Genomic DNA, 72,089 nt, shown 5'->3' with positions numbered 1-72,089 from the left:
AGATAGACTGAAAGAATGGTTGAAGAAGAATCCAAGCAAGCGTCCGAAGGCAGCCAAGGAGAAGGTTGAGGGAGATTATGGGATAAAGCTCAAGTACAGCAAGCTTTATTCAGGTGTGCAGCTAGCACTGCAACATATTCATGGTAAATATGAAGAGTCATTCAAATTGCTATTTAATTGGAAAGCTCAGATGGATATAACATGTCCAGGTAGCATTGTAGAGATAGATGTGGAGAAAGTAGGCAAGAAAATGAGGTTTAAGAGGATATTTGTAGCTCTCAAACCATGTGTGGATGGGTTTATAACTGGTTGTAGGCCATTCATTGGTGTAGATGCATCAAGTCTAAATGGTAAATACACAGGACAGTTAGCATCTGCTACAGGGGTTGATGGACATAACTGGTTATACTACATTGCTTATGCTATTTTTGATTGTGAAAATGAGGACAACTGGAAGTGGTTTATGCATCATTTGAGAAGGGCTGTTGGGAGCCCAAAAGGACTAGTGATTTGTACTGATGCATGTAAGGGCTTAGAGAAAGCAGTTGGTGCAGTGTTTCCTGAGGCTGAGTACAGAGAGTGCATGAGGCATTTATATTCCAACTTCATGAAGCATTACAAAGGAGATGTTTTCACAACTCATCTCTATCCAGCTGCTAGAAGCTACACTGAAGGGCTGTTCAAGTGGCACTTGAAGAAGATATATGAATTTGCTCCTGATGCAATCAAGTACTTGCAAGATCACCACAACCGAATCTGGTACAGGGCTGGTTTCTCCGAGAACAGCAAATGTGATTATCTGACAAACAATGTGTCAGAGAGCTTCAACAGTCAGGTGAGGGACATGAAAGGGCTGCTCATACATGAGTTAGTTGATGGGCTCAGGGAGATGATAATGGAGAAGAGGTATCTTAGGAGAAAGGTTGGTAGAGAATTGGGAGAAGGCATTTTGCCTAGTGTCATCAAGGAACTGAACCTAATTAGCAAACACTTGAAGGTCATCAAAGTTGCAGTAAGTGATGAGGATTTTGCTGAGGTGACCTTGCTTGATGATTGGAACAACACCAAAAGGCATACAGTGGACCTAGTCAATCATTGTTGTGGCTGTAGGCAATGGCAGGTCACAGGAAAACCTTGTAGACATGCACTTGCTTGGATCTTGTCCAACAGAGGCTTGGAAATCAAGGATTTTGTGCATGAATACTACTCTGTGGCCAGGTTCAAAGCAGCATATGCAGATATAGTTCCACCCATGCCTGATAGGGCTGACTGGCCTGAGGTGGAGCTAGGATATAAACTGCACCCACCACTGCAGAAGAGGACAGCAGGCAGACCTAGAGTGGTCAGGATCAGAGGGAGTATGGAAGAAAGGGCAAACAAAAAGAAAGTGAGATGCAAAAGGTGCAAAGGCTATGGGCACTTTGAGAAGACCTGCAAACTTGCTGAACCAACAGAAGATGATGATGGTGTTGATGAGGTAGCTACGCTTGCATCACTTAAAAGGTACATTTCTTATTCCTGATTTGCTTGTGAATGTAAATGGGCAAGGAATGTCTAAATGATAGCCATCTCTTATAGGGTGAGGCAAGAAGATGAAGGACCGAGCAAGACACCAAAAAAAAGCAGAAGAGAAGTGCAACCAAGCAAGCACCCAAGAAAAATCAGAAGACAAGTGCAACCAAGCAAGCACCAAAGAAGAAGAAGACTCCTGTAAAGAAGAAGCTTCTGAAGGCTGCAACTGCTCCTGAAGCAAGAGTGGTGAGAAGCCTCAACAGCTGGCTCGGCGTGGATTAGATGATGTGTTTTGTTGTGCATTTGCTGGTCTTAGTGACCTGAAGTGTTATCTATGGCTTTTGCTAGTCCAAGCGGACCAACATGTGCTTTGTAAGTGACCTGATGTGTTTGGGAACTATGCAACTAGAATGGTGTCCTCTGTATGGATGTTAAGTACAATGTTTGAGAACTATGGATGTGGACCGATGGAATGTTTCCATTTTTATTTCTGGAATGATGAAAATGCATGTTCTGGGAACTATGTGCCGTATGTGCATTACATGTTTCCATCTTTATTTCTAGAATGTAGCATGTGCGCTTGACATGTCACTGCATGTTCTGGGAACTATGCGCCAAATGTGCATTGCATGTACTGAAGTTGATTCATAAATAAACTAAACAAAATGAGAGAATGGCAAACCCAAGTGCTTCACTTCAGATAACAGCCGGCGTCGGGACATTATCCTTTCTCGGGAGGGCAGAAAGGTCCATACGCAAATATGGTGGCCTCCTGTAGCCCTGACAGTGGGTCCAAGACGGCATGGAGCGTAGACAATGGCGTATTTCAAACTCTAGCAGAATTGTAATGGCACCAGCCCAATTAGGCGAATTGTAGTGGCGTGTTTTAAAATCGTGAAAATTGCAATGGTGTGTATCCAATAAGCCCTAATAAAAAATCCTTCTCACTACAGAGGAAACAAAGTAGCAAACTGCTGAGAAATGAATAGATCACTTTTGCAATCATGTCAGGGCGAAAATAGAATATTCCAATGGATGGAGAAAAAGAGATTAGTAAAAGCATATATCATATCAATAACATTGTTAACATTGCTAACATGAGAAATATGAGTCTGATCACTGTACCTGCTTGGAGTACCCTGTCAATCCAACAAGTAGCGTGTCTCGAATGGCTCTATATAAATCAGATGGCAGAATGGGTTTCTGTATCAAAAACAAATTGTAATGCTAGTCAGAAGAATACCATGAGTTAAATCATAAAAAAGGGCCGCATATATTGGTATTAGCATTTAGTTCATGATGCAAATGAAACAATATTTCAAAAAAAAAAATCTGCTACCAATGTAAAGAATATGCAGGGAAAAGTGAAGATATGCAATCACTACAAAACATATCCCAAGTCATTTGTTGGCATTCTGGCAATCCAATCTACTTTTCTTTTTCAAAAGAAAAAAAGACTTTGTACACTAAAAAAGCTACTTACAGCTAACACGCTGTCAATCTCATTATGTACTCTCCAGTTTAAGCAATCCATTAGCTGCAGCAAACAATTAGATATCTCATCAGTTCTTCCCAAGGGAAACCTCTCAACCTGAATGTAGATTGTAGATCACGCAAAAGGAGGTCCGGTGACTTACCATGTTATGAGCTTTAGGGGCACTCCATTCTCTAGCCTTCAGAAAACGCACCAAAGTCCCTCTCAGATTTCCTTGATGCACATTTTGCAAACATATCTAACCAATCACTTTTTGGTCATATTATTTGTTTTTTAAAAATATAATATCAAGTGTCAACAGAAAAAATGATGTCTACTGATGAAAAGAACAAGATCAATAGTAAATAATAAAAGTAAACAACAAATTGCAATAGACATGTGGTGAAAAATACATAAGCTAACAGAATGCAGCACCACAGTCTTGTGATGCCAGCAGGTTGACATAAAAAATAAAGAAAAACATTGTTTCTTAGTGGGGCATATTGTGATTCCAGAGTGGTTGCACAACCACACACGTCCTCAGTCCTGAGATCAACCATGCTCATTGTCACACAAATCATGAGTCATGACAAGGACTTAAGGACCAAATAAAAGTCCGAATCTGCAATTGAAACGTCTCCACCAGGAACAGTCCAGGCCACAGATGTTCAGGAACACGTCAACATCCTGGTCCACCTTCATCAGCACATGTCCAAATCAAACAATAGAAATTTCTTCGGCGATTGATTCATGCTAGGTGAGATCCACAGAGTGTGTGCACCATCCCTGCGAAGCGGGATTAATCCGGGAAAGTGACGCGCACCTTGACGGTCTTCCCGTCGTAGGCGTCCACCCACTTCCCAGCGATGAGCCCCTGCGTCCTGAGCAGCCCCGCGGAGCGGATCTTCTCCATCGCGGCGCCCGCGTCCGCGCTCATCTGCACACCCAAAATATATCAAACCCGCAACCAACAAGCGAACGAAGGCACCACACAGTGACACGCGACGGGTGTGCGAGGGGTGCGGTATGAAGCGGCGAAGAGGAAGATGGCTGGTTGATAAGGTGAGAGGGGGGAGCCATACGTGGCGGAGGGGGACGATGCGGGAGGAAGCGGCGGCGACCGGGGGGGGGGGGGATGTGGCGGGCACCGAGTGCCACCGCGCGTCGCATAGTCATCATCGCCATCGCCATTTGAAACTGGAATCAGGACGGGTCACGGGTGTGCGAGCGAGGAAAACGACGAGTGTCAAGGGGGGGGGGGCAGTTTGTGGAGGCGGCGTCGAGGCGGCAGCGCGTCTGGCGTGGCCGATTCCTGCGCCGAGGGAAGGGAAGGATTTGGCGATTGATTTCCTTCTTTCGTCGGCATCCTCGGCGCTGGGAGTGGGAGACCGCGCGAGGGAGGGAGCGCGTGCGATGGACGGTTTCCTTTTCTGCCGAGCCAGCTATAACACGGGGAAGCGAGGGGATCGCGATTTTTTTTAATTTTAACACTTTTTCGTAGCTAATTTTAAATCTAACACTGCAAGTTTTTAAAAAAAACTAACACTTTTTGCCGCGCCTATTGTCCTGGCGCGGCCAAATGCCTGTGCCGCGCCATGCATGGTGGCGCGGCAGAGGTCTGACGTAGCGACAACCGGTTTCGGTGACCGTTGACGTGACAGTTCTTGCCGCGCCACCGACCTTGGTGCGGCAGTGCCGCGCCCTGATCCGTGGCACGGCAGAGCCGAATAAATACCGCGCCCAGTCCCACCTGCCCGAGCAGCAAGCCCACCTGGCCGCCGCGCCCGCCGCCCGATCGGCGGTACCTGAACGGTTTAATCCGAACGCGTCGCGCCGATAGTGGGAGTTATTCTAAGTATTGCTTGACGTAAAATTAATATTAGATTTGTTTCTGTCTTTTGTTGAATTTTTTTCACGGCCAAATAGAGAATTTGATAAGCCCATGATTTGTTTTCCGTCTTTCATAATACGGTTAACCACCAATTTAACTAATCGATTATAAAAAAATTACCACCGACGTCGAGATACGTCGGGACTGCCGGTTCCCGAACTAGTTGGTACTTAATCTCGCCGGCAGTGCTGCCGCGACGCAAAGAAACGAATATGAAACAGATAAATGAAGTCCGTGCGCAAGTTGACAAGCTGCCACATAACATTTTTATTGTTTTGACATAAGTTTGACATAACATAACCCCGCAAGTTTCGGACGTCAATATTCGTTTGACCTAAGAAACTAAGACCCAGGACGTTAAAGTTAGTGTATTACCCAAACGCATATACACTAAAGAAATATTTTTGGAACGGACAAGTTTATGTTACCACCACAAAAGCCGCGAGAATGCCTGGCCCCTGACCTCTAGACTCATGAAGCCGGAACGCTGCTTCATTGGACAGCCTTGACAATTGTATCGCCTCGGTACAGAAATGCGGTTGGACAGTTTTAGTACACATACTTAATACCAAAAGGATAATAAATTGTACCATTCAAGTATATTACCACGTATCTTTGAAGCGGGGCTCTCTCCAGCTGTGTGTCCTCCCTAGTGGTAACGTCGTACACATCTTCGATGACATCTTCCTCCGAGTCCTCGTTAATCGCCACGTCAGTGTACGGGGGCTTGATATGTGTTCTCGTAGACCTATGAAGCCACCGCAGGTACTCGCTGAAGGTGTGCTGGTCGTGTAGAGTACTTGCATGGACTGAATGTCGTACCCTGTTCTGCCACAAATGGATGCGCGAGCTGTATGTCACGCGCCAATCCTTGGTCTTGTACCTCTTCCTGCGTTCATACCTACAACAAAACGATGTTAGTTGTACCACACACCTCTGGATTGTAGCATTGTTATTAATCGATAATGCACTCGTGCAATTCTTGGTTGGTGGAGTAAAGCGGTGGTGGGCAGCCTATCATTCTCCCAAACTGTCTGCAGACCCGGATGGACAAGTGAATCTCGACCACATGGAAGAAAATAAGAGGGACGTCGCAGCGATACTCGTCTGACTCGTCCCTAGTGACAGGACTGAGATAGTCCTGAAGCTCTGGAGAATCCCAAGGACACCAATGCACCTGAAATTTCGTAATTGAATTAGGTTGTGATATAGTATATATCGAACAAGACACAGGTATGATAGTAAAGAGAGCGTAATCTGGTGTTGTGTCAGGACGTCGAGACCGTCCATGTACTCCCTGTACTTGCGCCTCGCATTCCCTCTAACTAACTATGCTTCCGTCCAGATATACAGAGCTGTAGGGAGTGTATCCTACCCGTTCCATCGCTGCATTGAACACGATAATGAATTAACCATTAATAATGAATTCATATGTAACTGCCTTCAAGAATATAGTGAACCAAAGTACTTACCGGTAAACCATTATTAAGGGGCCTCCCAACGGGCCATCGTTCCCAACATCACACCTGAAGTAGGTACGAGCAACCCTCAAGGTTCGCATATCCTGAGGTGCGACAGTAGGCAACGCATAGCTGTCGATACGTCCATGTCAGGACTGCGCTGCCCTAGTTGTACGCCGCTATGTTCTCCCATGGCTGTCGTAGTATGTCAAGGAACATCCAGCCGATCGTGTTGCCCGAGGCGTCTGAGAAGAGGAAAGCACCAAGAAAGTGCCAGAGCCACACACGAGCGAACCTGTCGATCAGAGCCTCCTCAGCCTATGGGTCCAAGTAATCAAAGCGCTCCGTGATCCAGGACGACGAAACCCTGGAACTTTTCCTGAAATTGACCAAAGAAAATGAGACCCCATGGCTGCAAGAAAGCAATGCAAGTATTAAATAGGCTTGAATTACTCACTTATTTTTCTTGGAAGCATCGTCATTCGATGGAAGAAATCCAGTAAACTGAGCCACCAGCTCCCTCTAGTGATCGTTGTCAACTATCCCTGTCACTGGAAGTCCCCCTAACCGAAGTCCTAAAATAGCCTTCATATCCTGCAACGTCAAGGTCATCTCGCCACAAGGTAGGTGGAACATGTGGGTCTCAGGCCTCCATCTGTTATAAGAATAGAACGAGTGCGGGCGCTGGCGGCAGGCGGGCGGGCAGGGTGCGGGCGGGCGGTCGGCCGGCCACACGGTATTTATTCGGCTCTGCCGCGCCATGGATCAGGGCGCGGCACTACCGCGCCAAGATCGGTGGCGCGGCAAGAGCTGCCACGTCAACGATCACCGAAACCGGTCGCGGCCACATCAGACCTATGCCGTGCCACCATGCATGGCGCGGCATAGGCATTTGGCCGCGCCAGGGCAATAGGTGCGGCCAAAAGTGTTAGTTTAAAAAAAACTTGCAGTGTTAGATTTAAAATTAGTTATCAAAAAGTGTTAAAATAAAAAAAAATCGGGATCGCAGGGACGCGGACCAAAGGCGACCCCAAAAAAAGTCGCACGAAAAAATTATCTTACTTTTGTTCTTTTTAGTTGTAGGAGATATTTGGATCTAATATGCATGCACATATGCATGCTGCGTGGGTCATATGGATTTTTTTAGAATTACACAGTACAACGTGGCATGGCCTCGTGGTTGTCGGTGCCCTGCTCATCGCCGCGCTGGCACTCATGGTGGCCAGTCTGCGTCCGCACGACGGTGCAAGCGCAGGGGCAGCTGCGGTTCGGGCCAGGAGGAGTGTTCAAGGTGGCCCTATTCTCCGACCTGCATTACCGCAAGGATGCGTGGACGAACTGGGGCCCATGCAAGACGGGGCCCCGCGGAGGACGCAGCGTCCGACCATGTCATGGCTGCCGTCCTCGACGCCGAGAACCCAAGGCCCCTCCCCGCTTGCCGACGCTTACTTGCCTCCAAGGCAGGGCGCTAGAAAGCAAGAAGAAAGGGGGAGAAGATGGAGAAGACGGGTGGGCCAGGGGAGGTGACTGATGGTTAAGCAAGCCATCAGTCACCTGCCACCGGGACACACCCATAAACAGAGAAGACAGGTGGGGGTGGTGACTGATGGTTAAGCAAACCATGAGACACCTGCCATAGAGACACACCCTATAATAATTTTATCAGTGGCCAAACATTTTATTAGGATTTCTCAACATACCATATCTAGTGCAACTTTTATATAATGAATTTACGAACAACCGTAACTTGTACATATAAGTTTTTGTTCTTCAACATCTTTATTTTTGAAAATATTTATAAATTTTTTTGTTGTAGACGGACTTCTAAATCTAAAAAATTGTTTATAGTATGTAGAAGAGACATGGGTTGTTAATATAAAAATAAAAAAGGAATGAAAGAATAAAAGGAGAACAAAAAGAAACTGAGAAATAAAATTGCGTGGATGTCTAGTGGGACCACGACATATAGCTAAGGATTTGTTTGGACCAACTACACTACCGGAAACAGGCCCGTTGCCAAGAGCCAGCTTCTTTGCCGAGAGCCAAATGTCGGGCTCTCGGCAAAGAAAGGTTTGCCGAGAGTCGGCCCTCAGCAACGGTAGGCCGTTGGCAATACCATATTTGCCGAGGGCCAGGCCGTCGACAAAGAATTCCTCTCGTCAACCAGGCCCTTTGCCGAGGGTCCGGCCGTCGGCAAAGAAAGGCCGTTGGCAAAAGTTTATCTTTGCCGAGGTCCGGCTCTCGGCAAAACATAGCCGTCGGTAAACCTGTGACGGCAGGCAAACGGCCTTCACCTGTCATCTGTTTTGCCGAGGGTCAGAATTTGGCCCTCGGCAAAGAATTACTTTGCCGAGTGTCGTTTCTGTGCCCTCGGCAAAATATTTTTTTTGCTTTTTTTGCTTCCAAATTTTTTCCCTAGGTTTACTGTTGTACCTTAAAGTACATATTAAAATTTGGAGCTTTTTTTATTTTATTAGCTATATTTAATAAGTTTATTTCATTTACTTGAATTCTTCCTGGTAATTCAAATTTGAACTGCAGGTGCATCGAATATTGGAATTGAGTGATTCAAAAAATCATATTCATGGTATTGCATGTGGTGTGAGACCATATCCAGTGATAGATGCCAAATTTGGCGCATCGTTTTCACGGAACACGACGAGGAACTTGCGTGTAAAGTATTTTTAAATTATATAAAATGGAAACGAAGTCCAAAATTCACGAAACTTGTCGATGTGTCATTTCATCGCATGTATAGGCTGTGATAAAAAATTTGAGTGGGTTTCGAGCAAGTTGCAATGTCCGATGCCTAAAACCCAGACATCTCCGCATATCTCTAGCCGTATCTCTCCACTCCACCGCCACCCTAGGTATAAGCCCTTTGTCCGTAACCCTAGCTAGATCGCGTAAACCAGTTAGGCATCTCCCGTCCAAAAGAGATACGGTCATAGGTATGTGGATCTTTGCATTTCTGCGACCGTATTTGTTTTGGATTGTCCATGTTATTTGGACAGCCCACGGATGCGTAGATGGTTTAGTTTGTATGGTCCAGTCCGGTCCGAGATGGGGTTTCGGTAGCACCTCCCTGTTGTTCTCCGGATACACACTCTCCCTTCTAGGACGTGTATCAGGAGAACAACGGGGATGTGCTACTGAAATTCTATCTTGGATTGGAGCGGAGCATGGAAACTAACCTTATCTACGCATCCGCGGGTGGGATTAGGACATATCCCTACCTATTAGATAGTAGGCAAGTAGTGCATATGCTATTGAGGGTTATATTACTCTATTATATATATGGTAGATGATGGATAACCGTGATTGGATGTACACGGGCCGCTGTAGTCAGAATCAGGTCACTCGTGAATGGATATAGAAGACTAAGGATTTCTTGGACAAAGCATTTGGTGTGGGTGCTCAAGTAGCGATAGAGGTGTGGTGTCCCTGCAGCGAATGTGCAAATAGGAATAGGAAAACCAGGAAGGTCATTGAGGAACATCTTTGCAAGTTTGGGTTTACGCCAGACTATACCCGGTGGGTGTGCCATGGTGAAGGCCATCGTATTAGAGATGAGGCATTGAGGCCACGCTTGGAGGAGTTTGATAGTGATGGCGGGGTACCAAACATGATGGATGACTTCCACTAAGCACACTTCGGTGAACGATGTACGGACAAAACTGAGGAGCAGGAGCCAGAGGAAACCGCAAGGGCATTCTATCGCATGATGGAGTCGGCTAAGAGGCCCCTTCATGACAAGACAAATGTTTCTCAACTCGATGCCATTGGATGCTTAATGGGGTTAAAGTCCATGCATAACATGAGTCAAGACTGCTTTGATAGTATGCTGGCAGTTTTTGGGACCCTGCTTCCGGCAGATCACGCGCTGCCGAAGAACATGTATGAGTCAGTGAAGCTCCTAAAGCTCTTAAGATGTTGTATGAGCAGATACACACTTGTGAGAATGGGTGCGTCCTCTTTAGGAAAGAACACGTAGAAGCAAAGTACTGTCCAAAGTGTAAGCCCTCTAGGTATGTGGAGGTAGAATCTAGTGATGGGCAGAAGAAGCAGCTTGGAATCCCCATGAAAGTCCTATGGTACCTTCCGTTCATACCAAGACTCCAACGGCTATTCATGAGCGAGGAGTCTGCGAAACAGATGACATGGCACAAAAATGGCATCCGATACAATCCTGACAAGATGGTACATCCATCAGATGGTGAAGCATGGCAAACATTTGATGGCATTTATGCTGACAAAGCTCTAGAGGCTCATAATGTGCGTGTTGCGTTTGCAAAAGATGGGTTCAATCCTTTTGGAATGATGGTGGCCCCATACACTTGTTGGCCAATCTTCGTTATCCCCCTCAATCTCCCCCCGGCGTCCTTCTTCAATGCCAGAACATATTGTTGTCGATGATAATTCCTGGTCACCCGGGGAAACATATGGGTGTGTTCATGGAGCCTTTGATTGATGAGTTGATCAGTGCATGGGATCACGGGGTACTGACATACGACCGTGCTACAAAGAGGAACTTCACAATGCACGTTTGGTACCACTACTCGATGCATGACTTTCTGGTGTATGGTCTATTTAGCGCCTGGTGTGTCCACGGGAAGTTCCCATGCCCGGTATGCAAGGCAGCTCTGAAGTTCATTAGGTTGAAGTGTGGTGGCAAGTTTTCCTCATTCGACAAACATCGACAATTCCTCCCTCTTGACCATGCATTTAGACGAGACATTAAGAACTTTACGAAAGGTGTCGTAGTGACAGACCCTGAACTGCAGAAGATGACTGGCGTCGAGGTTCTTGCTCAGATAGATGGTCTTATCGCCAAGGAAGACGGAGTTGGTTTCGTGGGGTATGGTGTTCAACATATGTGGACTTATAAGTTGGGCTTGGAGAGGCTTCCCTATTTTAAGCAATTGGCCCTGCCACATAACATTGATGTAATGCACACTGAGAAGAATGTCGCCGAAGCTCTCTAAGCAACACTCATGGACACTGACAAGTCAAAGGACAACCCTAAGGCTAGAGCGGACCTAGCAAGGCTATGCGATAGACCACACCTAGAGATGCGACCACCAAGAGCCGGCAAGACATGGAGAAGGCCTAGGGGCAATTACGTCTTGGAAAAGAAGCACAAGATGTTTGTAGTCCAATGGATCAAGGACTTAATGTTTCCTGATGGGTTTGCAGTGAATCTTAAGAGGGGGGCCAACCCATCTACTGGCCGAGTCTTAGGGATGAAGAGTCATGACTTCCACATATGGATTGAGCGCCTTCTTCCGTCGATGGTTCGAGGCTTTGTCCCTAAGCATGTCTGGGTCGTGCTGGCAGAGTTGAGCTATTTCTTCCGCCAGCTTTGTGCCAAGGAGTTATCTCGAAACGTGGTGGCTGACTTGGAAAAAAGAGCCCCTAAGTTGATCTGTAAGTTGGAGAAGATATTTCCACCCAGCTTCTTCCTATCGATGCAGCATTTGATTGTGCACCTCCCGTACGAGGCACGAATGGGGGGCCCGTGCAGAACCGCTGGTGCTATCCAATCGAGAGATGTCTAAAGACTATTCACAAGAAATGTGGAAATAAAGCCAGAATTGAGGCTTCCATGGCAGAGGCGTTCATTAATGAGGAGGTGTCAAACTTCACAACAACATACTATAAGGGCAACCTTCCTAGCATGCATAATCGACCGGCTCGTTACAATGAGGACGAAAATAAATCTACCCTCAGCCTTTTGAAAGGGTCACTCGAAAGAGCGAGTGCATTGAGCCCAAAGACCTTGAGCAATGAAGAGTGGTGCAGTATCATGCTATATTTGTTGGCCAACCTAGATGAAGTGGCGCCATATATCGAGTAAGTTCTCAACGAACTTGTTACTTACACCGTCACTATTCTACATCCAACCCCGTCATGTTTCTTGTCTACATAGGGAATTTGTTAATCTATTCTGGCGTCAATCAAGGCGACCTCACCCTCATGAAGTTGATACCATTCTTAAGGAGCAGGATTTCATTTCTTGGTTCCAAAAGATGGTACCGTCCAACTTCCCCCTTGTTTCTTGATTTCAAGTTGGCCGTTTGTGTGAATAGCATAATGCTCTAGCCTGACTTTGCAGTGCTATAGGGATGCGTCTATAAGTGCCGAATTGCGGTAGGTTGCCGATGGCTTCAACTTTAGGGTCATGTCATGTAATGTTTATGACGTCAATGGGTATCGCTTTCACACAACAAGCTATGAGCAGAGTCGGCCGCATCGAAGGACCACAAATACTAGAGTTATGATGCCCGGAACTGATGGCAAGGACTATTATGGGATACTTGAAGAAATATACGAACTCTAGTTTCGTGGAGCCGAACCTTTTAGTCCTGTCATATTCAAATGCCGGTGGTTTGATCCTAAGGTATCGAGATAGTACCCTCATCTTGGGCTAGTCGAGACTCGATAGGATTCCATCTATGAAGGTGATGATGTATGGATTGTGGCCACACAAGCCAAGCAAGTCTATTATAGTCCATATGCTTGCCAAACCGAGGAAAACCTTAAGGGTTGGTATGTTGTTCACACAATATCGCCGCACGATAGACTACCTCTCCCAAACGATGAAGATTACAACTTGAACCCAAAAACACATGACGGAGAGTTCTATCAACACGAAGAGGGGCTACAAGGGAGCTTTGAGATAGACTTAACCGGGCTAGTCGAAATGGAGACAGACATCGAAAGGGTTGTGGACGAGGAATCTGGAGATGAGGTGGAAAATCCAAAGGACATAGTGTTCCTTGATTGATTACACTTAGGTGTTGATAGTGATGATGAGGAGGCGAATGAAGATTTGGACATGGTTGATAGCGATGACGATATGTACAATCCAGTTAATCCCAATCGTGGAGATCGTTTCTAATACATGTAATATTATCTATTTTTGTAATTATATTCATTTTGCATGTAATTATCTTCATTTTGCATCTCTTTCTAATTATGTATTGTTTATAAATGCTAATTGTTTTGTTCTTTTTTAATGCAGGAGATGCCACCCAGGAGGTCCATCCAGTCTCTTTACGCCAGCCAGGAGGAGTCAGAGGCGTCGGTTCAGCCTCCAAAGCCAGTGCCGAGGCAGAGGAGCCGTAGGCGTCCGAGTAGGACGCAGCCGACTACCCCTCCAGTCGTGGAGGAGCCTACGGCCATGGAGGAGCCTGCCGCTGTGATGGAGCATGCGGATGCAGGGGGGTCCTCCTCCACCTCAGGGGACGAGGTGACTGCAGGGGACGAGGCGACTACAGGGGGATCCACTTCCTCTGGTGTGTCGATGGTGTACTTGCGTGGTCCCGCGAAGCTCCCACGTCGACCAATACCTGAAGCCGCCCGCCCGCTGATCACACCCTATGGGGATAGGTAAGTAACTTAAGATGTGCTCGAAACTTCTTCATTTGAAATGTTGAAAATCAAAATACAAACTAATACTTTTTGTAATCACTTGTGCAGGAACTAGAAACTTGTGGAGACTGGAGCCAAGGCACGCAAAGTGAATGGCATCCTAGGAGGTCTATGTAGGGAGCACTACCCTGGCCTAGTGGAGGTGAGCCTGAACATGTTCGAGCCGGCCACTCAGTTCGACCACTACGAATTGGCCGCCGATGCCATGGATCGTAGTGGCCATAGATACAGGAACAAGGTGGAGCCTGTCATCAGGGACCTGTCGGTAAGTCTTTCAGGCACACATTGTATTCTTTTAGCCATAGATACATCGTATTCATTGGGCATTCTTCTAATAAGTAATTGATACCTCGCGCCTTTATACAGGATTTCTTTAGAATCGAGGAGGGCAAGGAGCACAGGGCATACCAGGTGGCAGTCGCTTCTTGTAAGAAGCGCGTCACGGACATGATTCACGACGCGCGTCATCAGGTGCACATTTGGCACTACGCGAAGGTCAAAGGGCGTAGCATCAAAAAGGACGAGGCAAGACAGGTGGTGCTGACCAAGGAGGAGTACCTTGCGGTAAATACGGAACATTACTATTGATTTCTTCTGAGATTAAGTTTCCTTAATTTGATCTTCTGATATATCGTTTGCTTGATGGCCTGTAGGCGATTCCAAACTGGTGCAATCGGCATCCGGATGCCTAGGAGAGGATTGTGGACATGTGGCTTAGCCAGGACTGGAAGAAGGAGCATGATGAAGCATGGGAGCACCGTTTGCTGATGCAAGGAGTACCACACCATCAAGGCAGCCGCAACCTCTTCGAATTCTTAGAAGCTTGGGTAAGGCGAAACCATTTCTCTAACCTAACACTCAATTCTGCAACAACTCTAACAATGTTATTATCTTTCTCGTAGTCGGCGTCACATGGTGGCTGCCCTTGTGGTCACCTCAAGGCATATGCCTTGTCCCACATGGGCAAGGCGACAGCCGCCACCGACTAGACCCCGGAAGTCCCTGCCAAGTCGTTCACCAACGCTAGCATTGCCCCTCGCATCTCTGCATACACAGAGATGGCAAGGTCAGTCCACGGGCTAGACTACGACCCGACCATCGAGGAGCGGCTTGATCCAGAGCTTGTGATGAGGGTGGGGCAAAGCAAGAAGCACGGGTGGTTCTGGCTTGGCGACGGTGTCCTCGACACGACCTCTGTTCCTCTGCTACACCAGATCCGAGCAGCGAGCATGAGCTCAATACCGGCCATACGCCAGCGCCCGACCGTGGTGTCGACACTCCAGGTAAGTGTTCTCTTCCATTCCTAGTTCTTTGACTTTTACATACCTTAGCTCCGCAATCTTGAAACATTGGCGTCAAATGTTGCAGGCACAGCTGCAGGCGATGGAGGCCGAGCGGGAGCAGCAGCGGCAGAGGCTGGCAGCTTTGGAGGCCGAGCGGGAGCTCGAGTGGCAGAGGATGGCAGCTTTAGAGGCCAAGCAGGAGCAGGATCAGCGGCAGCTGGCAGAGGTGCTCTCCTACGTGCGGGGTCTTGCGATGACCCAAGGTGGAACGGTCCCACAGTTCCAGCTCGGTCAGCTACAGGCTACACCTCCACCTCAGCTTGATTCTACTCCGGTGAGTATGACAAATGTTTTAGTTTCTCTAAATATCAAACCTAGTGAAACCTAGTAAAACCTAGTGAAACCTAGTGCTAGTGGTGATGATGGTGGGTGGTGGTGGCGGCGTGGTTGGTGGTGGTGGTGGCGTGGTCGTGGTGGTGGCTGCGTGGTTGGTGGAGGTGGTGGCGTGGTGGTGTGGTTGTTGTTGGTGGTAGTAGTGGTGTGGTTGTGGTGGCGTGGTGGTGGTGGTGGTGGTGACATGGTGGTGTGCTTGTTGGTGGTGGTAGTAGTAGTGTGGTGGTGGCGTGGTGGTGGTGGTGGTGTGGTTGGTGGTGTCGCGTGGTTGGTGGTGGTGGTGGTGGTGTGGTGGTGGTGGTGGTAAAAAGTACATGTAGTGCTTGGTTATCTATTTATGTTGTCTAACACGTTCTGCATCTTCTTTGTTTGTGTAGCGTCAGTCGACGGTGTCGAACGACTCTAACATTCTCTTCGTCAACTCCCCAGGATCGCACGCGGCGCCTTCTCAGCCCGGACCGTCGCCGTGACCAGTTTGGCGCCTCCTATGCCTCTTGTTTATGTTGCTTGTCGAACTTTACACTTGTGGTTGTCTATGTGTCGAGATTTGTTTGTGACTTCGAACTTCAAGACTTCTATGTGATGTGGATGTGGTTATTGATACGTGGATGTGCTTATTGTGACGTGGATGTCATATATATGTTTATTTGTTGACTGGAAATGCAAAAAACAAAAAAAAAATTTAAAACTGGCTGTGGCTTTGCCGAGGGCTATGGTCATGCCCTTGGCAAAGCTGGAAATTCTGGAACACACAGAATCCCAGCTTTGTCGAGCGCATGACCATAGCGCTCGGCAAAGAGGAAGCCTTTGCCGAGAGCTGAGCCATAGCTCTCGGCAAAAAAATGTCTAAAAAAAATTGTCAATATTCTTTGCCGAGAGCTTGCTAAGGCTCTCGGCAAAGATCAACTTTACCGTGACCTCTCGCCGTCACGGCGAAATTTTTTGCCAACGGCCGGCTAACCCTCGGCAAATCCTTTACCGAGAGCCCGAGATGCGGCTCTCGGCAAAGTAGCCTTTGCCGTGAGGTACTGTGCCGACCGGCCTTTGCCGAGCCGAGCGTATCCGGCCCTCGGCAAAGAACCTTGTTCCAGTTGTGCTAGAACTAAAATTTAAAAGTTTATATGCATAAAATTTGGTCTAGTGCTTTTGGATACTAGGACTAAAAGTGAATTAAAAACGAGTAAAGTACCTATACAAAAAATCATTTGCACCTTTTAGTCCGTATGACCGTATGAGTTCACCTTTGCCGACTAATTAATAAAATAATTGCTAGTAGAACTGAAAACTAAATATTAGTTCATTCTTTATTCACATGTTTGGATATCATGGACTTAATTAACTTTAGACAACTAAAATTTGGATTTGTAGTACTGCATTTAGCTTCCGTCATCGAGTGCCTCGCCTCTCTCTCGCATCGGCATCCCACTTCCCACCCATCTGCTTCCGTCTCTGCCATCCCACCGCAGTCATCCGCCTGACCCGTGCCGCCCTCAGCCCATGGAGAAGTACCCCGCCCCTCCCGCTGCACGAAGCCTACCCCGCGGCAGCGCACATCCGCCGGCGCGGCCGTCGCGCGCACGCTCGCCAAGATGGCGAAGCCGAAGAAGGTCGGCGTCATGGTCAAGGAGCGCGGGGGCACCGAGGTGTTCATCGTCGAGAAGCCCATCCGCGGCGGGGAGCAGGTTCTTCCAGCGCCGGTCACCCGCTTCGCGGCTCTTGTGAGGGAGGAGGAGGAGGCGGCGGCTGAGGAGGCTCCACAGGCCGTCGACGGCGTGGCCCCGTAGGAGGAAAAAGCAAGCCGGTGGTGTGACTAGTTATCTTCATATGCTACTACTAGTATTATAGTATCATCTGCTGAGTTTTATGGTATCTCTACCAGTACTGTCATGTTAGGGTGGATGGATCTGAGTTTGTATATATGGTGATTGATCTATCCTTTGTCATCTATGTTCGTGTATGGTGACTGTTATGTTAGTATCTGTCGTCTTTGCCTACTATCCGTATGTTGATGATGATTCTGGATGAACACTGCATGCGTTTGATTTGCGGCTCTATCTTTGATTCTGCGTTTATATTTCGTCATCCATTCAAGTCCGTAAGTTTAGTTGCTCTATTGAATTTCGTTGGATGGACTTAATTGGATGTGCATCCGTATTGCCAGGTCTAGTGTTGTTCCGATCCATTGTACGCATCCAGTTTTATTTCCCCACCACTACACTAACCCGCGGAGCGCTTTCACGGAGACGTACGGCAAGCTATGGCGGCCCTGGCCCGCGCGATCGCCTGACGAAAAGATCAGGCCTCCTCTCCATCGCTGCCGGATCGCTAGATGAACTCGGCTCACGAAGCCTCTCTCTACACGCTCGGCTAGGTGTACGCTGGTGGTGCGGTCTGTTAGCCTGGCTACAAAATAGTAGCCTATAAAGTTCAGGTCACATATAATAACGACACAACGTCGGTGCAGCAGGGGGGCGTCGATCGCCTGCGCGGTGCGTGTGCCGGTCGGTCGATTCCGATACATGCATGCACGGAACTGGAGCAGCGCGGCTCGCAGCCCACCGCGGGTCCTGCAGTGCTGCCTTTGCCACAGCGGGTCCCATCGTTTCGAAGCAGGGCTGATTAGCCCAGGGTGTGTTTGTTGATTTGAACGAGTAAACGTAAAGTATAGCCAGAGAATCCTTGGGCTAACAAAAGCACTTGCTTTCCCGTAATTTTTTTTAACAAGGAAAGAGAATACGGGAGCAAGGAAGCTAAAACAAGTGCAGAAATTAAAAAAATATATCAGAAAAATAGAAAAAAATATCAACGAAAATTATGAGAAAAAATAATATACGATGAGAAAATTACTGCGACAAACTTATTTCAACCAAAAGAACTGAAAAAATCAATACCATGATTAATTGATAAACATAATGACAAGAATATCCATATACATTCGAGTTACAGTAGTTTCATAGTGTATCAAAAAAAAAAAAGAGCAACTCCATGGAATGATAGCACGTGTAGCATTGAATTATCCAAGGCAATTTAACAAAATCCATCACCATGGTGGAAAAGAAGATTTGTACCAAAGGGGCTCTCAGGCGGTTCGGCCTCGAGATCTCGTACGTGTCGCATGCTGAACGGCCGTATTCACGTACGTGCGAGCCGAGCGTGCGAGAGAGGACGAGACGATCGAATCGAGAGCGTGCTGCGCTGTGCCATTGCCATCCATCGTCGCCTGCGCACGGCAACGGCATGCATGCATGCTTTCCCCACCACCAACCCGCGGAGCGCTTTCACGGAGACGGCAAGTGCGTACGATACGGTGGAGATATTTTTTATTTTGGTCCTTTTTTAAAACATTTTTAGAAAAAGACCACTGCCAAAACGTTTTCTGAAAATAGACCGTTTTTAAGCGTCTTAGGACATGACGCCGAGGTATGAGGGTCGGCGTCGACTGACACGACGCCGAGGTCTTGCCACGTCACAGACGACCCCGGTCGACGGCGACACGGTGGCGCATGGGGCCCACTACGTCGGCGTCGTGTCAGCCAACGCCGGAGGCCGAACCTCGGCGTGTAGTCTCACCACGCCGGCTACCTGTTCAATGAGATTCAAAACTCAATTCTACCCCAAAAACGCGACTGAACATAAATTTTTGTCCTTTCGTATCTCCTGATCTGTTTAGTTCTGGCACAAAATGTAGTAACAAAAGTTGTAGATCTATATGAGTACTACAACTTTTCTTTAAGGTTCAAAGTCTTATTCGGTCTGGTTGGAGAGATACAAGGCTCCAAAGTGGGGTACTTTAAAGCAGGCACTCTAGTCGAATTATGACACGTGGTTATGGATTACTTCTCGATTTCATCCTTTTGAGCATGAGTATCTACCCTACTAATTCACCGCTATTTTCTTTGCTAAATCCACACAAAAAAAACGTCCCTGCTGAGATGCCCCTCATCCATCCACCCATAAAATTATACCTAGAAAAACAACATCTTTAAAACGAACGGTCCAGATTGCTTCTAATTTCTTCTCTCTACTTACTCACCCACATCTAACGGTCCAGATCGAGTGTGTCAACCTCCTCACCCTCCCGCACGCAGCGAACCATCCGTGCGACTTCGTCCACCTTCACCGTTTTTCCTTTTTTTTCCGAAAAAAAATGAAAGCTCAACGCGAGACGGGTCAGGAGACGGCGGCAGCGCCTCCACGCGCAGGAGCGCCCGTGCCTAGGGTTTTGGGTGAAGGGCATGGCGGCTGCACATCCTGGCGGCCAGTGCGGCAACCAGATCGCTGCCAAGTTCTCGGAGGTGATCTGCGGGGCTGCGCCGCCGACCCCAACCTCTTCCTCCTCCTCGCCGGTTCCCCGTCTCACACTCCGCCTCGGCCTGCCGGGCTCCGAATCCTCCAACCGCAACTAGGACTGCTGCGAGGACGTCGTGGCCGCGCTCTCCCTCGGTCTGCTGCCGGCTGCCGCATCCGCTGGCGTCTCTGCCAAGCGCGCCTTCCCAGACCCCGCCCAGCGCCCCGGCGCTGTCAAGGCTAGCGACGACAAGCAAGCTTCCCCCCGCCGCGCCGCCGGCCGCCAAGTAAGACCCCGCTTCGATTCGTCACAGGCGTTACTGTTTTGGCCTGGAACTGGACGCCCGGCGGGCTCACCGATGCTGTTCTGTCGATCTGTGCAGAGCGCAGTTGGTGGGATGGCCCCCATGTGAAGGTACCAGAAGAACACCCTCGCCGCGAGCACCTCCAAGAGCAAGGTGCCGGCGGAGGAGGCCGCGTCCAGAGGCGGGCCCATGTATGTGAAGGTGAGCATGGATGGCGCGCCCTACCTCAGGAAGGTGGACATCAAGATGTACTCCAGCTACAAAGACCTCTCCATGGCGCTTGAGAAGATGTTCAGCTGCTTCATCGCTGGTGAGTGGTGTTCGGTTCCATGCTTCTGTTTAATGCATTCCCCTCTTGTAATTACACAAGTACTGCGCCGTTCACTGAACAGTTTTTGCATAGTATGCCTTTTTTTCACAAGGATATTTACTTAGCCTAAGATTTTAACGGTCAAAGTGATCTGCATAAATCATCGAGGAAAGACAGGCTGACTAATGGCTCAAAGGTGGATGCCCTCAAAGACCAGGATTATGTCCTTACATATGACGATAAGGATGCAGACTGGATGCTTGTCAGTGATCTTTTAGAGGAGCATAGAGGTAAGGAAATGAGAGGTTCATGCCTTTGTTTGGTAAGCTAAATCCTGTAATGTGCTGGATTATGCTACCCTGCACTTTGCAGGGTTAGTTGTGGGCATTAGCATAGGGGGTGTTTCAAAGATAGATAGTAAGTGCTTCACTGAAAGTATATGGATTAATTGGCTGTGGTCTCTGGACAATTTGACCACAGGATTTGCTGTTTGTGTATCGTCTAATATAATTTTGTCATTTATTGCTGTAGTTGATTCCTAACGGAGTAGTAATTTTGATTACATGGGGATATTGTTGTAGGTTTGTATAAATATTAATCACTACTGATGTTACTGTATGTCTTTAGTGTTATCCTGGATGTATGAGCAATACATAATCTTGAGCAGGTACACTGACTTTTACCTTGATCCAGTTTAGCCTCCGTTTGTATTATATTGCAAGCACATGCATATAAATATAACTACAATGGATATGAGCCATTGTAGTGAGTGGCTTTTCCTCTAGCAGTGAAACCTTCTCACCTCCTCCCCCCCCCCCCCCCCCCCCCCCCCCCCACCCCCCCAAGAGTTTTACCGTTGAATTAATACAGCAGTTTATGTTCAGTTTCCTGAAGTATAAGGTTGTGCCTTTAACCTCTATATATTATCTGTTACAAGATTGCATCATTTATTATTTTCCCTGTGTTACGACAATGACATCAAGCTTAGGGATGATCTCATTGCAATGCCAATTTAAAAGAGCTCCTGATCAAGTATGTTTGCAGCTCACTGAGGTAACTTGTTTCCTTTTTAATAAAAATTTTATCACTACATTGTCAGATCTATTTCAGAACTGTGTCTATCATCTAACCAGCGACACATGCCTTCAGATGGTGTGTAGTTACTACTGCACTTGCATGGCCTGGTGCAGCATGAATAAAATTCAGAAAAATTATACTGCACTTGGTCTACTGCGAGCTCTTTGATTCACCTTGGCAAACTAATATACATCCCATAGGTAAAGTGCAATGCATTTTCATCTTAACTGTGCAGCAGTTTCTGTCATATCTTTTTTTCTGTCATCTTAACTATGCATGTTAACAACCAGGCCACGGTGACGCTCAGAGCGGAGGAGGCTGCCGAGGCCATGCAAGAATGAGTTGGACTAGCTCCAGTAAGATCTCGGCCTTAGGTCAGTGCCATCGGTTTGAATCCACGGGGCAACAGCAGCAACAACAACAACATAGCCTTTCAGTCTCAAGCAAGTTGGGGTAGGCTAGACTTGAAACCCACCAAGAGCTCCAAGTCACGGTTCAGGCACTTCAATAGCTGCTTTCCAAGTACTCCTATTCAAACATAGATCTCTAGGTATATGCAGTGTTTCATGATGATCGTATTTGCTAAATTAATGGCTTGTTGCTCCTGTACTTTCATCACCAAAAATGTATTGAGTATAGTTAATAACATTGAAAACTTTGCTGGCATGAATTGGTGTAAATTCATTGTTGACCAACTATGACATTATGCAAACAAGTGGAAGGAACCAGGTTGGAGCAAAAAGACAGTGTATGGTTGCACAATTGTGATTTCGGATATAACATAAGGTGCACATCAGTTTGTTTTATTTCCACCCAGCAGCTGATCAATGCAGTATGTTCTTCCCATCCCTGCTTGATTTCTTAAATATTAAATTTTGTTCTTGGTGGTCCTGAGCAAATGATAAGAGTTGGGATGGCAAATAATAGCTCATATATTGGTCACTGACAGCAACCAGAAGAAATATTGCCATTGATGGGTTAAGTTGCAGATGGTATACTGGTCATCTCATGCTCTCTAGCTGCAGAGAAGATTTTTGTAGAAAGGTGCTTCGCACACACCTTGCTGAACCTTTGCCACGGCGATCATTGCCACCAAAACATGCTTATTTAGGCCTCTGTATGTAGGGTAGATAAGATGATTCCCAGAAAATATACTTATTGTAGTTCTAACTCTTTCAGTGTGTGCTGTGAAGTTATCAATGTATTTCAAATGAGATCAGTGTTTATATATCTAACTCTACGTATCGTTATTTTTTAGTGAATCTTAAACATACCACATCTATGCTATGTTACCGATGCATATATTATCTTTTGAATGTTTGATTTGTACTACCGAAAGTTGCCGTAGCGTTAGCACGGGCAATATACTAGTATCTATAAGGCCTCAGACGAAATGGTTGAGTACCAGGAACCAATGGAATAGAATGAGTGAGAGACCTTGAAGGAGGTACACCAGAAGGTTCAGCAAAAAGATCATGAAATTGATCTACCAGTTCCAAAATCTCAGCAGGAAGTGGGGTAGCAACTACAGTTGATGAACTATCCACAGAGTACACTGCAACTGCACCCCAAATGGCTTCATCCGTTTCCATAGCAGATAACTGATTGACAGTAACCTCAAGAATCTTGAAAAAAATCCTCCTGAATACCCTGAAGCCGAATGGTTATTCCCTCATAATCAAACTTCAACCATTTGTGTTTCCACTCAATTTGCATTGGACTAAAGGTTTCCAACTATTCCATACCCAATATGGCATCATAACATTGGAGAGGTAGAATCTTAAAAGTGGTGGTGAATAGAACACCCTGAGCAGACCAGGAACAGTTGATAATTTCATGAGTGCAACTAATCTAGATCCATCAGCAACTTTCACAGTCATTAGATGAGGCATAGGAGTCTAAGGTTGCAACTGAGATGCAAGGCGCTCACTAATAAAATTATGAGAGCTACCAGAGTCTACCAAAATAATGGACTGCTTTTGTTGAATGTAAGCGTGCAATTTCAAAGTATTAGCTGCATGAGTACCTTGAGCTGCCTGAGGAGAAAGTGCCATTAACTCGTCATCATCAGAGTTAGAAGGAGCAGAGTGTGAACTGTCTTCAGCTGCTGCAATCAGATTCCAGACCTCTTCAATCATATTAAGGGGTACTGTTGTGGGGCATTTGTGCTGAGGACCCCATTTTCCCGAGCCTTGCGATAAGTCATCAATGCTGAAAGCTTCTCATCAGGTTAGTGTTGTGCTCCTTAGTAGGGTCTGGTGGCCCAGTCTTGCCCGGTGGAACAGCATGTCCCCCAGTAACAGTAGCAAACTTGGTAGTATTCTTTTGAGAAGAATAATTGCTCAGCCGTTTAAAATCACCAACAGCTGGTCCAGATAACACCTCTTCCTGCAAAATGGCAAGGGAACTCGCAGTATCTAAATCTTTGGGGCGGTGTAAAAAGACAACAGCTCGAATTTCAGGTTTAAGGCCATCAATAAACTTGCTAGTCAGAATAGCAGGGTTCACTAAAGGATCATGAGCAAGGAGCTGATGCATAAGGTCATCAAAAAGGGTTATGTATTCTAAGACAGTGCCAGTTTGCTTGGTATGGAAAAATTGACGGATGAAGTGATTGAACTGATATCTGTCAAAACGCTCAACTACCAGTTTACAGATCTGATCCCAAGTGCATTGTTTCAGGTTTATTTCAATGGTCTGCATCCAGAATGCGGCAGGACCAGAGAAATTGATAGTAGCAAGCTTAACCCAATTCTCAACAGGAATACCATATAGATCAAAGTAAGTGTCACAACGTTTGATCCATAATTGGGGACTAGTACCATCAAACTTGGGAAAATCTAATTGAGGCATAGCTGTACTCATATGGTAACAAGTACCACAGCGAAGTAGACTTGAGATCGTTGAGTTGCTGGCGAAGATCGTCGACGCAATCGCGCAGATCAGCTACCTGACCGTCGACTTTGGGTCACCAGCGGTCGAAGTCGGCCTTGGCGGCAGTGAGCTCCGCCACCGAGTCGTGGACGTCGTGAAGGCGACAATTGGTCTCGGAAATTCCCTTCGATTGCTCGTCCAACTTGGAGAGAATGAACGCCAACTGATCTTCAACCTTCATCGTAACTTGCAGGCGGGTGCGATGTTCGTGAGCCAATTCTTCGATCCGGATTCAACTGCCGACCCGACAGACCTCGGCTCGGACCTATGAATTCGCGCAATCGACGCCGAGGCAGAGACGGGGATTACAGTCGCGATCAAGGCAGCGAACGGAGGAGGATCGAGCGAACAAGGCGGAAGTGGATCGAGACGAACAGAGGCGAGGCGGAAGTGGATCGAACGAATCTGATACCAGATGTAACACTACTATATAATGGATATGGTGGATTTAGGAGTGCATTAGAACAACGAGTACTTGGGTCTGATACAGAAATGGTGGAATTGGAGGTCGTTGGCGTATTCTCGAGCCGCAGCTCGCCGCCAGTTTGCCGACGCCAACCAAGACGGGTTCGAGTTTTCCTTCTCACCCTCTCTTAAACGTTCTGTTACAGCTGTTTCACAGCAGTACTCTAGACGCAGCTGGGCTTGGGCTACTTCTTACAATCTGGGCCGGTGACGCGCGGATTGGACTTCTTGACGCGCTTGCTTCTTGGGCCAACCTTAGCGGAGCTGTTGACAGGCCTTACCGTGACATTTTCCTTCTTTCTTCCAAGGCTCCCAGCAAGTTATTATAGGCATACTTTCATGGCATGATATGATGTCCAAAAAGTAACAGGAGATAGCATCAAATTATGGGGATCGGAGACGGAGAGATCGAGTACTAATTCTAGCTAGCCTTGCTTGTGTACGTCGTCCATTGTGATGAGTGGCCCACAAAAGCAAGACCTGCACATCATTTCTTGACCTGATATTTTGGAGGTCGTCCATTTCTTATTATATTTACAGTGGCTATATTGTCATCAAAAGGCATCGGCCGGATTGAAAATAAATAATATATATATGCAGCCGGATAAGGATTAGATAGCTCCACACAACTCCAGTCAGATGCATGCATGATGGATGAGAAAGGTTTCAGCACAGTTAGGACATGGTGTTTCCCAAAGCACAGGCAACGGACCGGCCCACTCACAGGGTAACGGGCCCCTGTGTAAGGGCGGGACATGGTGTTCGGGGGTTTTTTCGGCCTGCGTGAGAAGATCTTCTTCCTTAAGCACAAAGTTGCGGGGGCTGTCTGCCCACCGTAGGCCGAGTTTTTTTTTTAGATTGAGCTGGTAGCCAGCTCTAACCATTGCGAAATATATAGCGCGTTATGTATTTCCAAGAAATATATATAATATAGCACGTTGCTTCCTTCTCCTTTCTCATACATGTGACTACGTACTGTGTCTAGATTATTGCGTGTGTCCGTGTGACAAGTAACTGGTGAAGTACAGGAGGGAGCATGTAGCTTCTGGCTTGTCCTCGCTCATCGTCCTCGTCCCAGCAAGGCGACGCAAATAAACGCATGCGAATCACACGCATGTCGTCCTACTCCTACTCCTACAAGCATGTTAGTCCTGTCAAGACTCATCAGCACGATGCATATGCTATTGCTAGCTGAACACACATACTGATGATCTGAATTTTCAAGGGCAGCAACAGGATCATGCATATACCTAGAGGTAATAATGCGGAGAAGGAAAGAGACAGGGATGATTGACGCAGATGGCGAAAAGGGTCGGATCGGAGGAGGGTTTATAGGTCGGGAGGTGGAGAAGGGTCCCTCCACTCGCCTCTCCTCTCTCATCGCATTGTCCCTTCCCTTCCTTTTAATCATGTGTCATGTGTGGTGAACACAACAGAGACAAGCCACCTAAAGATGGGGACTAATGGGACTTGGATTGGATTATTGGATGGATAGATATATGTGTGCATGCATGGACCATTTATATTTATATATATTTATTTAGGTCAGCAAGGCCGGCCGTGTTTCTGCAGTTCGTTCGTTCTCTGCATGTAGCTATGCATGCAGACTTGCATCCACAGCTAGCCACTCCTCTAAATTGAGCTTTACCGTGATGCTATTTTGACCGGTGTTGACCAATTACTTACAATGCTTTTATGGAGTTGCACCTTAAATAAAAGTTGAAGTTTAAGTGGAGTACAACAAACTTTGTTTTTGGACCAAGAGCTAGATAAGCTTGTAAGAAAGTCAAAACGAGCCCTAAAGTTGGAATCCATGACTGTTTTGGGGAGCTCAAAATTTGGCTAAGTCTGGATGACTGAATTCAGGATTTCAGTTTTCATGTACCCCACTTTGGAGCCTTGTATCTCTCCAACCAGACCGAATAAGACTTTGAACCTTAAAGAAAAGTTGTAGTACTCATATAGATCTACAACTTTTGTTACTACATTTTGTGCCAGAACTAAACAGTTCAGGAGATACGAAAGGACAAAGATTTATGTTCAGTCGCGTTTTTGGGGTAGAATTGAGTTTTGAATCTCATTGAACAGGTAGCTCGGCGTGGTGAGACTACACGCCGAGGTTCGGCCTCCGGCGTTGGCTGACACGACGCCGACGTAGTGGGCCCCATGCGCCACCGTGTCGCCGTCGACCGGGGTCGTCCGTGACGTGGCAAGACCTCGGCGTCGTGTCAGTCGACGCCGACCCTCATACCTCGGCGTCATGTCCTAAGACGCCTAAAAACGGTCTATTTTCAGAAAACGTTTTGGCAGTGGTCTTTTTCTAAAAAATGTTTTAAAAAAGGACCAAAAATACAAAAATATCACCGATACGGTGGCCCGCGCGCGACGCCTAGTGCCCGGCAAAAGGAGTCTTCGCGTCCGCGCTCGCCCTTGGCGGGACGCGCGCCTGCATGCAGCAGTCCCCCGACCAGCTGCTCTCTGCTGGCAGTCATCCCTGCAGCGCCTGCAGCCAGCCCCGGGCGGCCATGTGGCCTTGCTACCTTGCAGCCATACGTGTGGCCTCTCCCCAGCGGAGAGATGAGATGAGACTGTTCAACTGTTGATTCAAACTGGAATTTGCACCGTACGTGGAGTATGTGTCCAGGTCCGGATGATAACGTTCAAATGAAAATGGAATGCTAGCCGGTTCAAATCGAATACTATGCTTAACCAAGAAACTACATTTGATTATCGAATGAATTTGATTGTTGGGGCTTTTGCATAATATTGTCTTATTATTCTGCAAGTAACCACGCATGATTTTATGTCTGGGTGTTGACATGCATGGAGCGACACATGTGCATGGCAAGCCAACTCTCAACCTAGCAGATCTGAAACAAAGCTAAAACCAAAAAAAAAAAAATCTTGAGGACTAGTTTTTTTTTTTGACGAAAAATCTTGAGGGCTAGTTCGTTTGGCTCATTTTTAACTTGACAGGAAGCGAGGAACCAAAGTTAGCTTCATATATGGAAAACCTGAGGGGCTAACTGCTATTCACGCCCACAGCATGCCAGGTATGGTTCTCAAGGGCAAAAAGGTCTATTCTCATTCTCACACCACTCCTATGTGTTGTCCATGCATGTGTGCACCATGTCCATATATACACCCATGCACCACCTGGATCTAAGCATCTAGCCGATCTTGTTAATTAACAAAGACCCTGGGCCCTACTAAAGGAATTAAGAAAGACCTAATCATCCAGTGGCTTCTGTTGCATTAATTAATATTCCTTGATCGTCAAGTCAGTCACTAATCATGATTAGGCACTCGTACGGACACACACAGAGCGCGGTAAAGCTACCGTTGCGGTGAGTGGAGAGTGGAGACGGCGTACGTGCTGCACGCCTCGGCTCATGGCTCTAGGGTTTCCTCGCCCCCTCCGCCTAATAGCGGCCCTCTCTCCCCCTCACCTGCTCATCCGCTCCGCTCCGCTCCCCTCTCCTCTGCTTTCCCTCGTTCCTATACACAACCAAGGGAAACCACCAACCCCAGAGCCTCTGCTTCAACCCTTCTCCCATGGCTTACCGCGGCGGCGGCGGCCGAGGAGGAGGCCGCGGCGGCGACCGCGGGGACCAGCGCCCGCCGTATGGCCACGGAGGAGCCGGGGGATCCGGAGGCGGCGGTGGTGGCGGCGGAGGCGGAGGCCGGCCCTTCATCTGGCTGCCACCGCCTTCCACGCCGCGCCCGGTGACGCCGGGGCCGCCGGGGCCGTACCTGCTCCCGGTGCCGATGGGCTACCGCGGGCCCATGGTGATGCCGCACCAGGGCGCGTACGGGGGTGCCGATGGCCGTGTACCGGCCGTCCGGGCGAGCGGCTGTCTTCAGGGCGCTCGCGCCAGCGGCCTCCCAGGTCTCCTTCTCGCCTGCGCCTCCGGCAGCCCCGGTCACTATCAGGGCGCCGCCACCATCCTCGACGGCGACGTCGCCGGCTGCTCCGTCTTCCACTCTGGCGCCTCCACGCCAGCCCGCGCCGCAGAGCGCCTCCACGCCGGCGTCCGAGCCGGACCCGGCCGCCTCCTCTGCGCCGTCGCCCGCGGACCTGGCGAAGGAGGCCGAGAAGAAGCTGTTCGTCTCCGAGACCGCGCTAGCGCCGCCAGCGGCGGCAGCGCAGGGTACGGCTCCTGCCGGTGCGGACGACGCGTCGGACCTCGACCTGGCGCCGGTCTCCAAGAAGGGGCTCGCGCACCCGGCTCGGCCGGGCCTCGCCACTGTGGGGAAGAAAGTGATGATCCGCGCGAACCACTTCCTCGTCAACGCCGCGGACAACAACTTGTTCCACTATGATATGAGCTAGCCCTCCTCCTTCCCATCTCCCCCCTCATGTACTAGTATCTTCTCGTATCCATGCATGCTTGGTAAGATCTGGTAGTCCTGTGTGTGCGCGTGAGTCTGGTATATGGATATGCGTACGTATGACGTGATAACATGTGATGATGGTCTGCTCTCGTTTTGGTTCTTGCTTTTTTTGTTCTTGATCCGTCAGATTCAGCGTTTCTGCTGCTTGTTCTTGTGGTTTCTCGTTTGTAATTGGCTATCCGTGGAACGTTGGCCTACTAGCATATGAACATCTTGCGTTTCCAGTGCTATGCTATATATTGCTATGCACGTTCATGTGGGGCTTCTGTTCGTGGCTCTGTGCGCTAAAGCCTGTGTTTTCTCATTAGGCTGTGTTTAGTTCTCAAAAAGTTTCCTAAAAAGTGTTATAGTAGCTATCACATCGAATCTTGCAATACGTGCATAGAGCATTTAGACGAAAAAAAAACTAATTGCACAGTTTGGTTGGAAATCGCGAGACAAACGTTTTGAGCCTAATTAGTTCATAATTAAATATTAATTACCAAATAAAAACAAAAATACTGAAGCAGCCAAATTCTCAAATTTGGCGAACTAAAGTAGCCTTAATTTGCTACGGTTTCTTGTCCACGGTGCTGTTGCCTCGGTGATGGGACTGCTATTCATCTGGCCACATCTCTACAGTCATGAGAGGTTGTTCTGCAATCAGCACCCACGCCTTCGAAAAGAAATGGCATGCTGTGGCTCTGTGCGCTAAAGCCTGTGTTTTCTCTTCTTGTCCATGGTGCTGTTGCCTCGGTGATGGGACTGCTATTCATCTGGTCACAACTCTAAGCCTCGTTTAGATTGAAACTTTTTTCAACCTGATGAATAATACCATTTTCATCTTATTTGACAAATATTGTTCAATCATGGACCAACTAGGCTCAAAAGATTCATCTCGTGATTTCCAACTAAACTGTGTAATTAGTTATTTTTTTTACCTACATTTAATACTCCATGCAAGCGGCTAAAAATTAATGTAATAGAGAGAGAGTGAAAAAACTTGGAACTTTGATAGGATCTAAACAAGGCCCTACAGTCCATGAGAGGTTATTCTGCAGTCAGCACCCACGCCTTCGAAAAGAAATGGCAGGCTTTCTCTGCAACGATTTTCTGCTCTTGTTTTTTGGACTGTTGTTTCTTGCATCGAGGAAGTGAACTGCAGATCAGTGCCCTGTTCCGTAAAAGGTTCTTGCGCGAAAGATGGCAAGCCTGAACATGAAATCAGAAAAAATCACCGCGCAGATGCGTTGGAAATCGTATCGATCTGCATCTACTTTCTCGGTTGCATCCGTTTGGTTCGTATTCTTTCGTTGGCCGTCGTTTGAGCACAAGCTTTTTCAGCTTTCAGAGGTAGGGATTTTCTTTTCGAATATTTTGCGTCTTTTTTCATTTGAAACTAGTTAGTTTTTGGCACTGTTGAATTAAAAATCTCTCTCTCGGCTTGCAGTGAGCCTCGTGTCGTGCAACACATACTCCAAAACGTTCCATTGTTGCGCAGAAAGGCCCCAGCGGCCAGCGCCGTGCTGTCTTGATCTCTTTTCCTTTTTCTTCTTTCCTTTCTGATTTGTCAGATGCAGTTTTTGTGCTGCTCGGTTTTTTACCTTTTTGACTTAAGCTTTGTATACATGGAACTTGCTTTCAGTTCCATATGTGGTTCTTTGTTGTGTGAGAGATGGCCATCCATGAACCAAAATCTGAAGAAACAATAATGCAGATGCATCGTCATGGATGCAGATACATCCATGAACCAAAATCCCTGCAGGCTGCAGCTTCTTCAGACGGCTGTACCAAGTTGGGGATGTGTCCTTTTGTTTGCTGCCATTGGAGGTAGAAGCTTTTGATGAAACAGCTGCGTGCTTGGATGATAGTACATATTTGGCATCTTGTTACTTTTGTCCGCTTTTTGGTTGTTGTTGCTGCTCTTCTTTGCGATCTCCTTACCAGCTGAACTTTTGTTTTTAGAACACGGTCAGATCCATTGTGGGGTTTCTACAGTGACCCTCCCATGTCCTGCAGCACATCTTTCCAAAGTTGGTCAGGAGAGGAGACCTGTCTGTACGAGAGGGGGAGATTCTTTGTGTTGTTTCCTTTTTGGAACTTTTCTTGGAATTTTCTCGTCTTCGATTGACTATACAAAAATTTACAATGTTCTTGTCTAGGGCAGTAACTTTTCTTTTGGTACATAAATGATCGATGCTTTTTGAACGTAGTAAATTATCGAACGAAGGGTTTCTTGGTGAACCGCGTTTTACAAATGCTTGAGTTTTTTTTCCTCAACTATTAGCAGTCAACGAAGTGTATGTCTTTAAGATTGTAATTTTATTATCACTTCCGTAAATGTGTGAAGGAACTGTTTAAAGTTAAAGCTTCTTTAACTAATGACCTGTTTGCTATCTCTATTTGAATTATTAAGTAGATTTGTTCTACTGTTACGCGGTTTTATTATTTTTTCTGTCATGTTTACAAGTGTAACATGAAAAAGAGGAAAATGCACAGGCGATCATTCAACTTGGCATAGGGTGCCATCTAGGTTCCTCTACTTTCAAAATGCTAATTCTAGGTCTATAAAATTGGCTTCGGGTGTCATCTATGTCCAAATGGGTCCAAACGAGTACAGATAAAGACAAACTTTATATCGAAATTGTAGCCCACGGCAGGATCTACAACTTTGTAGTTGAAAAGTTTTTGAATTGAAACTGTTAAGGGTCCCAAAATATTGTTGTAAGTGCACATATTTTGAAATTTAAAATTTAAAATTATCCAACAATCTCGGATGTTGACGTCTATATGAAAGTTATAGTTATCAATACGATCTAAAAAATTGTAGATTAAAAGTTTTTTATTTGAAGTTATTTAGTGTCCTAAATATGTGTTATAAGTTTAGAGATTTGGAAATAAGAAACTTATAACACATATTTGAGATACTAAACAACTTCAAATAAAAAAACTTTTCAACTACAAAGTTGTAGATTGTATTGATAAATATAACTTTCATATAGACCATGTCAACATCCGAGATTTTTTTGATAAATTTAAATTTTAAATTTTAAAATCTATAAACTTACAACAGTATTTTGGGACCTGTCGGTGCAGGACCCACGGGATACCCCGCAAGGAAGGGAGAAGATCAGTCCAACTAGAATTTTTTCCCTGTAATCTTAGTAGAAGTATTATTCTGTAATCCTACTAGGAACTCTCATTGTAAACCGACTAGGATTTTGACCTCCTGACTATATAAAGGAGGGCAGGGTTCCTAGGGAGGGACGACTTTTACAACACTAACTATCAATCCAACGCAAAGGCTAACGCCGACTGAACGTAGGGCTATTACTCGATCACGATCGAGGGTCCGAACCAGGATAAATCGACTGTCTCTTGCGTTTACCGTCGAGTTCTTCATACGCTGAAGTCCGAACATACTGCCCCGAGTACCCCCGTGGTAGGCTATCGGTGGTCAAACATCGACAGCTGGCGCGTCAGGTAGGGGCTTTCGACGACTTTGCATCCGAGAGCTCGATGGACCTCGACAATATGATCTTCTCAAAGGGATCAACCTTTATCTTCGGTTCGTGGATCTGCGAGGCAGGCGACGATGGCAAGCTCCAAGGCCGTCTCCTCGAAGATTCAGATCATCATCAGGACTTTTCTATTTCGGTGACAACGACAGATCAGCTTGCCGGAAGATTCACGCAGCTCGTGATGTCCAATCCAACTCAGATTTCGCGACTTCACACATCCGATTCAAACTCAGGCTCTGCTTCCGAGGCGGAGTCTTATCCGAGTTCTTTCAGAAAACTGAGTTCTTTTCCGACGAGGCCCCAGAACACGACATCAATCTATCAAGAATACAACTCGGAGAACACTCAGAGTACTCTAAAGAAGATGGGTCCTTTTCCATTCGGTCTCGGTAACATGGCCACGTCTTATCGGGCATAGCTCGAAAGATTTCCTAATCCAGTGCTTGGGATGCCACTGACAGGAGCTTAGGAAGGCCTCGTACTAATCGTAACATCTCAAGACTACGTCATCCACTGGCCAGGTTCTGTTCCTGAGGATAGCAATACCCGGCTAGTTGACACAACAATGACAACAGCTCTACCCTACCAAGAAGGAGACTCGATCTGTGACCTTGAAGCCTCTACTAAAGTTATCAACAACTTTAACAGTATGAAAACCAACGTCGATGACAGAACAACTCACGCTCAAGAAGTATTCATGATTCGACGTCCTCGATCACCATTGGTCCCCCTAGAGACGTCCGATGTCAGGTCTTCAGATGAATCTAAGTACAACATATCACCATTTACCCAGGGGCACGATGGTGAGACCGAGAGTCAGAGGCAAGCCAGAGAAAGAAAGAACAAATTGAAACAAGGACGTCAACATCGCGCTAAGCAGCGCAAGGAAGCTTGGATCAAATATGAGTTAGACCTAGCCGAGTACAATAGAAGAAAATTAGAGCGAGAGGTCGAAGAAGGACGAGCAGCGAATACACCCTACGATAAGATCCGAGAAGCACTAGAAGAACTCAGGGCGACTTCACATCCCAATAAAAAACAAGAACAACTTCGGGACTTCCTCCGATCAACAGTCCTAAGGACACACGACGGAAGGGTCCACTCAAGACTACCTGACAGGTCAACATCTCATAAGCAGGAAGATCAAAATCAAAGGAAGTCCGCTTTCGAGAGACTTGGACCAAGTGAAAGTCACAGCAGAGAAAGTAGAAGAAATCATAGTCAAAACGACCGGGTCAAACAACCAAGAAAGGCCAGAAGCAAAGCACCTACTCGGACAGCCACGCAAAACTACTCTCACCAAGACAACAGTTGGCAAGAAGGGGGCGCTGAATCAGAATACACAGAAGCCAGAACGCACGATAGATTCCCCTGTTTTGCAAACAGACTTGCTTCAATACGACTGTCTCACAAGTTCAAGCCGTCCAATCACTCCAAGTATGATGGCAAGACCGAACCAAGGCAGTGGCTCAGGATTTACTCGCAATCAATTGAATTGGCCGGAGGAGACGATGACATCAAGACCTTGTTCTTTCCCATGGCCCTAAAAATCATGCCCCTTCAGCGGTTTGACAAATTGAATCCAGGATCAATCAAAAATTGGGAAGACTTGCGAAGAGCTTTCTATGAAAATTTCGCGGGTATCATTACACACCCAATCACCCACACAGAGTTAAAAGGACTCAAGCAGAAAGGAGGTGAATGTCTTAGAAATTACTATCGATGATTTGACAAACTATGAGCTCAAGTACATGACATCACCCAACGAGAAGTAATCGAAGCTTTCTCTAATGGAATCATGGCTAGGTGGTAATTTCAAGACTAATGCAAAGAAAACCCAAGAAACAATGAAGAATTCAGATGAACGGTGGAAAATATGATTACCGCAGAGGAAAACACATGAGAAAGATTCCTGGATAGAAACAATCGAGACAACCCGGATAGGCAAAATCTTTGAAACAACAGACATCAGGAAAGAAAACATGGACCAGACAACACCGTAGCAGTGACTGACAACTCAAGGAAGTTTTCCAAGCCCAGAAGGTATGATGACATTGAAAACATGCGTTGCATCTTGCACCCCAAAGGAAATCACACCATCGGAGATTGCTACACATTCAAAGATCGATACACAAGGAAAGATAGTAAGGAGAATACCAAAGAAGGCAATCAGAAAAAAGAAGAAGACAACCACGAAGACAAGGGATTCCAAAATTTCAGGGGGACAGTAGCAGTAATCTTTGCCGGGGTTCCAGATTCCAGAAGTAAACATCAAGAAAAGCTAGCATTACAAACCATCATGGCAGCAGAACCGGCTACTCCAAGATATCTCAATTGGTCACAGTATCCAATCCAATTTTCAAGAGAAGACTAATGGACTAGCATAGGAAACACAGGCCATTACCTACTGGTTCTAGATCCAACTATTGCCGGTATGACTGTTACGAAAGTACTAATCGATGGGGGAGCCGGACTCAACATCATTTTTCAGAAACTCTAAGGAAGATGGGACTACAACTCATCGGGATGATTACACCAACAAGCATGCCTTTTATGGCATAGTACCCGGCAAGGCAGTAATGCCACTTGGACAAATCACTCTACCAATTACTTTTGGGACTCCCTCAAACTGCCATACAGAGTCCATCAAGTTTGAAGTTGTGGACTTCGATTCATCATATCACGTAATCCTCGGGCGCCCGCACTAGCAAAATTCATGGCAATACCGTATTATCCATACCTATTGCTTAAGATGCTAGGGCCTAACAGTGTCCTTTCTCTCTAGAGTGATTTGAAGCGCACTTTTGACTGCGATGTTCAGGTGATCCAAATTGCAGCAAAGGCACAAGCCGCCGATGGAAGAAAAGAAATAGCCACTGTTGCAGCAGAAATGAGCCTAGAAGAGCTAGTGATACCGGCCAAAAACCCAGAATCCTAGCACCACCAAAAGAAGCCAACGTCAAGCAAATCGACCTGGGCACCGGTGATCCCTCCAAAACGGCAACCATCAGCGCCCATCTCTCGGCAAAATAGAAACTCGCGCTCACCAACTTTCTTCGGGAAAACAAAGATATCTTCGCTTAGAAGTCGGCCGACATTCCTGTGTCCCAAGAGAGTTGGATGAGCATAGAATTGATATCAATGAAGGCACCAAGCTAGTGAAGCAACGACTACGATGATTCTCACCCAACAAGAAGGTAGCAATTAAAAAAATCACAAAACTAATGGCAGCCGGATTCATCAAAGAAATCCTCCATCCAGATTGGCTAGCAAACCCAGTTCTGGTACAGAAAAAGAATACGGACGAGTGGCGCATGTGTGTCGACTACATAGATCTCAACAAACACTGCCCAAAAGATCTGTTCGGGCTACCACGCATTGATCAGATAGTTGATTCAATAGCAGGATCTGCCCTATTATCCTTCCTTGATTGATATTCAGGATATCACCAGATTGCATTAAAGGAACAAGACCAGAGCAAGACATCTTTCATCACTTCATTCGGTGCTTACTGCTACAAAACCATGTCATTTGGACTCAAGAATGCTGGTGCCACTTACCAAAGAGCTATCCAAACGTGCCTCGGTGATCAGATCGGTGAAAACATAGAAGCATACGTGGATGACGTAGTAGTAAAGACAAAGAATCCGGATACACTAATTGAAGACTTAAAGCAAACCTTCAAAAACCTGAAAAGATAGAGGTGGAAATTGAACCCAAACAAGTGTGTATTCAGAGTTCCTTCAGGACAACTACTCGGATTCTTGGTCAGTCATCGTGGAATCGAAGCAAGCGCCAAGCAGATTCGAGCCATAACAGAGATGGTCCCTCCTCGAAGTATCAAAGATGTGTAGAAACTAATAGGCTACATGGCAGCCCTCAATCATTTCATATCAAGACTGGGCGAAAAAGGGTTTCCTTTCTTTAAATTGCTAAAGAAGACAGACAAGTTCGAGTGGACGGAAGAAGCCAACGAAGCTTTCAAGAAGCTCAAGGCATACCTCACCTCCTCAACTGTTCTCACACCTCCAAAGAAATACGAAGACATGATGCTGTACATCGTGGCAACTTCTACTGTGATCAGCACAGCGATTGTCGTAGAAAGAGAAGAAGAAGGGCGTGTATATAAAGTACAATGTCCCATATACTACATCAGCGAAGTACTGTCAGAATCAAAAATCCGGTACCCGCATGTGCAAAAACTACTCTATGCCCTCCTGATCACTTTACGCAAGCTTCGCCACTATTTTGAAAGCCACAAGATTACCATGGTGACAGATTTCCCACTCGGAGATATCCTACACAACAGAGATGCAACAGGGTGCATATCTAAATTGGCAGTTGAACTTGGTGCTCTCAATATCAATCTCACCCCACGGAAGGCAATTAAATCTCAAGCCCTGGCCGATTTTGTTGCCGAGTGGACAGAAATTCAACAACCTATGTCAAATACCATCCTTGATCATTGAAAGATGTACTTTGATGGATCACTCAAGCTAGGCGAAGCCGGTGCAGGCGTTCTCCTCATTTCTCTAGATGGAAAACAACTCAAGTATGTCCTTCAGATACTATGGCAAGCTACAAATAATGAAGCAGAATACGAAGCCCTCATCCATGGGCTACGAGTGGCAATTACCCTCGGAATCAAGTGTTTACTCGTATATGGTGATTCAGCAGTAATCATCAATCAAGTCAACAAAGATTGGGATTGCACCAAAGAAAACATGGGCGCTTACTGTGCTAAAATACGAAAGCTCGAAAAACATTTTCAAGGATTAGAAATTCTACACGTCCTACGCAATTCTAATATTGCGGCAAACGTCCTCGCCAAGCTTGGATCAGACAGGGCGAAGGTCCCACCCGATGTATTCATAGAGGAGTTATCAGCTCCCTATATCAAACAACCCGGTGAGATAACCCCTAAAATCTTAGCTAAAGACACCCAGATTTTGGTAATCACCACTTCATGGACCCAGGTTTTTATTGATTACATCAAAGAGAAAAAATTGCCAGTAGAAAAAGAGGAAGCTACCCGAGTTGTTCACAGAAGCAAGAACTACGTCCTAGTGGGAAACAAACTCTACAGAAGAGCTACATCATCAGTAGTACTCCTAAAATGTGTCTCATTTGAAGAAGGCAAAGAGATCCTAGACGAAATATACTCAGGTTGCTGTGGAAATCACACCGCTTCAAGAACACTAGTTAGCAAAGCATTCCACAATGGTTTCTACTGGCCAACCGCTTTGAAAGACGCAAAAGAACTTATTAGAATATGCAAAGGTTGTCAAATGTTCACAAGACAAGCTCATGTGCCAGCTCACAATCTCATCTGCATCCCACCCGCTTGGCCTTTCTCCTGCTAGGGGCTGAATCAAGTAGGACCTCTCAAGAAAGCAAAAGGCGGTTTTGAGTACATCTTCGTAGCAATTGACAAGTTCACCAAGTGGGTTGAATACAAACCACTCGTAAAATACAGCGCAGCCAAAGCAGTCGAGTTCATCCAAGACATTATGCACCGCTTCAGCATGCCTAATCGAATCATCACAGACTTGGGTTCTCCCTTCACAGCCACTGAATTCCAAAGTTAGGCACAGGACTGCGGCTTCAGAATAGATTACGCATCAATCGCACATCCAGAGGCCAACGGACAGATAGAAATGGCTAATGGACTCATACTAGCCGGATTAAAACCAAGATTGTATGAAGAACTAGTGGACTATGGATCAAAATGGATTGAAGAATTACCCAAGGTCGTATGGGGGCTACAGACTCAAATAAGCAGAGCCACCAGATACTCACCTTTCTTCCTGGTTTATGGATCAGAAGCCGTACTACCTACCGACTTGATCTGGACGTCACCAAGGATAGAACAATATGACGAAGGAGGAGCAGAACACACCCGAAGGTTAGAACTCGATAGTACAGAAGAAGTCAGAGTAAACGCTACCCTTCAATCAGCAAGATACCTCCAAGGATTAAGACGCCACTACAACAAGAATACCCAGTCTCGATCATTACAAGTCAGAGACCTAGTACTAAGAAGAATACAAAAAACTAACGGATGCCATAAATTACTTAGTCCATGGGAAGGTCCTTTTATCGTAACAAAAGTCACCAGACCAGGCACATACAAGTTGACAACCGAAGACAGAAAAGAAGTCAACAATACATGGCACATCAGTCAGCTAAGAAGATTCTACGCATGAAAACAACTCAAGGAAAAATATATATACAAGCTACAAGAGATCAATGTTCATGATCAATAAAAATGATGCTCATCGACAACATATGTACTATTATGACTTATCAATGTTCATGATCAATAAAGATGGTTCTTTCTAGACAACATATGTCTTATTATGGCTTTCCCCAAGTTGTTTTCAATGAGCCAAACCAAAAAGCAAAATGGCTAAAAACACGCCTGAGCATACCGACTAAGAGCAAAAGAGCTGAAAAGATGCTTGAGCCCGCCGATAAGGGTAGCTAACAAGCTAACAGCCGAACCAAAAAGCAAAATGGCTGAAAACATGCCTGAGCATACCGTCCGAGAGCAAAAGAGCTGAAAAGATGCTTGAGCCCGCCGATGAGGGTAGCTAACAATCTAACACCCGAACCAAAAAGCAAAATGGCTGAAAAGACGCCTGAGCATACCGGCCGAGAGCAAAAGAGCTAAAAAGATTATCTAACAATCTTCCTGGCTAAATCATCGACCTCAGGCTCCAACTTCTCAACAGCATCCAGATACTCTTGACTCTCGACTTCATCCGCAACCTTGGACAAAGGAAAGTCCGGAGAAAGAACCCGGACCTAGGCAAGAACATTCCTAGTACAAAGATGGGCACACCACTTCACGAACTCCTAGAAACGGGTCAGCACTTGGGGAATGAACTAAGCCCAAGAATGACCATCATCTACTAGAGTCCGGAGAAGGTCGACTACTGACCAAAAAGACTTCCACAAAGCTTTCCAGTTCTTAGTAGCCATTGCCAACTTGCCAGTCAAGTCCTCAACAATTTTTTGGGCCTGCACAAGATCTCTGTCAGCTCCACACCTAATCAACTTAGCAAGTGTGAGTTCTTCTTCAGCTTGAGTAATTACCTCCTCAGCCTTATTATGGCTAGTACGAACGAGTGTCTTCATCTCCTCGATATCCTCCGAGAGCTTCTACTTTTCAACTCGGAGAGCTAGACCAATCAACAAAAGACAAGTCAGCAGAAAGGCAAATTTGAATACAAAGGGAAGCGAAAAAAACTCACGATACCATGACACTCTTTCTTCATGGCCTCCACATTTTTCAAGGCCTCCTGGGCAGCTGCATCCCTCTGCTTTTCTACCTCAGCCACCCGGGCACGGAGAGCCTTCTCCTCCTTCTGATGCGTCTGATGCTCGGTCTCCAACTCGACCCGACAGAGGTCAAGCTTAGCCTTCAGGGTACTCACCTTAGAAGATAACTTTTTCTCGTTCTCAGATGAGAAAAAGAAGCCGGTATGATCATCAAAAAGAGAGAGAAAAACAAGACATAAGGACAGAAGAAAAACGAACATCCAAAGAAATAACTATAGAAAAAGTTACCTGGAGCTTTTCCCCCAAAATAAGTCGCAAGGGTCGACAAGCTTCCCCAGGCAGCGGTTAGCTCCGACAATCGATGAGTGGCATCAAATTGCTGCACCACGTCATCAGCCAAAAGCGGACCACTAGAAGCAAGAAGAGGAGAGGAAGAAGCCAGCCGAGGCAAAGAAGGCACGACCAGGGCAATCTCCTGGGAAGCCACGGCCAATCCCTCAGATGAACCCGCCGCCATGGCCACGATCACCTCAAAAGTCAGCAAATCAGTAGCTGCGTACTCTATCCCCCTCATAGCCACCTCGACGACCATGCATTCCGAGTCCTGAGACTCAGTACACAAGGGCGCACCAGAGGTCTAACAAGAAGTTGACTGGAGGTTTAGGGAAGAGGAAGGCCTAAAAGTTGACAAGGAAACTCGCCAATAAGAACAAGAAAAAAGGGGAACAGAAGCAAAGAAATAAAACCATAATGCACTCACTCAGCTATCTTCTTCTTTATAAAGCCAAAAGAAGACCTCGTAGGGGGAACCACAGCGGCAAAAACATCACCGCCACCCTACGACAGGAGCGGTGCGGCCGGTACTAGAGCCCTAGAAGAACTCGAACCTGATGACCGCTTGCTACAAGAGAACAAGACCAAAATCAAAACAAAAAGAGGAGTTCAACAATAGGAAAACAAGAAAAGAACGCATCGACGAGTAATGAGGGTAGCATCATCATCCTCTTCTTCCACACTCTCGACAAAGGCCACCATAGCTCCAGCTGAAAAAAGGACAAAAGTACTTGGTCAAAGATAAAAACAAACAACAAAAGGACAGAGCAAATTAATATGCTCACCTAAGAGCATGCTAGCTACAACTGGAGTACCTGGACGAGTACTCGACTGGCGAGACTTCTTGGCAGCAGATGGAGTAGAAGAAGAACTATCCGCTCGCCCCCTCTTTCCAAAAGTACGAGGAGCTCAAGGAACTGTACGAGGAACATACTCTTCATATACGTCAGAAAATGCAGAAGAAACACCAGGAAGCATCATGGTAGTTTGAAACTTACTGGTCAAGGACGCCCTAGCAAGACTACCCCAACCTCCACATTTGCAGGACCATCAAGGGGAATTGGATCAGCGAAATTACGCCCCAATTCCTATAAAAGAATAAAACAAGACAAGAAAGATTAAGCAAAAAGTAAATACGACAAAAGACATTCAAAAGTACCTACATAAGAAAAGAACAACTCATAGTAGAGGGTGGGTTGTTAGCACTGTACTCAAGGACAGCAAGCGAGATGATGCTTACTCCTTTCAGCATCTTCTAAAGATGCTCGAGCACCTCCTCATCAGTCAACTCAAGGGCAGGGACCATATGAGAAGGGTCCTCCGCCCCAGAGTACTCGAAACCGCAATGTTCGCGCTCCTTCAAAGGTTGAACTCGGCGGCGAAGAAAACTTGAAATAATCCCAAAGTCGGTCAAGCCTTGCTGTTTCAGAGTGCAAATCCTCTTGAGAAAAGGCTTGATCGTCTGGAGCTCAGCAATTGTCATAGGGTTCTTTTCCCATCGGTCATTAACCAAGGGACCAGATACGGAGTGAATGGAAAGAGGAGGAATCAAGCTGACAGCATAAAACCAGTCAGCACGCCAATCCCTCACAGAATCAACCAGGTCATAGTCAAAGAATTTGCTCTTAAGACCCTGGCGAAACTAAATCCCACAGCCACCAAGAACATTAGTGTCATCGCGGCGGGGTTGTGGCTTCAGGCGAAAGAAGTAGCAAAAGAGAGAAAGAGAAGGAGGAATTCCAAGGAAGGTTTCACAAAGATGAACAAAAATAGAAAGATGAAGGACAGCATTGGGAGCAAGATGGTTCAGACTAATCCCAAAATAGTTGAGAAATCGGTGAAGAAAGGCAGAAGCAGGAAGGCAGAGACCGGCACGGATAAAGGAGACAAAAAGAATGATCTCACCATGACTTAGGGCAGGGACCCGATGCTCACCTGGAGCTCTCCAATCAGCAAACTCCTTGCTCTAGAGCAGACCATCGCTAACAAGCTCGCAAAGCTAATCTTTAGTTGTTGTTGGAGCCGGCCAGATCTTCTGAGCAGCCCTCATCGCCATGAATTCTTGATTTTCAATAATGGATAGCAATGCTTCCTCGTCGACAAAGGTCGCCTGGGACTTACTCGCCGACTTCTTCCTACCCATATACTAGCAAAGGCAATGGGGCACTAAGAATAGAGAAGCCTCAGACGGCGGTGCTCAGATGACGGCGGCAATGGCGATGGCAGAGTTTCGAGGGCTAGGGTTTCAAGGCAAAGGTAAGGTACCAAAGAAAATGAGGAGAAAGGCCTTTAAATAGATTTTACACAAGTAAAAATGCGGCGCACTAGGCCCGTTTTAACACGGCATGAGGACGCAACGGTCCATTTACCGACGCGGCTAAAATGATGGACGGCTCAAATCCACACAACGGTACAGTTCAACGAGCAGATTTCAGACTTATCCATCTAGCACCATGGCGGAGTTATCATGTTACTACAAAAAGAACTCATCAACAATAAAGCAAAGAAGGGTTACCTCACAAGGAGCGCAACAACCCGGTGCTTACAGAAAGAACTCAGAAATCTCATCAACAACCGGGACATCAGGAGAATAAAGAATGACAACTCAGAAGACAAGATTCTTTACATTATAAATGGTTTCAAAAAAATAGAAGATTACACATCTTACAAGACCCAATGAACTCGGTACTATGACAAGTAAAGTAGCAAAGAGGAACCCGGACACAGCTAGGCTCTAGAACGACTACGTATTCTAAATTGCTACTCGGTAGAACAAACCGCACTCGGCTACACTGTTTTCTTCAAAGGACGGACACAGTGCATCCAAGGCAAAAATCAGCAGCACGGCGGGACAACATGGAGCAGAGAAGGCCGGTAGGCATCCGTCTACCCAAGTCCGATGTGATGCTGGATATGGTGTTGATCTGCATCGGACAGTCTTAGGGTAGGCAACGAGGATCAACCTAGAACTGTCAGATGAAGGATCGCATCCCACATCACAAGACTCCCTCCAACTACTATCATGTACTTCCAAGTACAATGCTGCTGCAGGATTAGCCTACCTCTAATCCCTATCATAAGACTCCCTCCAACTACGGCAAGATACACAAGAACTGTAAAATATGCCCGAGGGCTGCTCTACTTCACAAACTACCATATTCATGACTACGGAGACTTCAGACCACGCAACAAAAATGCTCGGTGAATCAAAATAGCACAGGAGGATATTTATAGGCCAAAGAAGCTGTGCACATGGACCAGGAGCACTAGCAGAACAAACCTAACAAATGACACAGTGAAAAGACAGAATTCAATGAAAGAAGAGTCAGGCGTAAAGCAGCAGTACTCAAGAACGAGCATATTCGGAAGAATATACCAATACTGTACAACTCGTGAACAAACAACGTTTACTATCAACCACCACCATACAACTACATCTGACAATAGCAGACTACCAGAGAACATGCCAAAAACTTGTATCTAAGTTCTTTTTTAATAAAATAACCCAGCAAGAGGCTTGGGGGCTACACTTAGAGAGTGCACTTTTTCCTTAAAAAAAGCGCACAACACTCAGAAGACTTCCTCAAGACAGCAATTTTTCAAACAACATAAGATTCAAGACCCTCTAACTTTTTGTTCCAAATAGCAAGAGGCTCGGGGGCTACACTCAGTGAGTGCACTTTTTTCTTCAAAAAAACGCACATCACTCAGAAGACTTCATCAAGACAGACTACTTCAAGGCCACACGACAAAAAGAACACGAACATAGCTATATCCGAGCTCTTTTTGACAAAGAACCCGGGTATATGCTCAGGAGCCCTTCGACAAAGATTCAGGGTGCCTTCGATGAAGATTCAGGGTGATTTCAAGAGAAGACCCTCAAGCTCCTTGTGCCAAACAGCAAGAGGCTCGGGGGCTACACCCAAATGAAAGTACTTTTTTCTTCAAAAAGGTACACACCACACGAAGATCTCATGAAGCGCTACATGGTTTCGCTCAAGAAAGCACTCGGATGACGCTTGTTCCTGCTCGACAAGACTTGAAGGAACAAGACAAGGCTTCTAGAACTCAACCATGAAGTGCTCGAGGGCTTGTCGGTGCGGGACCCACGGGATACCCCGCAAGGACGGGAGAAGATCTAGTCCAACTAGGATTCTTTCCCTATAATCTTAGTAGAAGTATTATTCTATAATCCTACTATGAAGTCTCATTGTAAACCGACTAGGATTCTGACCTCCTGACTATATAAAGGAGGGCAGGGTTCCTAGGGAGAGACGACTTTTACAACACAACACTAACAATCAATCCAACACAAAGGCTAACACTGACTAGACGTAGGGCTATTACTCGATCACGATCGAGGGTCTGAACCAGGATAAATCAACTGTCTCTTGCGTTTACCGTTGAGTTCTGCATATGCTGAAGCCCGAACATACTGCCCCGGGTACCCCCGTGGTAGGCTATCGATGGTCAAACATCGACAGGACCCTAAACAGTTTTAATTTAAAAACTTTTCAACTACAAAGTTGTGGATCCTATCGAGGGCTAAAATTTTGATATAAAGTTTATCTTCATTCGAGCTTGTTTGGATCTAGATGGCACCCGAAGCCAAGTTCATGACCCAGAATTGGTATTTTGCAAGTAGAGAGACCTAGATGGCACACCTTGCCAGATTGCATTTTTTGTACAGGGTAACAAACAGTAAAGTTACTTCATGTTTGGTTACTGCTGCTAAAGTTTAGCTTCTATCACATCGGATGTTTGACATATGTATGGAGTATTAAATATAGACTAATTATGAAACTAAATGCACAGATTGCGACTAATTTACAAGATGAATTTTTTAAGACTAATTAGTCTATGATTTGATAATGTGGTGCTACAGTAAACATATGCTAATGATGAATTAAATATGCTTAATTAATTCGTCTCGTGGAGTACTAACAAAATTTATAATTTGTTTTTTTATTAGTATGCGAATACCCCACAACCATGACATCCGATGTAACACCGGTTATACTTTAGTCACCTCATCTAAACACCCCCTTACACACTTCTTCCTCCTCCATGGTCCCACTTCGCCCCCCAATCCCCAACACCCGTGCGCGCTCTCTCTCCACCGCTGCCACCGAGCTCAGATTAACTCAGCGGTGGGCGGCCCGCATGCGCGTGTCATTGTGTCATTGGGAAGCCGTGCCTCTCCCCTGCCATAGCTTAGCAATATAGAAGAACCCTAGTCAATTAGCTCGTTGCGACTGCCAGATTGGGTCCTTTTCTAGCCAAACAGCCCACGCCACTGGATCCCCATGGCAGCGTCGCAACCAAATTGGCGTACCAGGCTCCACCGCATGAAGCAACCAACACCATGGCCACCACCCCCAAAATGCAGATCCTCTTCAACCCCATAGTAGCTTAATTGGCTTGTCAATCCACCCACAACTTGCTAATTTCTTTCATACTTCATTGTAAGTTGCTTTACATTTTCTTAACCCTAGGATAAGTAACTGGTTATGCTGCCTTGTTTACTGCATCTAGCATGAGATTTTCATTATTCTTCCACTAAGGATACTAACTTTTTAGTGTTTATTTGTATGTTGTGATGTGTGAAACCATGTGTCGGTGCAGAAAGTGACCAACAAGTAAATATTTATAGTTTTGCCGTACGTTGTGATCGGAGGTGGCCTAACACTCAATGACATAGGGTTTATACTAGTTCAGGCAACATGCCCTACATCCTGTTTGAGTCGATCGGTGACTTTATTCCTGAGCCCAGGTGCTCGAAGTTTGCTGTGGGGTTACAAATGGAAGGGAGAAAGATGGAGGGTACAAGAGGCCTGGTTAGACTCTGGTCTAAAGGGCTGAGAGCGACGGGAGCCCCGCTATGTGCTAAGTGTTCAAGCGTGTACTCGGTATAACTTTAGAATGTCTAAAGTTACAGAGGGTGGATTAATGTAAGTGAACTGATTGATCTGAATGAACTGAGTCTTCTTTTTGGGAGAGAGCGCATCCCCTTTTATAGTTGAAGGGGGTGGCCTTACAAGTGAGACAGAGAGAGTTCGTATGCTGCTAAGTCTTGCTGCCCACGTCGGCGGGTAGAAGATGATGGTAGGCGCCCACAATATTGTTCAATGTCGGATGCACATGGGAGGTTGTGTTGTTTCCTTCTGGTATGGCAGATGTCGGTGCCTGCCACACTATTGATATCTAGAGGCATGTAAGGGGTTTTACCATATTCGTCTGGTACGGTAAATGCCGGCACCCACAACACTGTTGATGTCTAGAGGCATGTGGGGAGCCCACAATACTATAGGGAAAATCTCAGCGCCTACAACACTGTTGGGGTTCTGTCGTGCCAGGAGGGTCGTAGGGTATGGTCTAGTAGGTGCACAGGGTACGGCCCCTGGTATTGCGGTTTTGACTTGTGCGCCCTGCCTTACTTTCTCCGTTCGTTCCCTGGTCCTTACCGAGCGGGTGTCCCCGGTCGATTGGTCCTAGTCGACTCTGATTGCGCCAGTCGGAGAGGAGCTGTAAGCAGGGGTTCAGCGCTTTTCCGGTTGGAGAAGCGGGTAGGAGTCAGAAGTGGTATTTTGGCCAGGCCTTTTGGTCGGAGAGGGCATCCAGAGGTGGGCTAGAGACCGAAGCGAGTGCTCTGATCGAAGAGGTGGGTCCGAGTCGGAAGCGGGCGTCGTTTCCCCTCGGCCAGACCCTCCGGTCGAAGATTAGATCACCCTTCCGGCATGTCGTTTAGGTACTTGGGCCGGCCCAAGAGTTGCGCGTTGGTTCGCAATGTTGTCTGCTGGGTTGAGCCTTTGCTGGGAAGCCGGTCCATGAGGGACCCTAGGTTTATGAACCTGTCAGGAGCCCCTGAGCCCCCGGGTGATTCAGGTAGAGTTGTCTAGGGGATTTTTGTCTTGACGGCGGGTGCGCACGAGCGCACCCGTGGGTGTAGCCCCTGAGCCCCCGGGCGATTCAGGCTGAATAATTTGGGGGGTTTTCGTGTTGCCAGCGGGGGAAGTTTTGTTTCGTCAGCGGGTGTGCACGAGCGCACCCACAGGTGTAGCCCCCAAGCCCCCGAGTGATTTAGGCAGAATCGCCTGGGGGGTTGTCAACAGGCGCGTGTGTAGCTGAGGTGGTTAGTTTTAGGGATTGGGCAAGATGGACTTGTGGATCCTGGCGTCGGTGCAGCCCGTGCAGCCAAGGCAGTTAGTTTTGGGATCGGGCGAGATGGACTCGTGGATCCTGGCGTCGACGCAGCCTACGCAGCCGAGACAGTTAGTTTTGTGATCAGGTGAGACAGAGCTCGTGGATCCTGGCGTTGGTGCAGCCCGCGTAGCCGAGGCAGTTAGTTTTGAGATCGGGTGAGACGGAGCTACGGATCTTGGCATCGGTGTAGCCCGCGCAGCGAAGGCAGTTAGTTTTGGGATCAGGCAAGATGGACTCACGGATCCTGGCGTCGGTGCAGCCCGTGCAGCCGAGGCAGTTAGTTTTAGGGATGGAGAGAGTTTAGGGTCGCAAACCCATGTGTCGGTGTGCAGATCTAGGCATCGGGCGTAGCTGAGGCATAGCCGAGGGATGGGCGAGTTTGGGGTCATAGACCCAGACATTTTTGGGTGTCTTGAGCCCCGTTGGGCTTGGTAGGGGTCAGTTTGAGTTTTGTGCGTTACCCCATCCTTGGTTTTTCACAACCGGAGGGGCTAAGTTTTGTCGCTTGCCTCGATCGCTCGGGCTTGAGTGACGCGCTTGGTGAGCTCACTAACGGGTATGATCGAGTGAAATCCGGGTCCATTGTTTGTGACAGGGTTGGCATAGCCCTCTTGTGACATTCCATTGCTCCTTTACCTGCAACCCGGTAGATGTCTAGGTCGTTTCGGAGACCAACCCGGGTGGCCCACTGGCCTCCCCTCGATGGAGATTCTATGGGTTTGGCAGAGGTTTAGAATTGAACAAGAAGGTTGAGATGACCCTATCTGCTTCGGGGCAGACTGGGAGAGGGCCGCACGGGGCTCATCTGTATTTTTCTCCCTTGACTCTATTTGACGCGAGGCGGCCTCGAGCCCTTTGTGGGTCGGCCTTTGGACCCTAGTCGATCGTTGCTCATGTTGAATGAGGCAACTGCCGCTTCATGACGCAACACGAAGCGTTGTGGTGCATTTGACTACATACGTAATGCTTTAGCCCCCGAACCCTGGGCGATTCGAGCCTGAATCATCCAGAAGGCACGGGTGCATGGAATGAATGAGTGTATGGATGATTATATAAAGAAAGAGTGGGGGTCGGTAATGTTACCTTGATGACTCGAGTGACGGAGTTTGAAGAGCTCCAATCAGAAATGCCCGACCAGGACCTATGCTCGTCGTTCGTGACAGAGTCGGTATGGCCTACATGGGGTGTCCCTTTGCTCCTTACCTGTCTCTCGGCATTTTCCTAAGTCATTCGATCGACTTAGGAAGCCCGTTGTTTGGGTTTTTTCAAGTCTCGCCTGGGGAGGCGGAGAGCCGCCTACGCGTGGTGGCGCTTTGGTTCTCACGCTCGACGTGCGGTAGTGGTGGGCCATACCCAGGCCATGTTCCATTTCACTAGGCATCGTTCCATCGGGTAGGGTGCATCCCATCAGTCAGGGCACGTCCCGTCGTTTCCCATCCACATTGAATGGGGGAAGGGAGAGGGTTTCTCGCCCCAATCCTTTCGTCTTTCCTCAACTGCTTCGCCTCTTCTTTAAATAGGGGAAGAAAGAAGGAAAAGGAGAACTCATAGACCCATTCATGATTTTGGAGTACGACGTTGAGTTGGAGGTCCCCCAACATAGATGAGATAGTGATGGCTGCCTTCGCCGAGAAGGGGTTGGTTCTGCCGAAGGAGGTGGCGTACTAGAGGGTGCCGTATGTCATCGGCTTCATCACCGTCTATGAGGCTTTTGTCGGGATAGAGCCATATGTGGACTCCTTCTAGTGAGTCTTCTCCGAGAGAGCCTTGTCGGAGAGGAAGACGCTTGGGACTGCGCCGGTGGGAGGTTTCGCCCTTGCAGCTGTTCAGGTTGGCCAGTTCATAAAGTTTGATGAGATATCTTCCAACCACGGTGGCCATACATTGGCGGGCAGCATCCCTGCCCAAAAGCTGCCTCGACTGCATGAGAAGGTCAGGAGCTCCATGCTCTTCTGCTAAGCATCTATGGGTGCGATGCCCTTGAGGTACCCGGTGCGCTTGTCGAAGTCGAGGGAGTGGAACTGGGTGGGGCCCTTGAGGTACCCGTTGCGCTTGTTGAAGTCAAGGGAGCGAAACCGGCCAGGGCCCTTGCGGCGGTGGTTATGTCCAGCGGTATTAGCTGATGTTGCCGAGTGGCCACAGTAGTATTTGGAGTAGAAGTAGTCAGCAAATGTAATGGAAGAGCCCCCATGTGAACAGTTTTTGTATCAATGAATACATCAGTTATGTTTTGTGATAGAATTACTATCTATTTCTTGTTTTTATCCTAGCATAGCTTTGTTTTTATCCTTTCTTTTTTGCACCTACCCATTCGTTCCGTAGGCTACAACATTTAAGAACCTGGGCATGGCCCGCGGGGCTCGACTGCTCGTAACCGTAGGCCATAGCGGGGTGCGTTCGGTTGGGAGTAAGAACAAAGTTACATAGGGTAATCAAAGGAATGGAATGCACTTTCGTTCAGGGACAAAGTTTTTACCATGTGATAATAAAAAAGAGAGGTAGTATTTAGTATTGTACCCTCATAGAGCCCCCGAGCGACCCGGGCTAAAAGTGTTCGGGCCGGGGTGCTTTTACAGGAGCAAGTGTTGAATAAAAGAGGTAAGACCGAATTTAGGGAAAAACAACGTAGCTGTTCAATGTTCTAAATGTTGGTGAGAATGTTGCCGTTGTCGTCCTTCAGTCGGTAGGCACCTGATCGGATCACTTCTACCACCGTACAGGGGCCTTCCCATGGTGGAGAGAGTTTGTGCTTCTCCTTCATTGATTGGGTCCCTCTGGAGTATGAGATCACCGACTTCGAGGATCCTTCCCTTGATCTTTCTTTCATGGTACCTGTAGAGAGTTTGCTGGTAGCGAGCAGAGCATATGATGATCATCTTGCGGGCTTCCTTGAGCAAGTCGAATAGTGTCTTGCTAAGCCTCCACGGCTCGGTCGCAGTCGAAAGCCTTCACTCTTGGGGCGTCAGTGGTCGAGGTCGGATGGCAATACTGCTTCAGCTCCATAGGCTAGGAAGAAGGGTGTGAATCCTATGGATTGGTTCAGGGTCGTTCTTAGGCTCTAGAGGATCGCTGGGACCTCTGCAACCCATCGTCCAACGTACTTGTTGAGTTGGTCGAAAGATGCGTGGCTTAAGTCCTTGGAGGACCATGCCGTTGGCACGCTCGACCTGACCGTTAGTTCGTGGATGTTCGACCGAGGCCCAGTCGATCCTGATGCCGTACCCATCACTGAAGTCTAGAAACTTTTCCCGATGAAGTTAGTTCCGTGGTTAGTGATGATATAGTTAGGAACGCCGAACCGGTAGACGATGTCAAGGAAGAATTTGACTGCCTCTTTCGAGCGGATGTTGGTGATGGGCTTTGCCTCTATCCACTTGGTGAACTTGTCGACTGCCACGAGCAGGTGAGTGAAGCCGCCTAGGCCCCTTTTGAGGGGTCCTACCATGTCGAGGCTTCAGACCACAAATGGCCAGGTGATGGGGATGGTTTGAAGCTCATGTGCTGACAAATGGGTTTGCCGAGCGTAGAATTGACATCCCTCACACCTACAGACGACCTCCTCTGCATCTCGTAATGCGGTGAGTTAGTAAAAACCTTGACGAAAGGCTTTTCTGACCAGCGACCTTGGGGCCACGTGATGTCCACAGATCTCGGCATGGACCACGAGAAGGAGCTGCTTTCCCTGGTTGGTAGGGATGCACTCCATGAGCACTCCCGATGGGCTCTGTTTGTATAGTTCATCATCGACCACGATGAAGGTCTTGGCACATCGAGCGATCTGTCGGGCTTCAATCGTTTCGGGTGGGACATCGCGATTGGCACGTAGGAAGTCGACGAGCTCGCATTCCTATTTTGCCGAGAGCTGGGTCCCGATCCGCACCATCTTGCTTGGGTCAGTGGGGTCGATCCCCACCACCTTGGTTTCCTCGAGTGGGCGAAAGGCCATTAAGGAGGTTGGTTTATTGCAGTCCGAGACTGCCGGGGTCGAGGACTCCCTGAGCCGCAGGAGCTCGGATGAGTTGACGACCACAGTAGCGAGCTCGAAATGCTCATGGTCGCACGTGAAGGCATGCGAGAAGGCGCTGCCCACAGTGATGACGCCATTTGGTCCCGGCATCTTCAGCTTAAGGTAGGTGTAGTTGGGGATAGCCATGAACTTGGCATAACATGGCCACCCTAGGATGGCATGTTAAACCCTGGGAAGTCCACCACCTCGAAGGTGAGAACCTCTGAGCGAAAGTTGGCTCGGTTGCAAAATGTGACGGGTAGGTCGATCTGCCCGAGTGGGTACGCTTGCACTCCTGGGATCATGCCGTGGAAGGGAGAGCCTGTTGCGTGGAGTTTCGACTAGGGGATGCGCATGGCGTCGAGGGTGTCGACGTAGAGTATGTTGAGGTCGCTGCCTCCGTCCATTAGCACCTTGGTGAGGCGCTTCTTGCGGACAATGGGGTCGATGATGAGTGGGTAGCATCCTGGTCTCATGACGTGGGAGGGATGGTCCCTCTGATCGAAGGTGATCGGAGACTCTGACCAGCTAAGGAAGGAAGGGATGGCCGTCTCGGTGGCGCATGCCTCCCTGTAGCGTACCTTGTGCTGGCGCTTGGAGCAGATAGCATCGGATCTACCGAAGATCATGATGCATTCCTAAGGGTTGGGGAAGTTGTCCCTGTCCTTGCTCACCGTGCCTCCCTTCTTAGCTATCGTCTCCTTCCTTTGGCCCGTCGGCCTATCGTAGGAAACGTTTGAGGAGCTCGCAGTCCTTGTAGAGGTGCTTAATGGGGTAGGCGTGGTTGGTGCACGGGCTATCCACGAGCTTGTTGAAGTGGTCAGGCAGGCCCTGTTGGGGCTATTTGCCTGTGCGATCAGCTATGGCGACCAACGCGGTGTTTTCCGATCGATGCCGATCCTTTTTGTTCTTCTTGCCCCTCTGTGAGGAGGGGCCTCATCTTGGTCCTTGCGTTTGGCCTTGCCTTTGTCCCGGTCTCCGTTGAAGACCGCTCTGACCGCCTCCTCACCAGAGGCATGGTTCGTGGCAACGTCGAGTAGGTCGCGGGTGGTATGGGGCTTCAGGCAGCCAAGCTTGTGGATCAGGGACTCGTAGGTCGTCCTAGAGAGGAATGCGCTGATGACATCTACGTCGACGATATTAGGGAGGGAGTTGCATCATTGGGAGAACCTACGGATGTAATCCCGTAGGGACTCGCTGGGCTCCTGCTGGCAACTCTTGAGGTCCTAGGAGTTCCCAGGGCAGATGTACGTCCCCTGGAAGTTTCTGACAAAGATCCTCTTGAGGTCTGCCCAGTCACGGATGCTGTCGTACAGGAGGAATTTGAGCCATGCTCGAACATGTTCCCCTACGCAGATGGGGAGATACTGAATGATGAAATGGTCATCATTCACCCCTCTGGCTTGGTAGGTGAGCTAAGAATCTTCGAGCCATATACCGGGGTTCATCTCCCCAGTGTACTTGGCGATGTTGGTGGGTGGTTGGAAGCGCCGTGGGAACGGCGCCCTCCGGATGTGTTGGCTAAAGGCCTGTGGTCCCGGGCCCTCTGGGTTGGGACTCTGGTCATCTAGCCGGCGACCATACCTGGGGCACGTTTCATTGCTCCCCTTGATGGTCTGGCCAGGGCCCGCATCGCCTGTCCTCACCGGCGCCCGATGAACGTCATCAACACGCCGGGCCTGATGCCGGTTGCTAATGACGCTGCGAGCATCTTGGTTCGGATCGAGCCGTTCACGTGTTGGTGGTCGGTGTGGAGCATGCGCCGGGTCAGACCGCGGCGCAGCTGCGGCCTCCCGTGCCGCGCTTGGTGGTTGCAGCGGTGAGCGGATGGAGCGATCCATCTAGCGCGTCTCCACTCCCCTGGTGGGGAGGGAGGACACGAGTCGAAGTCGCGATGTGGAGCTCTCTGCCTGTTGAACGATGGCAGCTTCCACCAGCGCCTAGAGGTTCCGGTAGACCGCCCGTTCTTGAGGGTTGATGGGCTCAGGAACGCCGCGTAGAAGCATTGCCACAGCGGCGATATTCTGGCTAGCCCGAGCGAACTGTGGGGGGTTGTTCCCCTCATTCATGATGTCGTGCTGGACCTGGCGGGCGTGACCCCGAGCGCCGCTCGCTGGGTCACGCGCATGGGGCGCAACGTGCTGCACCGAGCGCGCCGGTGTAGGCGATGGCTGGTTCTGCCGCCGTTGTCGTAGCTCCTCGGTGCGCCCTTGTGCAAGCGCGAGGGATCCCACACGTGGGTCCGGAGGCGTGTGAGTCTGCACAGACTCCGCAACCACCGGCGGTTGCCTCGGAGCGTCCGCCATAGCGTACTCTCGGGACGAATGGTGGCTAGGTGCCACATCCCCGATGCTGGAGCCGTTGCTTTCGACCTCGTCGTCCAGGAGTTCACGGAAAGTGTTGGGAGCATAGCTCGCCATTCCCACGAATTCGGATGTAAGAGGGGGGCGGCGCCAGCGTCCCTCAGAGCCCCCGAGCGCATGCATCCGCGGGGGACGCGAGGCCGCAAGGGAACCAGTCGTACGGTGTTTGTGGTGTGGATAATACTGTTCCTCCGGATAATCGGCGGGAGATGGTAAATAGAGAGTAAATAACAGTATGTACATTACTCACAGCAGAGTTTGAGTAGAGAGTTTGCTCGGAATGAAGCACAGACGCCCTGTCGTTGAAGTTGTCGTGCGTCTCAGAGCCGATGGAGGGCGCCCCCCGACGGGTGCCGAAACAAGTGCCTCCTCGCGGAGGTGTAGTACGCCAAGCCGGTCGGCGACGAAGTCCAGGCTTCCGAAAAGGAAGGCCTGAGACGGCTCGAAGACGGGTCGAACCCACATCCCAACAGGTGGGAGTGCAGGAAACTCCAATGAGCCGAAGCGAGTCATATCGCTTCTGCCTGCCATGGTGAAGGTGGCGGAAAAGTGGGCCATCCGATGACCAAAAAGTGTTGAACGTACAACGTCTTCCTCATGGACGGCGCCAACTGTCGGTGCAGAAAGTGACTAATAAGTAAATATTTGTAGTTTTACCGTACGTTGTGATCGGAGGTGGCCTAGCACTCAATGACACAGGGTTTATACTGGTTCAGGCAACGTGCACTACGTCTAGTTTGAGTCGATCGGTGACTTTATTCCTGAGCCCAGGTGCTCGAAGTTTGTTGTGAGGTTACAAACGGAATGGAGAAAGATTGGGGGTACAAGAGGCCCGGTCGGACTCTAGTTTGAAGGGCCAAGAGCGACGAGAGCCCCGCTATGTGCTAAGTGTTCGAGCGTGTACTCGGTATAACTTTAGAATGCCTAAAGTTACAGAGGATGAATTAATGTAAGTGAACTGATTGATCTGAATGAACTGAGTCCTCTTTTTGGGAGAGAGCGCATCCCCTTTTATGGATGAAGGGGGTGGCCTTACAAGTGAGAGGGGGAGAGTCTGTATACTGCTAAGTCTTGCTGCCCACGCCGGCGGGTACAAGATGATGGTAGACGCCCATAATACTGTTTAATGTCGGATGCACATGGGAGGTTGCATTGTCTTTTTCTGGTATGGCAGATGTCGGTGCCTGCCACACTGTTGATACCCAGAGGCATGTAAGGGGTTTTACCATGTTCGTCTGGTACGGTAAATGTCGGCGCCCACAACACTGTTGATGTCCAGAGGCATGTGGGGAGCCTTACTGTATTTGTCTGGTATGGGAGTTGATGGCGCCCACAACACTGTAGAAAAATATCAGCGCCTACAATACTGTTGGGGTTCTGTCATGCCAGGAGGGTCGCAGGGTACGGTCTGGCAGGTGCATAGGGTACGGTCCCTGGTATTGCGGTTTTGACTTGTGCGCCCTACCTTACTTTCTCCGTCCATTCCCTGGTCCTTACCGAGCGGGCGTCCCCGGTCGGTTGGTCATAGTCGGCTCTGATTGCGCCAGTCGGAGAGGAGCTGTAAGCAGGGGTTCGGCGCTTTCCCGGTCAGAGAAGCGGGTAGGAGTCGGAAGTGGTGTTTTGGCTAGGCCTTTCGGTCGGAGAGGCCGTCCGGAGGTGGGCTGGAGATCGAAGCGAGCGCTCCGGTCGGAGAGGCGGGCCGGAGTCGGAAGCGGGTGCCAATCCGCCTTGGCCAGGCCCTCCGGTCGGAGATTGGATCGCCATTCTGGCATGTCGTTTAGGTACTTGGGCCGACCCAAGAGTTGCGCGTTGGTTCGCAACGTTGTCTGCTAGGCCGAGCTTTTGTTGGGAAGCCGATCCATGAAGGACCCCGGGTTTATGAACCCGACACCATGGTCTAGTTGATCTCAATAAAAAGATTATAATTCATTTTGCCTGGCATTTATGTGTCTTTTAGGTGTCTATTAATCCTGAGTCAAAGTCAAGACAAACCAACAGGGAAGTTCTCAATGTACTCATCAAGTTGCATGGGAAGACAGCTCTGGGCGGCAAACTGCCTGCCTATGATGGAAGGAAGAGTCTTTATACTGCTGGTTCACTTCCTTTTGAATCAGAGGAGTTTGTCGTTACGCTGGTTGATCCAGAAAAGAAGGAGAAAGAAAGGTCTTCCCAGATCCTATTTTGGTCCAATTTTCAGTACTACATGAAAGTTATCTCTCACCAGCACATATTAATCCTTTTCAATTTATAGGTCAGAGAGGGAGTACAAAATCACAATTCGAATTGATGAGAGAACAGATTTGTACCACCTTCAGCAGTTTCTGCGTGGAAGACAGAGGGATATGCCTCAAGAAACCATACAAGTACTTGATGTTGTCCTCAGGGAGTCGCCATCTTGAAAGTATAATAGCTACACACAGTTTCCTGCTTTGAATTTTGCTTTAGTAATCTTTTATCCAGGGTACTGACAAATTTTTGGTTAAATGTCACTGCAGTTATGTCACAGTTTCCAGATCCTTTTTCTCTACTACTTTTGGTCACAGAGGCGACATTGGCGAGGGGCTTGAGTGTTGGAGGGGTTACTACCAGAGCCTGCGCCCAACACAAATGGGGCTTTCACTGAATATAGGTAATAGCCTGTCTATGTTTTTGTTGGTTCCATGCCTTTTGTTTGATATGTTTTGGTAATTAACATTGGTTTTAATGTTGCCTTTTGCATACATATCAGCAACATCCTTTTTTAAGCCTGTGTCAGTTATCAAATTTGTGGAGGAGTACCTGAACATGCGTGATACATCTCGGCCTTTGTCGGACAGGGATCGTGTGAAGGTAATGTTTTTACACACTGACAATCTAGAAAGCTTCTTGTACAGTACATCCTCCTATTGGCTCCTTTTTGTTGAGTGATCTTATATGATATTAATTGTGTTCAGGTAAAGAAAGCATTAGGTGGAGTTCGCATTGAAACAACTCGCCAACAGGATCAAATCAGAAGATACAAGATAACAGGGGTTACTTCCATCCCTATGAGCCAGCTGATGTAAGTATCTATATGCAAATGCTGCCTTTCTTTTCCCTTCTCTCTACATCATTTATGTTCTGGAATATTAATGCTAAGATTAATCTTTGCAAGTTATGCCTTGAGTTTTGAGTATTTTGTGCATGTTTGTATGTGGGTAGGCAAAGTATAAGACAGGGTCTAGGAGTAACAAATATGTTGAAAGAATATTCAGTCTGAGGTTGACGTTTATGATTTGTGTTCACTGATGAATATTAATTCTTCACTAATGAATATTAATTCTGAATTACTGGCACATCACTTACTAACTGCTAAATAGCTGTAGTATTACTATATCACAATTGGAACGATCTGGCCTATGTCAACACTGTGTCATGAACTTACGGCTCCTTTTTGTCATTTTAGATTTCCTGTTGATGATAAAGGAACAAGAAAGACTGTTGTGCAGTACTTCTGGGACAAATACAACTACAGTTTGAAGTATGGTTCTTGGCCTTGCCTTCAGGCAGGCAGTGATTCATGACCTGTATATTTGCCTATGGAGGTACTGTATCCATGATCATTCAGCTGTACTTGAATTATTCATGTTAAGTTCATTGTTTTAATAAAAAATATGGTTGTAGGTTTGCAAGATTCTAGAAGGGCAGAGATACTCTAAGAAGCTTAATGACAGACAAGCGACCAACATACTTAGAGCAACATGTAAACGTCCCCAGGACAGGGAGCAGAGCATACGTGATGTGCTCTTCTGGACCCTTATTCCTCTGCTGTTTAATACAATAATTATTATCTCTGCAGGATATCGTTTCTAATGACAAAATTTTCTTATGTGCTACATAGATGGTTCTGCATAACAAGTATGCAGATGATAGGTTTGCTCAAGAGTTTGGCATCAAAGTTAGCAGTGATCTAGTGACTGTTCCAGCCCGTGTGCTGCCTCCACCCCTGGTAACTTTGCTAATTTTGTTTTCCTTGCTCAAAGATTAGTGTCCAGGAATCACCTTTGTTTTATTCTTTGAGGAATAATCAGTTTCTTTGTTGTATTTCAGTTGAAATATCATTACTCTGGTAGGGAGAAAACTTGTGCGCCAAGTGTTGGACAATGGAACATTCTCAATAAGGTGAGATTATGTTCTTACCTAGAAATTTATCACTGAAGTTAGTTGAGCATTGCCATAGTTGTCAATAAATTTATTGTGAACTTGTCCAGCATCTTTGTGCACTGTTTGTCAATCTTTTTTTTTCTGGGAAATGTTTGTCAAGCTTTTAGTAGTGTCTTTTTGTTTAATGCTGAAACTATCATTACCAAATTTTCTAGCCAGTCTTTCTAGATGTAACAAAGCTTTTTTTTACCACTGTTCTGGTACCCTTTTCCAGAAAATGATCAACGGAGGAACTATTGATAACTGGACTTGTTTGAACTTTTCACGCATGCGACCTGATGAGGTACAGAGGTTCTGTATGGATCTGATTCATATGTGCAATGCAACTGGAATGGTAAGTTCTTTACTATCTGTATGTGTTCTCAAGTCATTCCAGACAGTTCACTATATATTGAAGTTAACTTCTAATCATCCCTGTAGGTTGTCAATCCACGTCCATTTGTTGATGTCAAGTCTGCAGCTCCTAACCATATAGAGAATGCTTTGAGAGATGTACACAGGAGAGCCACACAAATGCTTGCCCAACAAGGAGTGGGAAATCAGCTGCAGCTTCTAATCGTAATTCTGCCTGATGTTAGTGGTTCTTATGGTATGCATACTTGTCTCTAGGTCTGGGTTCATACACACCTTTACAATTTATTAGGATTTTTGTTATATAAATGACTCTCCTACTTTTGCAAGGTAAAATCAAAAGAGTCTGTGAGACTGACATTGGAATTGTATCTCAGTGTTGCTTGCCAAAGCATGCTAGCAGGCCAAACAAGCAATATTTGGAAAATGTTGCACTCAAAATCAACGTCAAGGTCCAAAAACCTATATTTTTTGCATTAAGTTTTTTTTTTGGTTCTTTCATGCAGGAATGTATTAATTCCTTTCATTTAAGCAGGTTGGTGGGCGCAACACGGTTCTTGAGCGAGCCTTTGTACGCAATGGCATACCCTTTGTGTCAGAAGTCCCAGCAATCATCTTTGGCGCAGATGTCACACACTCCCCACCAGGAGAGGACTCTGCATCATCCATTGCTGCTGTTAGTTTCTTCTTATAACTGTCAAGTTATCTCATATTTCAGTTGTATGATTTGCTTACAATGTGATATTCCTGTTCATAATTTAGTGCAATCTGAGCTATGTAAAAATAAGTTATCATGCTGCTAACTTTGACTTTCGTTGGAATTGTGTAGGTGGTGGCATCAATGGACTGGCCAGAAATCACCAAGTACAGAGGCCTGGTTTCTGCTCAACCACACCGACAAGAGATTATAGAAGATTTGTTTACTGTCACTAAGGATCCGCAGAAGGGGCACAATGTTAATGGTGGCATGATCAGGTAAGTTTTTGATTGATCTGAGTTGACCTATTGTTAGTTATCAAATGGTTTATCTGGGTAACTGACATGGTCTTGTTTGCAGGGAGCTACTGATTGCTTTCCGCAGGAAGACAAACAGAAGGCCTGAGAGGATAATATTCTATAGGTATTGTGTTCCAGATTCCTGTTTTTGGTTCATTTTTTCTACGCTATTGAGTGAAGTATCTTGACTTATCACGCCTATACAGGGACGGTGTAAGTGAAGGTCAATTCAGCCATGTACTTCTTCATGAAATGGATGCCATGCAGAAAGGTATGATTTCCAGCGTCGTAATTTGTCTGTCAAATATGGTTTGCTTTGTCGTATGCCCATGTCAATGGTTGTGTCCCTTTCCGTTTCAAGGCTTGTGCTTCCTTTGGAGGAGGGATATCTACCTCCAGTCACATTTGTGGTTGTCCAGAAAAGACATCACACAAGGCTTTTCCCTGAGGTTCATGGAAGGCGTGATATGACTGATAAAAGTGGAAACATTCTGCCCGGTTAAGCATTTGCTGATCTGGGGTTATTTTGTGCCTTACTTGTGCTGCAGGAACTGTGGTTGACCAACAGATTTGCCATCCAACTGAGTTTGATTTCTACTTGTGTTGTCATGCTGGTATTCAGGTATGTTGGTACCTCGGTGCACATTCTTTTCCAGAACAGCACTTATTAGATATTGAGCGTCAAAAAATATTTCTTGTCACGGAACAAGTCGGCCCACCCATTACCATGTCCTCTATGATGAGAATCATTTTACTGCTGATGCACTGCAGTCACTGACCAACAATCTTTGCTACACGTAAGTTCAACTCCTCTTCACTCTCGAGTGCTCTTTCTCTCTCGGACTCTTTGGTTTACCTAACATCTGTCTACTGTTAATTGATGAAATGCAGTTATGCTCGTTGCACCCGTGCTGTATCAGTGGGTAAGTTTTTATTCTAGCTGCTCTTCTGTTTCCTATCATAATCTGCTCAGCTGAAGCTTTCATTGATATGAGGCTCTTTCTTGTGAGCTTGTAACATGAGAAAATTTCAAGCTCTTTGATACGATTTTAACTGCAAACTGGGAGTAGTCGTTCAATGAGTGAACACATTGGCAGCATTTCATTTAAATTGTAGATGTATTCTCAACCAGTGCAATGTAGTTTGATTAGTGAACACGAACGGTATTCTCTACATCTGTGCAATGTGTTATTTGAATTTACATTCAAGAATATTGTTGTCAGCTCTAACACCATCTTTATCTGTTGGGTTCATGATCATTGTTTCATTGTTATTATTAGTCCTATTGTTGCTCTGTACAGCTGTCACTATCGTGTGAACAACTATTTTCTTGAAGGGAAAATTGTGTTCTTGCCCTTGTTCAGTAGTCCAATTGTGATTTTGCTCCTGCTTTTTCAACTTTGTATGTTTACTCCTGCTATTTTGAAATAAATGGTTCCGTTTGCCCCTGCTTTAGACGTCCGTCAAATGGACATGGATTAAACGAATTAAAAAAATTATAAATCTGAAAAGCAAAGGCGAAATGACCACACTGCCCTCTATCCTTATCGCCTCATCCCAAACAGAAGCATGGGTCGCCTCATCCCAAGTCTCGTACGCGGCTGCATCCGACGGCGGCAACGGCGGAAGAACCAGCGGGGCGGGGCTGCCTCCTGGCAGCGGGGGCTGTATCGGCGGGGCGCGGGCTTCCTCTAGGCGGCCGCGGGGAGGTCGCGGCGCTCACCCGCGGGTCTCGGCACACGCGCGCGCTAGGCGGCGGCGGCACCCTGCCGCGGGGATCCGGTGGCGTCCGACCGCACGTCCCGGCATCGCCCGCCACAGGCCACACCGAGCGTGAGTAGCGAGCGCACCAGCAGAGCAAGCGTGGGGCTGTCGGCTTGCCACGGATCCGCCGGTGCCGCCGTGCCAGCCTCCAAGCAACACCGTTGCAGCGCTGCGTGCCGAGGCAGGGACGAGCGACGACGATTCGGCAAGCTCCATGGATTCCTGCGTCCGCCAGGTCCTAAAGGAAGAAGCAAAGAAGCATGACCGGAAATCTGGAAGCAGCAGCCTGGATTCAGTACAAACGGAGTCGCCGCAGCCTGGAATCTCCCATCTATGTAGTATGAGACTCGAATACTCGATCTCCTCACTTGTGTGCTCAATAATGTATATACAAGACTCGATCTCCTCTCTATTTTGTTCAATGAGAATACAAATTGTGTCGATATGCTGCCTGAGGCTGGGTTAAAACCGACCCGAAAAAACTGACCCAAAATTTCGGTTAGAACCGAACGTCCAAGCCTAGTCATAATGCTATCATAATACTGCTAAGGCGCTGCCAAAATTTTGAATATTTTTTTGGATATTAAATCTGAACTGAAATAGTTGCAAGTTGGGTCAAATATATTTGATCAAATATAAATGTCTAATTCCCAAATCAGGGGCAAAATCACAAATAGGCATAACAAACAGGGGCAAAATCACATGGGCATTTCTGTCCTTTTGTATAAAATGTAACACCGTTAAGGGAGGATGACGGAATAGGGGCAAAGTGGTGTTTCTTTTAAAAAACAAAGGGGTAAATTCACAAAGTCAAAAAAACAGGGGTAAAATTACAATTTTGATACAAAGCAAGGATAAAAATGCAAGAGCCCCTTTCTGAAACCATGCATCATTTCCTTGTGCTCTTTTATGATGTAGACTAGATGCAAAATAGTTGGTTACCAGTCATCACTAATGGGGTGTTCTTTGCTTTCCAGTCCCGCTAGCCTACTACGCCCACCTTGCCGCATTCCGTGCACGCTACTATGTGGAAGGTGAAAGCTCAGATGGTGGGTCAACCCCTGGCAGCAGCGGGCAGACAGTAGCCCGGGAGGGGCCTGTGGAGGTGCGTCAACTTCCGAAGATCAAGGACAACGTGAAGGACGTTATGTTCTACTGCTGAGCTGCTCCAAGTTCGGCATTCAAGCTTTCTTTTTGCTAGATGATGGGATGTTCTCTTCTTTTTATGGATGTTTCTGGTAATCTTATGAGTGACTTGTCCTTGATATTGAGCTAGTTGCTCATATTTTCATCTCTTGGTATTCGGAGTAGCTAGGTTATGACTGGAGCTCGGTCTTGAAGGCCTAAAACTCTGTTTGGATGAAACCAATGCAAGCACTCCATAAGTTTTATGTTCTTGCCTGCTTTCTGTTTGATCAGTTATTATCTTATCTGCTTTGCTGCTTAGTCTGGGTGACATGTTATTTTTCTGGAGATATTAACATGAAGTATTTTCCCAGCCATTTTGATTGATATTTGGTTCTGAACCTTGGGTGGTCAGGCCCTTGTAGAAGTCACATGCTGCATCTAGTGGTTAGTGGCTTGGACCTTTGACTTCCAAATGAGTCCGCAGAACCAAATGAATGTGGCAACTTTAAGCTTAACTGGTGTTGCAAGATAGCAAGTTCTCTTGTTGTTTCTGGTATGTATCTGCTGGAGAAAGGATTGAGTAAGATTTACTCTTTGCTGTTTGGTCACGGTTTTTTAAGTTGGCTACATCACAAGATGTTATTCTAGTTCAGTTTCTGGGTGCAGCATAACCTTTCATGGTTGATATGGCCACTGGCCAGACATGGCTTGTGATCTGCTTCCATCGAAACACAGGCGAAGTGGTTCGTCGGTACCTTTGGCGACACTCATGGTTGCAAGTGATGGGATCTAACTAGCTGCAGAGCCCAGCTTCCTAGTGTCTCTAGCGGCTGGCATGTGTGATCACTTGCTAATATCGCTCTTTGGTTGCGAAAGCAAGTAATGCTTCTCATTTTAGATCCCATACAGTTACTAGTACAGGTGTATGGAGTACAACAAGCACAGACAACTCTACACAGCCTGTTCGTTTCGCCGTGGCTTGTCGTAAACGATCGTAAATTTTCAGCCGGAACAGTATTTTTCTCTCACACAAACCAACCAACAGTACTTCTTCACGAACAAGCAACGAAACGAACCAGCCAACCGAACAGGCTGACAATCGGTCAGCCAATGATTTGTGCTGCTGAGTTGGTCACGTCATTGCTCGGCGGTATTTACGGCACAGAGACGGCATGTCACGGCCATTCTGCCAGCTACAAGCTGCTTTAGATACAAGAGCAACCGCAGACCATGCTACTTGGAACAGCACTAGTAGGAGTACTATTATTTCGTTGCTCAAGAAAATTTCATAGAAATAGAAGGGCATCCGGTGTATACCAGTAGCACACATGTACAGAGCTAAGTTTACACAATCTCTAGTACAGATATCCTCATATCAATTCTACCAAAGTAGAAACTAGCAAGCATAAAAATTTTGATAGAAAACTATCAGCTTGCTATGTTGTATTATCGTACAGCCTCCCAAAGGGGGAATCAGTCAGTACAGCCAAAAGGTGTGCTCTCATTTGGCATAGGATCAATATATTGCAGGTGCATACTTGACTGGTATCCATGCCAGGGTACACCAGAATCACGATCCAGCAGTCCAATCGATCCAGTTTTTCCCTGCCTCTTGAGGTACCTCAACGCCTGTAACGGTGACGCTTGAAGTTGAAATAGAGATGGAGAATCCCACGTTCAAATGTACACTTGAACCCCTTCTTGTGTGAGTATTCCCACTCCTTGTTCACAATACGGAAAGACTGGGAATAAAACAAAGTGAAAAGACTGCCCATGGAAAAATATATACGAAACATTAGAAGGCACAAGGCTTACAATATCCTCGTATGGAGGGCCGGCGTGAAATCTTATGAGACAAGTCTCACCAGTGCTTCCATCTTTCTCTATACTGTACGTTGGTGCTTTTGATTTATCGACAAGATCAGGGTAAAATATATTGAACTTGTAGCCTTGAACGATTTTAGGCGGTGGGTTATCATGGTCATAATGAGTCTGGTTGTATTTATTCCATTCATATCCAGTGTGCACCCGATTGAAGTACTTGGGCTTTCTTGGTCGATACTTGTCGTGCCACCAGTACACCTGCGAGCATATTGAACAAGCATATGCCATCAGAAACCAGCTGAGTTCATAAGCGGTAGGATGCACCAAAGTTGCTAAATCACGCTTCTTGTGTGTAAAACTTGTTACCACCCATGGTATCGAACTCAAATATGGCATTACCCCTATATTAAACTATCAAAATATACTCAACTACAATTACATGAGTCAACAGATTACTTGAAAATTTTGGTGTAGCTTAAGGTGTGTTATATATAGTCCAGATTATAGCAAGATAACCATCGGTCCTTCTGGATCAACACTAAAAATTGTCACAGTCACACCATATCCCAGTTGAATTCTGAGAACTCTCTCGCTAATCCAGTATCAAGGCAGAATATTGGAAAATATAGATAAAAACGCAATGGGATCAAAGGAAAATCATCCAAACCTGTGAATCAAGGTTCACTTCAGCACCGACACCAAATACTGCATCTCCTTCCTCCATAGCTCCCATCGTTTTTATGGCCTTCATCTCCATCTCATCAGGTACTCTTGCCTTTGCTTTCATGGCTTCCTGAACTTTCCTTTGATGCTCCAAAACTACAGCTTCACGTTTTCGGTCCTGGAGATGATTAAAAGCATTAAGTATGAGTTGCCAACCTCATTCTAATCATCTAATCAACTCATAAAATAAACCCTAATAACTTGATGTTCTTAAGAAAAATCTTCACCCATTGTGTTTGTATATGAACTCTAGAAAGCCCTCAAATTTAAGTCACCATAAGGAGCATTGCCATCAAAAGTAAGATCTAAATGAATCAATGCCCCCCTCTTAGGGTAAGACATGCAGGAAGGCCTGCAGAAGCTTGAAAGGTTGTCTTCTTAATGAAAAAAATATCAGTAGAACTTTTCGTCCTAATATTGTTAGTTAGCCTCTTTTGTTGCATAATATGGAGTCCAGTTACTAACAATCTGTATTTGACAATTAAACTACTCAGTTAACTGCACTGCAGCAAATAACTAGTACAGTTCCAATCATGTTTCTATTAATACTATTAGAAATAGAAACACAGGACTCTACCAGCTCAGCTTTGTCCTCTTCAGGATCAATTGCATCTTCATCTTCATTGCCATGCATTAGCTGTGGAGAGAAGGATCCATCTTCCTCTTCAAATTGGTTTTCTGTGTGCTGAGGTATAGGCTCAGGCGAATATCGTTTATCATCTACAAATAGAACATACATCAGAAATCACTTCATTATCTTGGAAACATAGTTGATTGAGTAATCAGAAAAGAAGGTAAACCTTCGTCCTCATGCATCTCATCCTCCAGTTTATTATCATCTTCTTTCTCAGATTCCACATCCTGTTCAACAGCACCAGGATGCTCCAGTCGATGTAAATGCTTCCTTAGGATAGAAGCATGGATCTCCCTCAGGCAAGCCTGCGATGCAAACAAGCATTTTTCGTAAGTATAAACTGCAAAATCAAAATTCAGAAGTTCAATGTAATAGCTCAGCTCTAGATTATAAAGGATTACTGTAATAAGCCTGTAAAGAAGTTCAGATCATGCAACTGCACCACAGGTTACCAACCAACCAGTGATGGCAAAGTAGCGCCTTTTGCCTATTACTGAGGCCCTAGTCAATAAACCCATGCATCCTTATTTTCAAAAAAAAAAATGCATCGTTTTACTTTGTATAACGGTATGGATAGACTGGCATTTGCAGACCCACTGGCATACCTTTGCTTTGTAAATATGAAGCCGTTTCAGGATAGCTTCCCAGTATTCAACAACTTTTGCAGTTCCAGAGCGCATTTGGGACTCAATTTGACTTTGCATATCTTCAAGCTCTGTGGAAGTTTTACCATCCAGGAGACTTTTTACATCCCCCTCAATACTTGCATGCAAACCTCTCTCTTCTGCAAGAACCTCAGGTGGTGGTTCCTCACCACGGACCCTAGCCCGATCTAGGGCATCTCTTTTCCGAGCCTCACCTAGCTCCCATTCGCATACCACCATGAGTGCCTGATAAATTTTCAGATCAACATAGACATAATGCATTAGCATTCTTGCTAATCATATGAACAAGTTTCTGTAAGGAACTGAGGGGAAATTATATATACGAAGTTAGAGATATATCATGACAAACTAAAGCATTTTTTTCCTAACCAAATAAAATCTATTATAGGAAAATGGAGGCTACTGTCAGTTTTGTATCCCACCACAATCCCTAGTTAGGAGCACATTGTTCCATACTTAGCATTTTCAACATAAAAAACTATACATTTTATACATCTTGCTCACAGTTATTCAGGAAGAAGGTAACATTATCATGCATCTTAATGCCAACAAGTTATTCAGGAAAAAGGTGAAAGAAAATGACATATACCTCCCAGTACTTAACATTTGTTTGGCTTTCCCTGTCCAGATCAAGATGCATCTTAATGTCATCACGTAGCTCTTTCATTTCTTTCACTGTTAATCCCTACACATACATGTCAGGAAGTGCTAAGTTATAAAATGCATATATTTTGAATGCACTGTATGATGGTGTCAGAATATTATACAATAGTTGGCTTTAAAAACCATACAGAAAATTACACAGGTAAGTGCTGCTGGGACAGCACTTTTTTCAGTTGAATTACAATTGGATAAGGATGAACAAAGGATGCTCACCTTGAACACCAGATAGGGCTCATTTAATTCAATGTCAAATCCATCTGAGAAATTAAGATTCTTAAGGAGAACATCAATAGGCTTTGTACGCCCCTCCCGCAACCTGATCTCAGACCTGACCTTGCTTTGGTCAAAATGAAACTGCACTCCAAAATGAGAAATGCTAGATAAATAACAATTCCATATTAACTCCAACACAAATTGAATAGTGTTTGAAGGGTGGGCCTGGTGTAAGTGGTAGAGTACTACCGACTGTGACCGGAAGGTCCTGGGTTCGAGCCGCAGCCTCCTTGCATTTGCACATCGCAAGGGTAAGGCTTGCTGCTAATACCCTTCCCCTAGACCCCGCACAGTGCGGGATGCTCTCAGCACTAGGTACGCCCTTTTTACAAATTGAATAGTGTTTGTCAGGTTTTAAGATATTAACCTCTTCCTCCTTCTTCTCCCAGTCTTGAAACTCAGCACGTGCTCTTTCTCTAGCTAGCAATGCCTTCAAAATGGCAAGTACATGTATTTAATTCCAAATGGAAAAACTGTCTAAATGTAATAAATGACAGACATAAACCAACAAAATTATTGTAAAAGAGATTTATGATCGACAAATACAAACCATTTCCTCTTCATGCTGTGCCTTTTCAATTGCTCTTTCTTCCCTTCTTTTCTTAACCTTCTCTATTTCAGCCTACATTTGACAGAGCGAATATAACGATTAGGCACTGCAAGAAAAACATAATCTTCAACTTTTTCTTTGAAAGAAGACTGAACAACAAATTTTCTGGCTAGCAAAGTGTACAGTGCACTACATGACAAAAGCATGAATAAAAAAAATACATATGTACAGTACACCTTATTAATTCATTGGAAGTAGACATCCAAGTAAGGAGGTAGGATGACTACGATATGCTCTAAAGTTCCAACTAATAAACAATGGGATTAGATATAGAGAACTAGTCCAGAAATTCATGTTCCATTGTACCATTCTTTCTTGCTGTTTCTTCTTCTCAGATTTGACAGAAATGTCCACCTTCTGTCCCTGAGATACATCACGCTCTATCTTCTTTCGCCACACAAAACTGTAAAGAGACAAGATAGAAGGCATCCTTCTTTGAATATTGTTTTGTCACAATGAAAGCAGCTGCTCAAGGAATCTTATAGTGGTAATGCAAAAAGAAGGTAGCAAATAATTTGGGTGCTCAAGGAAGCCACAAACATTTTAGTTTACTTGACAATATGTGCAAACATTAGAAATCATATCCCAAGGTAAACATATTATCAGAAGAGTGTGAACATAAAGTGCAAGAATATGCCAAACTATAAGGCAAAAATATGGTGTCTGAAAGGATATATATCAATAATTCAAGATTGGGCACACAAGGGAACAAAGGAAAAAATAATTAAGCAAATTTGAATGAACAACACTACAAGTCTACAAATCCAAAACTTTGTTTAAAAGTACCATAACCATCTTGTGAAAAAAAAACTACATAAGCCATTGAAACAACAAACAAAATCCCCATGGTGATGTAAGAAAATTGTATTAAAAAAACTTCGCAAAACTAGCCGCCTACTAGATTTTATCATGTCAGAGATAATAACAATGGATGCTTACTGGCTCGAGCATCACTGAGCTCCACTTTCATTTCTATGTTTTACTTTTACAAATTACAACAGCCTAAGTTAGTTCAACTCTTCATGAATTGTTACCACAATAACCTAATTAGTCAGCAAGTGAATTTTTTCCCTTGATCTATTAGTTGCGTCCAGCAACCTAAATCAGCTTTGTTACTGGTAACGTTAAATACCATTACAATTTTATCACCGCATAAACAGTATTTATGTACCAGGAAACCACCCCGATATCTGCCCAGGTACAATCATCTAGAGCATGCCACTAGTTGCCACAACAAGTTAGTTCTATTGATAGTCTTATTATAGGTGCCATTAGCAGCAGTATTTATTTGGATACAACATGGGTAAGTAAGAGTGTTAAGATGTTTGCAATGGTGTTGGTGTTATAGGTGACAATTGTTGAACTAGTTTTGTCAATGTACAACATCGTGCACGATTTTCTCAGTTCTAGTTCTAGCATAAAATAGCCCCTGCTTCCCAACTCTCTTTAGGTTTCTCTCTCCTTTGGTGGTTATTAGCTATTTTGGCGTTGTTGTTTTTTTCTCCCCAGAAAGACTGGGCAAATTAGACCCAAAATCTTTTCCCCAGATAACAAGAATTACTGAATTGCTGCACAATTGCATATGAGAGGGAAAAGAATTCACGTACTTCTCTGTCAGGTTGGGATCGCCAAAGGGGTTTGAATCGTTGGAGTAGCCAGAAACCGCATTCGCCTTCAGCTTCTTCGCCACTTTCTCCGCCTACGCATCCACCGCCGCCAACAACGAGTCAGCAATTAGAGCCCAGACCGCAACCCTAATCCCAACCCAATCAAAGGGAAAGCCACCACTTCAACAGCTCAATCCCATACCTTCTTCTGCGCCTTCTTCGCCATGTACTCAATGATCTGCTCCTCGGTAACATCCCGGCGCCTTCGGCCGCCGCTCCTTCCCCGACGTCCGGAGTCCGACCCCGAATCCTCGCTCCTGCTGCCGCTTGCGTCGCTGGAGGACGGGGTGTCCCTCCGGCGGTGGCTCCTGCGACGGTGGCGTACCCGGCTCCGGCGGGGTGAGCCGCTGGAATCGGAGGCGGCGTCCGAGCCGGACGGGGACGGGCTGCGCCGCCGCCGAGACGACGACGAGGGCCACCGGCCCTCGCTGTCGCGGTCCCGCTTCGGCATGTCGGCGACGAGAGGGAAGCCGCGCAGAGTCTCGCGGCCGTGGGCTGGTAAATTGTTTAGCGGATTAACTGAGGTCGGTTATCCATGTTCATTGGGCTGGGCCGCAAGGAGCCCAGAAGAAGGCCCATAGTGTGAAAGGCACATCTAGGCCGAAATCGGACTCCAAAACGGAAGTACGGCCTTGTCTCCACCACATCCTTCATGGATTTTTTTTAGATGACATCCTTCATGGATCTGTGATTAATATAATAATAAATAAGGGGAAAAAAGGATAAAGGTGTGGATTAAAAAACAAAATGGGTTTCAAAAGTGGCCTTGGATGCAAGAATGATTGAACGGTGCCATGAACATTGGTGGCCCAAAGGTATGGATCCAGCGGATTAATTTGGGCCTCGATGACATGTCCTTCCTATTCTAGGAGTTGTTTGAATTTCGGCCGTACACGGGCACGCCACAATTGTGGCAGCCACAAAGTGTGGCGTGGAAAATCATCACCCCTACTGTGACGCTGAAAACGCGTTGCAATGAACTGAAAGCTATGTGGCGTGCCTAAACAACTCTTTCTTTTTTCTGTGGTCGTCGAAGCTGAGCTTGACGAGTTAAGGCTCGCAACCAAACAACCTCCTTCATTTCTGACATTCAACTATATTTGGCAGACATGGATGAAAAAAAACGTTTTGAATTCATATTCACTCTGGTAGAGTGGTAGGTTAGATTTTAAATAAAAAACATATTTTTTATATAAAAAACATATAGATCAAAAATTTTATAGAAGAATTCAGAATTTTTAGTGGGCGTACAATCCCATTTGGAACTTGTTCTACTTAAAAAGGATCAACCGAAAAGTTACTAGTACATAGAGGCCATAAAAAATCAGTCAAAAGTGAAAACTGACTTTTGGGCGTTTCACTCATGTAAGCAAAACTCTGGAACGGTTTCGACCATTTCCGAGATACTAGAAACGAACCGGGAAGAGCATTTGGCACCGCCCTCGTGGCCATTCTGCGTGAGAAACGGAACCGATCCTCACGTGGAAACCGAATTTTTTATTTTTTAATCTTTTTTGAAATTTTTTCATAAATATATTTCTGGATGTATGATTTCAAAATCTGAACTCTTAGCTCGATGTCATCGTTGTTGGCGTCGAGCTTGGGGCCACGTTGACGCCATGGACGCTGACATGGCAGCCAGCTCGGCGCTGTGGATCTCGGCGCCGAGCTCGGCGCCAACAATCCTGGCGTCAAGCCCTCTTACGTATGGGCCCGAGGTTCCTTTCTCTCTTCCTCTCTCTTTCTCTCTACCGTCCCCGTCTGCACCGCCCGCGCTGTCCCCACCCGCGCGCTCACGCCACCGTGGCCGCTCCCGCACACCCGCGCCCTCGGCGACCATCACCGCCTGCTTCGGCCCCGGGCCCGGGTCCTGCAACGCCCGACCACGCCAGGTAAAAATTATGAATATGCAATATAGATGCTTAGTTAGCTTTGATTGTAATGTAGCAGTTCGATTATTTATTATTTACTAGTTAATGTGATGACTCAGGTAGGTGATTTAGTTATTGATCTAGTGAGATAGATAGAAATATAGATACATATGTACATAGATATAGTTAGATATGTAGATAGATAGAAACATAGATATATAGGTACATAGACATAGCTATTTTGTAAGTACACTGTATATATATACGTAGTTATTATCTTATTTACTTAATTTGCAGTTAGAAAGTACTTGTTAGGTACTATCTATCTTCTAATTTGGACTAAAGGACATGTATTTCGTTATGTATTTGAACTATATGGACAACCTAGTGATCATATATCATGGAGGCACCGTTGAATGCGATCGTTATGGATATGTTGAGTTTATTAACATGTAAAGCGTGCCTGTGCTATTCAATGATAGACCTTCATTTAGTTAAATGGTTGCAAGGGCTCGGGAGGAGCTGCATTACCTTGGAGATGATGATGATGGCATTGCAGTTGAGGATGTCTCAATTTAATTAATTATGCATGTCTCAATTTATATATTAATTGTGTTAATTACGTATACATTTTAAGTTCATGTTTTCATCGTATATTGAATTTCTATTTCATTGGTTTTTTTTTTAGGATGGTACAATTCCACCTGCTCGACCCGACATACGAGGCGACCCACCAAGAACGTCTCATAGCGGAGAGGTAGGTAATAATCTATACGTTTTGTTTAATTTTTTGTGAGCGTACATGTGTTCGTGAAGTAACGGGAGACTA

At 46.4% G+C, this 72,089-nt stretch overlaps 2 protein-coding genes and 3 pseudogenes across 2 annotated transcripts in view; 3 read left to right on the top strand and 2 right to left on the bottom strand.

Moving 5' to 3' along the window:
* LOC136513174 (uncharacterized) overlaps positions 1–1,522 on the top strand; it is a 2,177-nt gene extending 655 nt beyond the window's left edge. The window contains exon 2 of the mRNA XM_066507167.1: positions 1–1,522. This exon is cut by the window's left edge and continues 80 nt beyond it. Within this exon, the coding sequence (XP_066363264.1) occupies positions 1–1,522 (1,522 nt within the window).
* Positions 1–3,552, bottom strand: part of LOC136536041 (phosphatidylinositol/phosphatidylcholine transfer protein SFH11-like) — a 6,598-nt pseudogene extending 3,046 nt beyond the window's left edge.
* Positions 3,553–19,584: 16,032 nt separating this feature from the next.
* LOC136537831 (auxin-responsive protein IAA5-like) lies at positions 19,585–22,343 on the top strand (annotated as a pseudogene).
* Positions 22,344–28,380: 6,037 nt separating this feature from the next.
* Positions 28,381–62,586, top strand: LOC136537830 (protein argonaute MEL1-like; annotated as a pseudogene).
* Positions 62,587–63,614: 1,028 nt separating this feature from the next.
* On the bottom strand, positions 63,615–69,871 carry LOC136537829 (splicing factor Cactin-like). The gene is made up of 13 exons (XM_066529799.1): positions 69,532–69,871; positions 69,330–69,421; positions 68,029–68,125; positions 67,663–67,734; positions 67,480–67,542; positions 67,053–67,193; positions 66,766–66,861; positions 66,117–66,401; positions 65,678–65,816; positions 65,455–65,597; positions 64,822–64,995; positions 64,146–64,412; positions 63,615–64,072 (listed from the first exon to the last, which is right to left on the bottom strand). The coding sequence occupies exons 1-13, from the start codon at positions 69,838–69,840 to the stop codon at positions 63,953–63,955; spliced, it is 1,998 nt and encodes a 665-aa protein (XP_066385896.1). The 5' UTR covers positions 69,841–69,871; the 3' UTR covers positions 63,615–63,952.
* Between the last annotated feature and the right edge of the window lie 2,218 nt (positions 69,872–72,089).

The sequence above is a fragment of the Miscanthus floridulus genome, chromosome 2 (assembly GCF_019320115.1).
Source record: "Miscanthus floridulus cultivar M001 chromosome 2, ASM1932011v1, whole genome shotgun sequence".
Classification (NCBI taxonomy): Eukaryota; Viridiplantae; Streptophyta; class Magnoliopsida; order Poales; family Poaceae; genus Miscanthus; species Miscanthus floridulus.
Note: the sequence above shows the minus strand (reverse complement) of the source record. Positions and strands in the feature narration are given on the sequence as shown.

Coding starts and splice junctions, on each gene's coding strand:
- LOC136537829 (XM_066529799.1), bottom strand. CDS start 69,840: ATGCCGAAGCGGGACCGCGACAGCGAGGGCCGGTGGCCCTCGTCGTCG. Junction 68,126..69,329: donor GATCCCAACCTGACAGAGAA/GTACGTGAATTC, acceptor GTCTCTTTACAG/TTTTGTGTGGCGAAAGAAGA. Junction 67,194..67,479: donor GGGAGAAGAAGGAGGAAGAG/GTTAATATCTTA, acceptor TTTGGAGTGCAG/TTTCATTTTGACCAAAGCAA.